Below are 70,518 nucleotides of genomic sequence, written 5' to 3'. Positions count from 1 at the left end.
TTTCGATTTCCCCTTACCTGCATAGGCGAGGGTATCGCCAGTTATTGGCCCCTTGATACAGATGATTTATATCCCATGTTGCCTCTCTTTGGATAATCGCTGTTGAACCTTTCCTCTAGTGGGGACACAGCAGCTCGGGCTGGTTTTAGGAGGTCCTATGCACCTGGGCGTGGCAGGTGGTGCTGTTGGTGATGGCTCACCCCAGACCAGCCTTGCTGGGCACCTTTCCCACTAACCTGGCTCTCGCCACCGAGGATGGCTTCTTGGTGGCCCGTACTAGTCCTTTGAAGGCTCAGCCCCGCACAGGCTGCCTTGGAAGTGGAGCACAGAGGGGCTGGCTGGGTCTCTCTGCCTTGTCCGACTTATGCCTTTCCAGGTGGATCCAAGGACCATCTGTCATCTCGTGATGGGTCCATGGAGAACCCTTCTCTCTTCAAGACTGCCCTTGATGTAAACGTTAGGCAAGTGTCACAGGAAATGAAGGATGAGGGTGGGCGCAAGCATTCTCAGATCACTGAGGCTCCAGGTCCGGGATGTCCTCGGGGGAACGCAGTGTGGAAAGTCCACGCTGACACGGCCGCTGAGAACCAAAACCCCTCGGAGCGTGAGGTCAAAGTTGTCTAAAAAAAGAGAAACCGAGAGTCTTGGGCTACGTGCCCGGAGAGCCACATGCTTGGGCTAGGGGCCTGGCGTGGGGGAGGCATAGGAAAAGCCTGAAAATTCTGCAGTGTTTTGCTTTCACTCACCTAGATTTAGAGGAGTCTTCTGGCAAAACGAAACTGAAGTCTTACTTCCCCCCTCTAGTCTCCTGGTGACCGCAGTAATGGACTTGCTCTTGGTCACGGACTCTGGATGCCTTTGGGGGTGCAGCTTTGCCAGCATGTAATTTATGGACAACACACTTCACCAGTTTTAAGTGTACAATTTGGTGAGTTTCAGCAAACGTGTACAGTCGTGTAAGCACCGCAATTACGAGACAAAACATTCCCATCACCCCCCGAAGTTCTCTTATCTCCTTGTAGCTTATCTCCTCCCTCTTCCCCAGGTCCCTGGCAACCACTCATCTGCTTTCTCTCACTGTGGTTTGGTCTTTTTAAATAATTGCATATACGTGGAATGTTACAGTAGGTAGTCTTTGTGTTTGGCTTTTTAAACTTGATGTCACGCTTTTACGATTCACCCACACCGTTGTGTGTATCAGCAGTTTGTTCTTTCGGCTGAATACTATTCCATGGCCTGGCGACACCCCAGTTTGTTCCTCAATTCACCAGTTTTTTTTAGGAATGAAGTTTTTAATATTTTATTTATTTATGGCTGTGTCGGGTCTCAGTTGCGGCCCGTTGTGGCGCGTGGGCTTCTCTCTAGTTGTGGCACACGGGCTGCAGAGCACACGGGCTCTGTAGTTTGCGACACACAGGCTCTCTAGTTGAGGTGCGTGGGCTTAGTTGCCCCGCGGCATGTGGGATCTTAGTTCCCCGACCAGGGATCGAACCCATGTCCCCTGGATTGGAAGGCGGATTCTTAACCACTGGACCACCAGGGGAGTCCCCAGTTCACCAGTTAATGGACAGTTGGGTTGTTTCCAGTTTTTGAAGCCTTGAATAAAGCTGCTATAAACATTCATTTACAGATATATTAACGTGAACATATGTTTTCTGTTTTTGTGGCAAATACCTGTGAGTGGAATTGCTGGGTCATGTGATAGGTTTATGGTTTACCTTTTAAGGGACCACCAAACTGTTTTCCAAAGCGGCTGCACCACTCTAAACTCCCACCAGCAGTGCCAGAGTGCCCGTTGCCCCACACCCTTGGCAGCACTTGGTGGTGTTAGTGTTTTAATGTTAACTCTCCTAATGACCACATAGGGGTATCCCTTTGTGGTTTTAATTTGCTTTTCCATGATGACCAATGATGTTTTCACGTGCTTATTGGCCACCTGTTTATCTTCTTTGATGAAATGTCTGCTCAGATCATTTGGCTGTTTTAAAAAACTGGGTTGTTTGTTTTCTTATTATTGAGTTGCAAGAGTGCTTTATATTCTAGAGACAAGTTCTTTGTCAGATACACGTTTTGCAACTATTTTTTGTGGTTTGCCTTTTCATTTTCTTAACAGTGTCACCTAAGAGCAAAACTTTAAAATTTTTGAAGTCCAGTTTATCAAATAATTCTTTTATAGTTTGTGCTTTTTTGTGTCCTGTTTAAGAAATCTTTGCCCAACCCAAAGTCACTTAGATTTTTCTCCTGTGTTTTCTTCTAGAAGTTTTATAGTTTTAGCTCTTACATTTATGTCTTAGACTTATTTTGAGTTCATTTTTGTATATGATATGAGTCATTGTTCTTTTTTTTTTTTCCTATATGTATGCCCAATTGTTCAGCTGTTGGGACTACCATTAGTTGAAAAGATTATTCTTTCTCTCTTAAATTGCCTTGGCACCTTTGTAGAAAATCAATTGGCCATGTCTAAGTCTATCTATTTCTAGGCTCTATTCTGTTCTGATTTTACTAGAAAAAGTAAGATTAGAGCACAGTGCCTCTCGTGAAAACCCATTCATACTTTATCCAATAATGTTTCTATCTAGGATGCCAATTAGAATATTTCTACTCCAAAGCTAAAAAGAAGAGTGGATATATGTATATGTATAACTGATTCACTTTGCTGCACGGCAGAAACTAACACAACATTGTAAAGCACTATACTCCAATAAAAATTAATTTAAAAAAATAATATTTCCATTCCCTCTGAAGAATATAGTCTATTTTTGTGCAAGATTGTAGTGTGCTTCGGTCAAAAGCATTAATATCTGGGAACAGTTTAAATACTGTAACTCATGGAAACAAATGGTCAGAATGGTCTAATGCCTTTTGAGAATGAGATGTGACAATCTGAAATATACATCTTCCCCCTATTTCTGCATTTCTTTATCTTACACAACTCCCAGGTCATTGAGTGTCCACGAGAACCTCTGCCGTAAACCTAGGAGGACGGGAGCTGGTTTCAAATACGGGTCCCCATCTTAGTGCACCTTAGTAATGCTTCCCAGTTTCTAGGTCTATCTTAAATCTTCTCTGGTTGTTCAAATGTCAAGCATGAGACTACCTGGGTGAGCTTCTGTTCCTTTACTCAGTAATTAATATGCACGTTCATCTGTTGTAGACAGTCTGGTGTTACACACATGTGTGATCCTGCGTTCCCATCTCAGGGTGTGAGGGGGAAAAAGGTGAAATAGCACTTACATTCTCGCCACCACAAACCATATTTTTGTATTTGCATTTAGTCTCTATCACATGCACAGAAACGTAGAGATACTCTCATAGCATGTTCTACTTTCACGTATATGTTTGATCACATATGATGTTCTCTAGGGCTTCTTACTCTTTGGTGTTTTAAACACTAGCAGGAAAAAAACCCTGCGTGTGTTGGGGGAGTTGATGCTTTGATTTTGTTATAAGGTGATTTTAAAAACCAGCTACCATATGGCAGTGTCATTATTCATAAAAGAAATTTTGGCTCCAAAGGATGAAGACCATCTCAGACTGGTGTTGTCCCTGTACCAGCATCTGAGAACTGCCATTTAGACCCATGGAAAGGACACAGGGTCAGAATCAGGCAGTCTTGGGATGTCAAGGGTGTTCGAGAGGGGATTCCTGAAGGGGAGGAAGTTATGTTAGGTCAACTCTCCGGTCCTTTCCAACACAAGGAGCGGTTGATTTCATGATCTGGAAAAAACCTGGAATTGCTTCTAAGTCGTCTTGCTCTGATGGCTCAACCCTCATCCCAGGTGCCCAGTTTCCCCAGAGGAACAGATATGTGAAACTTAGGGCTGGAAGTGTCCTTAGAAATTCAGTTTGCTCTCTTTACTAAGGGGAGTTGATTTGTCCACGGTCACCCAGCCAGTCAGTGACAGGGACAGGGACAGCTTTCCTGGGCTTTCTAGCCGCTGGATCAGCCAGCCCAGCCTGACAATGCGGCCATTCTGGCTGTCCGCTTCCTTGCCAGCTCTGTCACCTTCTGGGGTTGCGGGGAGTACGGGACAGTAACCACGCCCAGTTCGTTTCCCTCCTGTCTTTTCACAGTGATCCTTAGAGGAACTGTCACTCCGATGCTTTCTGTTTTCCACTGTTCTATCGCCGGTTCTGATGGGGAGGTGGGAACGTGTGCGGATTCCTGTCTGGGTCTAGGAGAATGCGTGCAGAATCCAGGAAGTGCTTTCAACCTCTGAACTGACATTTCCTATGTTCCGATAACAACTAAGTGCTAATTACACAGGATGAGCGCAAACCGGAGGCGGCTGGCTGGGGTGGTAGCGTGGGGAGCAACGATTTGCTTTCTTCCTTTAAAATTTTCAATATTGCTGAGTCATTAATTTTTAATGAATGGGAAGTTGTGAGAAATACAGAGCGACGTGTATACAGGCTCCACGCTTTTGTTTTTGAGTTTAGAAAAATGATGCCCGAGAGCAAAAGGCTGGACAGCTGCTTGGTCTCCTACTTGCGGGTGGAACTTAGAAAATAAAAGTGGAATTACTTAACATTGTTTTCGAAGCGTTAGTCATCGCAATTCGAAAAAAGGGAAGTCAGACATATACATGGTGGAAAAGAGCAGTCACTATTTGTGGGTGATGTAAGCATATGTGTCATCATATTAATTAATAATTGTTATTAATATGAACAGGGAGATGAGTGAGGTGGCCAGTTATAAAACAGCTACTCAGAAATCTGTATTTTCCCTTTAAACCAATAATGATCATTTAGAAATCGTAATGGAAAAAGGATTTCATTGTCAGTAACAACAAAATGTATTAAAAACCTAGGAAAATTTTCATAAAAACGTGTAGGAGCCAAAGTGAAAAAAATCAAAGACTCTGTTAAAGGGCATAAAAGATGACACGGATGTTCCTGGATAGAAAGACCTACTATTGAAAGTATGTCAGTTCTTCACGAATTATCTATAATTCAAGTGCAGTTCCAAGCAAATTATTCGTGAGCTTTAAAAAAAGCCCCACAATTAATCTAAAGTTTATCTATAAGACCGTACATGGGAGGATGGCTAGGAAATGGGTGTGTGTGTGTGTGTGTGTGTGTGTGTGTGTGTGTTTCTAGCTTCTACAAAATTTATTTTAAAATTTTCGTATAGTAAGTTTCACTTTTTTTGAGGTACGGTCTTTATGTTTTGACAACTGTGTGGGGTTCTGCGGCCACCACCAGACCAGGAAATGGAGCTGTGCCACCTCCCACCCCACCCAGTACCCCGAGCTGCCCCTTTGTAGACAGAACCCCGCTCCATCCCTAATCCAAGGCAGTCATGGACCTCTCTTCTCCCCTCTAGTTTCGCCATTTCAAGAATGTCGTATAAATGGAGTCATACACACTGTGCTTTCTTGTGTCTGGCTGCTTTCACTTAGTGTATTTCAGATTCATCCATGTTGTGTGTAATCGACAGTTTGTTCCTTATTATTATTATTATTATTTTTTGCTGAGTAGTATTCTGTTTTATGGAGATGTACCATATACTATCCCATTGTATGGAAACATACCACAGTTTCTTTATCTAGTCATCCACTGAAGGACGTCTAGATTGTTTCTGATTTTTAGCAATTATGAGCAAAGCTAAAGCTGTAAGTTTTGAAGTTTTGTGCACAGATTTTTGGGAAGACGTGTTTTCAGTTCTGTAGGGTGAGGGTGGACATGCTTGCCTTATTCCTGAATGTAGGGGGAAAGCATTCAGTTTTTCAACGTTGAGTATAATGTTAGCTGTAGGTTTTTTGTAGATGTCCTTTATCAGGTTAGAAAAGTTCCCTTATGTTCTTAATTTGCTGAGAGGTTTTTTTTTTTTTTTTGAGACTGGAACAGCACAAGCTTTATTCAATGGCCAAAGAATGGAGAAGCGGAAACCTAGTTTGCAGAGGTTTTTTTTTTTTTTAATGTCATGAATAGATATTAGATTTAGTCAAATACATTTTCTGTATCTATCCAGATAATGATGTGTGGTTTTTATTCTTTAATCTCCTAATATAGTGGATTACATTGGTTGATTTTCTCATGTTGATCCAGCCTAGAATTCCAGGCTAAATTCTACTTGGTGTTGATTTTTTTTTCTTATGAATGGCTGTGATTTGCTAATATTTTAATGAGGACTTTTGTACCTATATTCAGGAGGGATATTGGTCTGTAATTTTCCTGTCTTGTGTAGTATTTCTCTGGTTTTGGTATCTGGGTAATGCTGGCTGCATGGAATGACTTGGGAATTGTTCTCTTATCTTTTATTTTCTGGAAGACACTGTGTAGAATTTGTATTATTCCTTTATTAAATGTTTGGTAAAGGGCTTGGAGTTTCTTTCTTGGAAGGTTTTTTAAAAATACAAACTCGATTTCTTTAGATATAGGACTATTTAGATGATCTATTTTGTGAGTTTTGGTAGTCTGTGTTCTTGGTCAATTCCATCCAAGTTGTCTAATTTCTCATAGAGTTGTTTATAATATTACTTTGTTCTTTGTTTAATACCTCTGAGATTTGTATGATATTCCTTATTTTGGTAGTTTTTGTCTTTTTTTTTTCTTGGTCAGTCTGGCTAGAGGTTTATCAATTTTCTTGATCTTTTCCAAGAAAGAGCTTTTGGTTTTATTGATTTTACCTACTGTTTTTCTGTTTTTAATTTAATTCACACTTGTTCCTGTCTTTATTTTTTCTTTCATTTTGCTTGCTTTGGGTTTAATTTGCCCTTTTTTTCCCCCCCTCATTTCTTAAGGTAAAGTCATAGATTACTTATTTGAAAACTATCTTCTTTTCTAACATAAGCATCTGATGTCTCTAAACTTCCCTCTAAGCAGTGCTTTACTGGCATCCCACAAATTTTGATATTTTGTATTTTCATTTTCATTCCATTCAAAATATTTTATAATTTCTCTTGTGACTTACTTTTTGACCCAGGAATTATTTAGACATGTGTTTAATTCCCAAATATTTTTTTTGGGGGGGGTGGTTCTAAGTATCTTTTTTGTCATTAATTTGTAGTTTAATTCTGCTGTGGTCAGAGAACCTACTTTGTGTGATTTCAATTATTTTAAATTTGTTAAGGTTTGTTATGTGACTGAGGATATGGTCCATCTTGAAGACTATCCTGTTGTTGTCTGGCTGTTCTGTAAGTGTTAATTGGGTCAAGTTGGTTGCTGTGTTGTTCAGGTCTTCTATATTCTTGGTGATTTTCTGTCTACTTATTTTATCAGTTTCTGAGAGAGTGTTTATGTCATTAAGTATAATTTTTTTTTTTTTTTTTTTTTTTCTGCCATGCTGCATGGCTTGTGGGATCTTAGTTCCCCAACCGGGGATCGAACCCTGGCCCCGGCAGTGAGAGCTCCAAGTCCTAACCACTGGACCACAGGGAATTCCCCAAAGTATAATTTTAGAATTTGGCCTTTTCTCCTTTCATTTCTATTGTTTATTTATTCAGGTATTTTGATTCTCTGTTTTTAGGTGCATACACATTTAGGATTGTTATGTCTTCTGGATGAATTTTTTTATCATCATATATTCTGAAGATATATATATTCCTTAACATGGAATGATCTATACAATGTTTTGCTGAGTAAAAAAAGAGCAAATATAATGATTTTATTTGTGTAAATTTAATCTATCTCTCCATCATCTGTCCATTCATTATCTACCTATCTATCCATCAATCATTTATCTATCCTTCTAATCTATCCATCCATCCATCAATCATTTATCCTTCTAATTTATGTATCCATCCATCAATCATTTATCCTTCTAATCTATCCATCCATCAGTCATTTATCTATCCTCCTAATCTATCTATCCATCCATCAATCATTTATCTATCCTTCTAATCTATCTATCTATCCATCCGTCAATCATTTATCTGTCCTTCTAATCTGTCCAGCTAATCTACCTACCTCCAACCATTAGAATAGCAAGGGGTTTGGAAAGATGTTATCCAAATGTTGATGGTATTTATATTGAGTGATTTAATTTCAGGGAATTTTAATTTTTTTCCTTATGCTTTTCTACGGTGTGGAAATTTCCTACAAGTATCTTCTATCTTTATAAAAAGTAAAACCAATTTTAATGGGGGGCTTCCCTAAATTAAATCCATAGTGAAGGTCAGGGAAACAAAGGAATCAGTAAGTGTAAATAAGCAATTTACAGCCTTACATGGAAATTGATCTTTATATTTTCTCTCAACTCCTCAAAAATTTTTTACACATATTTTAAAATATATTTTTACATCCAAAATATATATTAACATCCAATTTTTTTCTACACATGTTCAAGGAAATAGCAATTTCATTTTTTCCCCCATCCTACATTCCTTGGTTAGCTGCTGATTCAACATTTCAGAACTGGAAAGTTTTCATCTCATAAGGTTAATACTTATCATTCAAAGAGTGCATCTAATTCATCTTTTCCTGTTGCCGAAAGTGTTAAAATTTTTTTATTGTGGTAAAATATACATAACATAAAACGTACCATTTTAACTACTTTTAAGTGTACAGTTCAGTGGCGTTAAGTACATTCACATTGTTCTGCAACCATCACCACCATCTGTCTCCAGAACTTTTCCATCTACTCCAACTGAAACTCTGTCCCCATTAAACCCTAACTCACCCTTCCACCTCCCCCAGCCCCTGGTAACCACTATTTTGCTTTCTGTCCCTATGAATTTGCCTATCATTTATACCTCATTTAAGTGAAATCAGACAGTATTTGTCCTTCTGTGTCTGGTTTCTTTCATTTAGCATAATGTACTTATGGTTCATCCACGATGTAGTGTGTCAGAATTTCCTTCCTTTTTAAGGCTGAATAATATTTAGTTATATGGACAGACCACATTTGTTTATCCCTTTGTCCGTCGATGAACATTTGGGTTGTTTCTGCCTTTTGGTTGTTATGAATTGTGCTGCTATGAACGTGTGTGTACAAATCACATAATCAATTTTTCAAAGGCAGCGCACGGGGGAGGTGCGGGGAGGAGTGGGTCTAGGGAATTCAAGCGCCCTGCTTCTAATCCGAAGCAGAGGAGGGACTCAGGCTAACGCACCCAAAGTTAGCCATACGAGATGCTGGCAGGTAAAAACCCTTGATAGAAATTAAAATACACAAAGCCTCAAAGGCAGAGCCATAGCTTTTAAAACAAAGGATTTCAGTTCATCTCCAGTGTAAGAAGAATGACAATCTGCTCGTCAAGCTCTTGGGACTTGAGTGGGGCGTCTGTCTTTCCCGACCCACAGTCACCCCAGTTTGGTCTTGTGACTCAGAAGGAAGCACACTCCCCCCAGGTCACGCCCCGCCTATCCCGGGATGAGCAGGAAGGACCCTAGTCCCTTGCTGGGGCCACAGTCCTTGTTAGCGAGGTCAGCATCTTTGGAGCCAGAGTTTTTGAGAAGTAACAGAGAGTGTCACATGTTCATAGCAAAAAAACAAGTCTAGAATGGATTTCAAAACATGACCCTGGAGATCCCCCTACCAACACCATCCCACCTCCCCTGACCTCCACCCCAGGAACAATCCCAGGAGGCCTTCTGGGAGGTGGTGTGCTTGGCAGATCTTTGCATCCTTGATGATAGGCATAGCAATTACAATAACAGCCTTTCCAAGGGAGGAATTTGGAACTCAGCATCCTTGACACAATAAACACTGAATTGTAAATGGATCAACATTTGCTAAGAAGGAGTGCAAATTGAATATAAATTGAAATGGGACACTAAAAGTGTGAAATACGACAAGTGTCTTGGGATCAGTAGATAAGAGTGGAAATGGATGAACAGTGGGTGATTAGGAGGGACTGGGCCACATCCTTAAATCACCACTTCCTGAAGTAACCCTCAGTTTCTCCTGGTGTCAAGGGTGACCCCTGGTCCCCGATCCCTCGAGGGACTGGCCTTTAGGGAGGTGGAGGGACTGCATCCTGCTGGTTTTCTATATCGTGCTGGGACGCAGGCCACCACTTCCCTTTCTGTTCCTAGACTGTGTCCATAGTGGGACGAAGAGGCAGCATATGCCCCTGATGGGCAGGCTTCTCTGCAATTTTGTTTTGGGTGATTGGAAGGATATTGGGTAGAACTTACATCAAGATAACTGGCATGGTCTTCCCTGGTGGCACAGTGGTTAAGGATCCGCCTGCCAATGCAGGGGACATGCGTTCGAGCCCTGGTCTGGGAAGATCTCGCATGCCATGGAGCAACTAAGCCCGTGTGCCACAACTGCTGAGCCTGAGCTCCAGAGCCCGCGAGCCACAACTCCTGAAGCCCGGGCGCCTAGAGCCCGTGCTCCGCAACAAGAGAAGCCACCGCAATGAGAAGCCCGTGCACCGCAGCGAAGAGTAGCCCCCGCTCACCACAGCTAGAGAAAGCCCGCGCGCAGCAACGAAGACCCAACGCAGCCAAAAATAAATAAATTAAATAAATACATTAAAAAGAAAAAGATAACTGGCACATTTAACTCCTTTATTTGTAATTCAAATGCTAAGGCTTATAAAAGGCATTTATAAAAATGGATCATGTTGTATGAATCATAACCTTTCTTTTCTTTTTTTAAAATTGAAGTATAGCTGATTTGCAATGTTGTGTTAATTTCTGCTGTACAGCAAAGTAATTCAGTTATATATATATATATCCTTTTTCATATTCTTCCATTATGGTTTATCATAGGATATTGAATATAGTTTCCTGTGCTCTAAAGAATGACCTTGTTGTTTATCCATTCTATATGTAACAGTTTGCATCTGCTAATCCCAAACTCCTACTCCATCCTTCCCCCACCCCCCTCCCCCTTGGCAACCACAACTCTGTTCTCTATGTTGGTGAGTCTGTTTCATAGATAGGTTCATTTGTATCATATTTTAGATTCCAAATATAAGTGGTATCATATGATATTTGTCTTTCTCTTTCTGTCTTACTTCACTTAGTATGATAAGCTCTAGTTCCATCCATGCTGCAAATGGCATTATTTCGTTCTTTTTTTATGGCTGAGTAGTATTCCATTGTATATATGTACCACATCTTCTTTATCCATTCATTTGTTGGTGGACATTTAACAACGTTTCTTTTCTTTTCTTTTCTTTTTTTTTAAATTAAAAAAATTTTTTTGGTTACACCGTGCAGCTTGTGGGATCTTAGTTCCCTGACCAGGGATCGAACCCACGACCTTGGCAGTGAAAGTGCGGAGTCCTAACCATTGGACTACCAGGGAATTCCCTAACCTTTCTTTTCTTATAACATGTCCTTGGATATCATGGAGAAGGAGACCAAGAACCCCCACATTTCCCTAATGACTGCTTCATCACTCATTTCAAAGACCCAGTTCCCTGGGCTTATCAGAGTCAGTTCCTAGAGTATAATCTGAAGGGCGGTGAAAGCTCTCCCTCCACCCCAAAATACTTCCCTGAATAGATTGGCTTATGGTTTTGTCCGCATCTGTAGCCATTTGTTTGGTTTAAGACATTAGTGGCCTCTGCTGAAAATGCAGACTTTTGTTGTTGTTTGAGAGGGTAGCCCACCAAGCTGTGGGAGAATGGGTTTTGGGCTCTGATGACCCCGGTTCTCATCCCTGGTTCACTCCCTCACCCTCTGACATTGAACAATTTATTCTGCAAAGTCTCAGATTTTTCCTCTGAACCACAGCGTAGCACCCACCTCACAGGGGAGCTGGGAGGATTACAGGAGATAATACCTAGATCAGCACTGTCCAGTGGAAGTACAACATGATCCCTAGGCCTAATTTAAAATTTTCTCGAAGTCACGTTAAAAAACTAAAAAGAAACAGGTGAAATCAATGTTAATAATATAGTTCATTTATCCCAATAGATTCCTAATATTATCAATTCAACATGCAATCAATATAAAAAGTATTAAAGAGATAGTTTACATTCTTTTTTTCTTGTACTGAGTCTCCAAAACCTAGTGTGTTTTACATCTCAGTTCATACCAGCCACATTTCCAATGCTCAGTGTCCACATGTGGCCAGTGGCTGCCCTACAGGAGTGGACAGGGCCTGGCAGTAGCTGGTGCTGTGTGGACTCGTTGCTGCACCCTTGCTGTGTGAATTTACCAGCTCCAGCTGGCCAAGCAGCTAGCACACTCTTGATGGAATGTTACTTGTGTCAGTCTCCTACTGCTGGATAACAAGTTGCCACAAACTTAGTGACTTTCAGCAACACCCATTTGTCATCTTCGTTCTGTAGGTCAGAAGTCCACGTGGACCCAACTGGGTTCTCTGCTCAGGGTCTCACAGGCTGCAGTCAGGGTGTCAGCGAGGCTGCGTTCTCATCTGGAGGCTCGACTAGGGAAGGCTCTGCTTCTAAGCTTGCGCAGGCTGTTGGCTGACTTTGGGTCCTTGCGGCTGTAGGACTGAGGGTCCCCGTTTCCTTGCTGGATGTCAGCTGGGACCAGTCTTTGCTCCCAGATACCACCCACATCCCTTCTTATGCTTTCCATGTGGCCCCCTCATGCTTTGACCCTTTGACTTCCCCTTCTGCTACCAGCTGGAGAAAACTCTGTGCTTTTTAAGGGCTCGTGTGATTAGATTAGACTCACCCAGGTAATCTCCCTTTCGATTCACTCAAGGTCAACCGATTACCTTAATTACACCTGTAAAATTCCTTCTGCCATGTAACATAACATAATCAGGATGTGATATCTCATCACCTTCATAGCTCCAGGGATTAGGGTGGGAAACCTTGGGGGCCATTTTTGGGTTCTGTCCACCCCACTACTGCAAGTGAGGCTCAGGATGTGGCAGGCTCTCCTGCCCGCCTGGTCTGGAGGTCACAGGAAGGGTTATGGGGTGCCTTGAGGCTGTGGCTCTCTGGAGGTGAGGAGGGGAAAGTGCTGAAGGGGATGAGGCATCTGGAGTTTGGTTTTGTGCTGATTCTGGTGATTGCTTCTGGACATTCTCTCTTTTTCTCTGAACTAACAATCTTCCCAAGTGTTTGACCAAGGTCAACTGGTGACGAGTGCTCCTGCTAAGTATACAGACTGTGATTTGATGGTAACACTTTTAGTCCTTTTGGGTTTCTGAATGCAGTGGTGATTTTAGGGCCTCTTGAATATTTTGGAAGCAAAACAGTGTTTGTCGAGAGGCTGGTCATCACAATCCTTTTTCCCCCGGTTATGAGGATTGGATCCCATTTCGTGGCGAGGAATGCTGATCCACAGCAGGCTGTATAGATTCACCCTAGGCACAGTTAGGACTTGAGCAGATCCTGTGTTGGAGGCCACCTGGGCCCCTTGAAGAGCCAGCTTTGTACCCATTCCCTGAAATAAAGGTGGTGCAGTGCTTTAGTGTCTTTTACCAGGAAGTTAAATAGAAGATGTTTAACAGAAATGTTTTGTATTTCTTTATCCCTATTACAAGTCATTGTTCAGGGTTTCACATTCCACCTTAGTCACTTGGCACTGAAGTTTGGAATCACATTTTAGTCTGAATGTCCTGGGGAGGAAGCCTCAGGACCCCACTGTTTCCATGGCGGAATGCATACTTGGCTGCCAGTGACAGGTGCCCCCTTGCCAGGCCAGTGGCTCTTCTTAAGGAATTCTGATACATGGAAGTTGTCCAGTTATCAGGGTTTCTGGGGTGTCTTCAGTTACCAGAGAGAGAGAGATGTGTACATCAGTACAACTGGTTTTTTTTTCCCCAATCCTGTGCATTTCATTATATATGCATTTCAGAAATGTTCTTGATTGCCAGGGAATCTGTACGAGTTTCCTGTGGATGCTGTAATGAATCGCCAAAAAGTGGGGGGCTTAAAAAAGCAGAAATGTATTCGCTCACAGCTCTGGAGGCCGGAAGTCTAAGTCAAGGTGTCAGCAGGCTCTGAAGGAGAATTTATTCCGTGCTTTCTTTCTGGAGGCTGCCTCACCCCTGGGTGGTTGTTGGCTTGGGGCTGCGTCACTCCCATCTCTGCTTTCCTCTGCACGTAGTGAGTCCTCTCTTCTTATAAGGACACTCTAAATCCAGGGTTGTCTCACCTTGAGATCCTTAACTTAATTACGTCTACAAAGACCCCTTTTCCGAATAAGGTCACGTTCCCAGGTCCTGGGGCTTAGCCCGGGGCCATATCTCTTTGGAAGGATCACCATTCAACTCACTAGGGAGCCCACAGCGCAAGGAAAGGGTAAGAACCCTCGTGACCTTCCTAGGGGATTACTGATCTTTCCTGTCAAAATCTCACTTTTTCATGGTTTTTGCTGCTGTAACTTGCTTGTATTCTTGGCTTGCAAATTGAAAATAACGCCTCCCCCCCACCCCCGCCCCCAAAAGAGCTTCTGAACAGGATTAAGTTATGGTGAGGACTGACCATTTTTTTTTTTACTCTCAAACATTATCTAATCGGGAAAGCACTGAGTGGACATGAGTCAAAAATCTCTCCCACATACATCCTACAGCACGAAACGTACTAAATGCTTTTTTGGCAGGAGGAAACTCCCGCAGTGCTTGGGACAGCGCTTCTCAGCTCCAGGCTCATCTGTTTCATGTAGCTCAGTCTCAAGTTCAACACCCACACTCCCTGCCACTTCTCCCGAGACACTGGAAGCCTCTGCTGGGTCGGAGCTGGCCCAAAGTCTTGTAGTTTCCAAACACCTTTCACCCACGTGACTTCAGCGGCCGGGACGCCCGACTTCTCTGCTCTCGGGTCCCAACTTAAATGTCACCTCCTCGAGGCTGCCTGCCCACCCTCTCTGTCCCGAGGTCCCTCGCGTTTTCTCTTCTCTTTTTCCTTCGTCATCCTCTCCTGATGATATCTACGTGGTGGGCAGACAGGCAACTTCAATGCCTAGGGATGACCTAATTTTTAAATTTCCTCCAGTCAAAACCAGAAGAGAGAAGTGGAAAACCTTGGGTGAAAACCATGTCATTCAACAGCTTAGGCAAAGTAAAATTTTGGTGATTTTAGTTTGAACATTCACTTATAATTTTTCTGAAATAGCACAGTAGCTAGAAATCGACCACTATACTGAGTTTGAAACGCTTCCATCCCCAGACCCACTACTGCTATTTTATGCTGGTTTCTCTTCATTTCTTTTTATTGAGTTAGAATGCACACACCATAAAAATGCACCGTTTTAAAGTGTGCCCTTCAGTGGATTTTAGTACATTCACAAGGTTGACCCAAGTGGTATTTGGGATGCTTGGCTATTGCAGAGGCAAAGCGTTTTAAATTTTTTCTGCTATGGAATTTGTGTAGTGTTTATTAAGGGGCACAGAATTAAAATCACATTTTAAAAAATTGAGGATATGAAAGCTTACTGTTTTCTGCACAGTCTGTTGTGTTAGGAAGGGAGACCTCCCATGCGGGAGGAAGGGAGACCTCCCATGGTGGGAGGCAGGGCGACCAGGAAGGGCAGCTGCCACCCTGGAGATCCCCAGGGCCATGGCCAGGGAGACCCACTGCCCACGAAACCTCTTCTCAGTGACACAGTGCGTCCTTCTATCCTGTCGACAGCCCGCCACAAAGGTGCCGCAGAGGCTTCCTGTGATCGAGCCTGGGGACCTTCCCAAGGGACCCCTCGCCTGTGTCCCAGCCCCGCTCAGGAGCCCGCCCAGCACGCCCCTCCCCCCAGCTCGTCCCTTACTCTCCTAGCTGTAAGGTGGACACCGGCCGTGGGGACACGCCTGTCCCCTGGCATGCTCAGTGTGTTCGTGGTGACACTGCTCTTCTACGCAGGAGGCCCCTTCGGTTCCAAGAATGAAATGAGGCTTTCCACCCCCCGCCCGCCCACGTGGCCCACGGGTCGCTGGCACGAGTCTTTCTCCTGCTTTGGTCTTTTCTTCCTCCACCTGTGAAAAGCCTTTGTCAACCTTTAAGACCCATTGCAAATGCTGCTTCCCCCACGAAGCCTTTCTTGCATGTTCCGGCGGGTTGGGGGTGGCGGGTTGGTGGTGGTGAATTCCATGCAGGGGGTGAGCCCCCGCTTCCTTCACATCGGAGAACCTGGGTCTCTTCGTCCTCTGCTCCTGGTTGGTCGGCTCCTGTTGCCTCGCTGCATCTCAGTTTCTGTGCTTGGTGGGGTGGAATGCTGCTGGCCAGCCGCCTGCCCTGCCTGATGGTCTGGAGGCTCCGGCAGGCAGCCTAGGGAGGAGCTTCGTAGACAGGGTTGCCGAAATTCGGCCTCTGTGCACTGGTGCTGGAGCAAATCTACGAGACAGAGTTTGGGTGAAGTAGAAATTTGCCAGGCAAAGGGGGCCGCAGCGGGCCAGCGCTCTCAAGACTTGTGTGTCCCGCCCTGGAGGGGGGCGGGTAGTGAGGAATCAAGGAGCAGGGCGTGGTCAGCTCGTGGACATTCTTCTGATTGGCTGGTGGTGAGGTCATCGGGAGTCAGCCGCCTCAACCTGCTGGTTGCAGCCGGTCTGGGGTCCACGTGCTCGTGGGCGGCATGCAGTTAGCGTCTTCCACCTGGTGGCGGTTTCAGTACCTGCCAAACAGCTCACAGGACATGGCGCACGGTATCATCTCTAGTCCTTGACGGAGAACTAAAGGTCCTTGACTTTGTTTAATGGCTAAAGTATTGTTATTTTGTCTTGCTTGACTGTTTTCCTTTCTTTCTACACTTTCTCACTTCTCTAATTAAATGTATCCTTTGAAGTTTTCTACAGACCAAAGGTAGGCGGAGGACATGGTGGGGTCTATTCTGGGAAGGCCTCCGAGGGTCCTGCTCGGTTACAGCCGTCTCCAAGCGTGCTGCGTCTGTGCGTACTTCTCTCTCCCTCTGGATTCCCGCCTTGCTGGCCCCACGCAGAGCCTTCTAACCACGTGTATATTTTGCTTCGAATTATCGTGATTTGTGCACCTGTCCCATCTTCCCCACTCAGCGGCCCCAGGCTTCCTGAGAGAGGAGATACGGTTCCTCTTCATCCCTCCTGATTACTCAGCATACCCCGCATGCGTACTTTTTCTAAACAGTGAGGTTAAAAGGTTAGTCTTGGGTCAAGGACGAGGAAGAGTTCTCTCCTCCTCCTCGATGTGCCCGCCTCTGTGTTTTGGTGTGAGCACATGGATTCCCGCTGCCTCCTCCTTTTCTTTTCTTTTTTCTTTTTTAAACTTTTATTTATTTATGGCTGCGTTGGGTCTTCGTTGCTGCACGCGGGCTTTCTCTAGTTGTGTCGAGCAGGGGCTACTCTTTGTTGCAGTGTGCGGGCTTCTCATTGAGGTGGCTTCTCTTGTTGTGGAGCACGGGCTCTAGGTGCGCGGGCTTCAGTAGTTGCAGCACGGCGGCTCAGTAGTTGCGGCACATGGACCCTAGAGTGTGCGGGCTTCAGTAGTTGTGGCACGTGGGCTCAGTAGTTGTGGCTCGTGGGTTCTAGAGCGCAGGCTCAGTAGTTGTGGCGCAAGGGTTTAGCTGCTCTGCAGCATGTGGGATCTCCCCGGACCAGGGATTGAACCCGTGTCCCCTGCATTGGCAGGTGGATTCTTTTTTTTTTTTTTTTTTTTTTTTCCACACACACACACTGTATTTTATTTTTACAAGGGATAGATAGACTGACACCAAGCATTGTACATGGATGACCACAACAAAAGCAACAATGATTGCAATTACCAAACATGAAACACACTTATACTATGTCATAATATTGACATTCAGTCCAGTAATCCTCCACTGTAACAGGGCAGGTGGATTCTTAACCACTGCGCCATGAAGAAGTCCTTGATCATCTTTTCATGTGCTTCTTGGCTATTTGGTTAGTGCAGTGGCTGTTCAGTCTTCCTATTTTCTTTTTTAATTCAAGTATCACAATATTTATTGATAGACACAAGTATATAAAATCAGGGCAAGGGCATAACTTTGTAAGTTCAGCAGACTTGATTGCAAACTCTTATAAGAGGGACCAATTCAAATTTACCATTTGTTTTGCACCCACAAAAACCACTTCAAGGGGCTTCCCTGGTAGCGCAGTGGTTGAGAGTCTGCCTGCCAATGCGGGGGACATGGGTTCGAGCCCTGGTCTGGGAAGATCCCGCGTGCCGCGGAGCGGCTAAGCCCGTGAGCCACAATTGCTGAGCTTGCGCGTCTGGAGCCTGTGCTCCGCAACAAGAGAGGCCGTGACAGTGAGAGGCCCGCGCACCGTGATGAAGAGTGGCCCCCGCTTGCCACAACCAGAGAAAGCGCTCGCACAGAAACGAAGACCCAACACAGCCATAAATAAATAAATTAAATAAATAAAAGAATTAACACAAAAAGTGGCTTTAAAAAAAAAAAGAAAACCACTTCCAGGACATGAATGATCTCTCAAAACTGATTGGCTCTAGGGGCTTCCCTGGTGGTGCAGTGGTTAAGAATCCGCCTGCCAATGCTGGGGACACGGGTTCGAGTCCTGGTCTGGGAGGATCCCACATGCTGCAGAGCAACTAAGCCCATGTGCCACAACTACTGAGCCTGAGCTCTAGAGCCCACGAGCCACAACCACTGAGCCCGCATGCCACAACTACTGAAGCCTGCGCGCCTACCGTGCTCTGCAACAAGAGAAGCCACCGCAGTGAGAAGCCCGTGAACCGAAACGAAGAGCAGCCCCCGCTCGCCACAACTAGAGGAAGCCCGCACACAGCAACGAAGACCCAACGCAGCCAAAAATAAATAAATTAAGTAAAATAAATTTAAAAAAAACAAACAAATAACTGGTCAGCTTTGTGCAATTCGATTACGTTTCTTTTAAAAAGCCTAAAGCACTTGCCCAGGCTCAAGGCTATGAAAACTTGGCACACAAAAACCCACTGGAGACAGAAGTGTACGGGCAATACACTATTACAGCAACAACCCCCAGTTACAGCTGAGAATTTTCCCATAACAACCTAGTGGATAATTAAACATCGCCACAACTCAAATATGAGCAAAGTGCATTCCTATAGTAGCCACTGTTCCTATTGCGCTTTCTAACTTAAAATATCTGCAAAGATCCATGCAATAAGCTGCCTCTGCCTGAGAATTTAGGATGGAATCTTTTTTCTTATTGAGTCATAGGATTTCTTTTTATGTCTGGGTATCAGTTTTTTTCTTGGAAACGTGTGTTGGCATTATCTCCTCCCAGTTTTGGCTTGCCTCTGCACTCTGCATGCTGTCTTTTAATGAACACAAGCTCTTAATTTTAATGAAGTCCAGTCTATCTAGCTTTTCTTTTCTGGTTAGTAATTTCTCTGTCCTGTTTAAGACATATTTGCCTACCTCACTGCCATCCCCAACCCTGTTACATTCTTGATCGTGAGCTTATTTCTTCGCAGATGTCCTGTCTCATCTGCTCTGAATTCCTGACTTACTGGCTGCCCTGACCCCATTGCACTGATATTCTTCAAAGCCTCTCTTACCTGTCCAGATCAGTGATCTGCTGACAGATAGACCTCTCATTACTCCCTGTTTCTTGGGCCTCTCTCTCTGGTTTTCTGAGTTGTGCCAGTTTTCTGAGTTTTCACAGTTTCAGCGTCAGTGCCGTGTCTTGCAGTTAATGACTACCTCAGTAGTCTCGTCTCGCCGCGCCGGCGCGGTCTTAAGCGGAAACTTCAATTTAGAGTCAACACGACGTGTCGAAGGGGGTCGATTCCATTAGGGTCGTCCTTTATTAGCCTCCTGTGGAAGTATGCAATCTGCAGGAATTTCCACAATTTGCGTTTCCTACGAGTTGTACTTGGAGGACACTGGGTCAGACTGGGGGAGAGGGGAAAACCAGAGGCCTCTTGAGATCCACGTGGCTGACAGAGCCGGGAGCCAGCAGGCACTGCGGAGCACGGGTGGCCAATCCGGAGAGCAGATGAAATTGCGAACGTTAAAGCCCAAAAGAGGAAAAAGGGCTTCCACTCCTGCATGGTTGGTATCTGACGAAGTGAGCCTGCGTGCTGGGGCTGGGAGGAGAAGGCGTTCCCAGGGGGAGAGAGACCCCTCCCTGGAAGACTCGGCACCCCACCTGATGCGGATTTGCTCCCACCGTCCTCCAAAAGCTGGCCTGCAGCGGCTCGTTTGTCCTTAATTATGAGCCCCCAGCCTCAGTGAAGCGCAAGGAAACTCAGCCCACCCTAGTTAATGGCAGGTAAACGCAGCTGATGGTAGGTGAATACAGCCACGGTCTCCTTTGGAACGAGTGTAGCAGGTTTTGCATGTCAAAAGCCCCTTCAGAATTAGGAACATGTGCAGAAGAGTTAACACAGCAGGTTCGAGACTGGGGTCCCCAGAAGGGCCGCCTTCCAGGGTCGGCCCTCGGCTGGCGTCTGGGAAGGTGGATTTGGGGAGGGTCCCCCCCTCCCAGGACTGATGACCGGCTCCCTGCGCCTAAGCCATGTGAACAGACAGGGGGGTTGGGGCCGGATGCCTGCTGTCCTCCTGCAAGTCTGGGATTTGGGTGCGTGTCAGGCAGAGGGTGCTCGTGTGAACGGCCCCCCGAATAAAGACCCCGCGCGCTGAAGCTCTAACGCGTCCCTGATGGGCAACACTGCACACGTGCTGTCACAGCTCGCGGCTGGGGGAATTCAGCACATCCTGTGCGACCCCACGAGAGAGGACGCTGGAGCCTGGTCCCCCTGGACTTCACCCCCCAACCCCTACCCAGTCCCTGGGCTGATCGTGCTCTGCATCCCCTCACTGTAATAGATCAGCTGTGACGACAGCTCTGTGCTGAGCCCCCGAGTCCTCCCAGCGACCCACTGAACTTGGACGTGTTCTTGGAGACCCCCAACTCAGACCCCCAACTCATATCCTGGAGCACAGAGATGAACAGCTGTGCTTCCAGCCCCTCTTCGTTGCTCCCCCTGAGATCTTGCAATGAACTTACCCTTGTTATGTAAGGCACCCCTAATTCAGTGCTGTGCTAAGTAGGGGTACTGAACCAGAATAAGATTTTACCCTTCATCTAAAGAACCGTTCAGTGAAATAGTTCACAAATGCATACATTAAGTCCCAAATTATGTTAGAACGATTTCAGTGTGGCTGGAGTCTGGTGTTTTGAAAATGAGGGTCAGTGAAGGTGGGGGTAGGAAAGAAGATGACTTGAGGTGGATCTTAAGGATGTGGCAGGCAGAACAGTGGCCCCTAAAGACACCCACACCCTAACTTGCGGGCCCCGGGAATATGTTACCTTACAGGGCAAAGGGGAACACGGTTGCCGCTGGAGTTAAGGTCAGCTGACCTTAAGGTGGGGAGCGTGTCCCGGATTGTCCGGGTGGGATGTGTACAGTATATATGCCTAAGGTAATCTCAGGGTGCTTGAATGTGGAAGAGGGCACACGGGCACACGGGTTCTTGGTGCCACCACCAAGCGCCTCTGTTGTCCTGTAGATTTCCAGGGCAGGAGTCGGAGCCCTGCTGTCGGTGACTTTGGTTTTCTCAGGAGAGTTGACACCTGTCCTCTCAGCAGACACACTGCAGAGCTCTCCTGAACCCCCTTTGCTACGCTTGGGCTTGGAAAGTGTGAAAGGAGAGGTGGGGACTCGAAAATGGAAACACTATCTCCCAAGAAAGCTCTTCACCAGTTCCCTTCCCTAGTCGCCAACCTCCCCCAACCCACAGAGCTCACTCAGTCCCCACTAATCCTAAGAGGCAGGAATGATTAGGTTGACCCGTAGAAAACTGTCCTTTCTGTAGTTGGAAAAACAGTTGAATATTGGCGATTTCATACTGTTTAACATAATATTATCATCAACGCCATTACATGGATGAGGAAACTGAGGCTTAGGAAGGTTAAGTCATTTGCTCAAGGTCACACATTTGGTGAGTCAGGGAACGTAGAGTTGAACAGGGGCCTGACTCCAGAACGTGCTGGTCTAAGTGCGGTGACAGGCTGCTGTCTCCAGAAGGGGCTCCTGCTGGACCATGGGGAGACAGAAGGCTGGGAGAGCACGGTTTTCAGATGCCAGGATGAGCACCTAGACCTGCCGTGGCAGCCACGGGGAAACCAGTGTACCACGGAGAGGCTAAAGCTGGGGGAGCAAAGAGTAGGATAAACAGGGACGCGAGGTGGAGGCAGGAAGGGGAGTGAGTTGGCTGCTTCGGAAATCAGGATGAGCTTTCCCACGAGTGAGAGATGCTGGAGGTAAATGAAGAGGAAGGAGTGACCAGGGATACTTTCTTGTTTGGGTCTCCTGTCCTTGGCACTGCCTCTAGCGCATAGTAGTGGCTCGATAAGTGCTCATTGCATAAGGGCAGAGCTAAGCAGATAAGGTTAGCAATTGTTCCTAGCATCGAGGAATTACCACGTTGAAAATACGGGGTTTCAGGAGCAGCTTTAATGCAAGCCAGGGTACTGTGAACAGTTCCTGTCATGTATATAGTGACACCTACTGCCAATAATATATGCTGGGACCCTTCCACCAACTTCTCTATATTTGTTGCTCTTATCTTTTTACTTAAGTGGCGTGTTGAGCGGAAATTTGATCACACATCATTGTGCAGTGGACGGTGTTTATAGGTTAGTAAATCTGGGTGGGCTTAAGGGGCACATAGGTGGAAAGATATGAGGATAAACATACATACAGGCTGTTGTAAGAACTTCTGAGGTCCTAGGCGTCCTGAGTTCTGGATGCTCACCCCACATCATAACAAACATATTAAAATACTCCCACATTATCTAAATACTCTTAAAGAATTTAAGCTTTAAAAAAATAGTTTTCACTGGAAATTATTTGGCAATGGGGCACATTTAATTTATGATTGCTATGACTGCCTGGGAATCATGGTATTAGGAAATTCTTACCAAGTGATTTCTAACTCACGCATGGTTTTCAAATATAATGACATGTTTATCAATAAACTACGGTTATGAAGTTGACATGTTATATTTCAGGGATCTTTCTTTGAATATTTATTCACTTTAGATTTGCAGTGTATTTTTTTGCATTTGGGGCCTAATAAAATTTCTTTTTCAGTCCCAAACCTTTTCATAGGTCCTTGAAAAGCCTAATGAAAAAAATGGCCCGATGCACACTGCTGCTTGTGTATGATTGACCAACTAGGCATAAAAGTCAATGAAGAATCTCACGTTTCTCTATTCTAAGGCTACCCCAGAACAGAACATGGAAAAGCAAGTCTTCTTCATTTCCAGGACTTTCTTTCTCATTTCTGTTCCCCCACTCCACTCCCATGTTTACAATAAGTGCCAGCTGACATGCAGGAGAGGCTGGACACTGACACAGATACACAGGGGACCCTTCTCAACACAACCCATGTTTTCTGGGGAAAAGAATTTATGATGAAAATTTCCCTAGTTGGACATTCTAGCCTTAACAGCTAGACACTGCCGCTTTTATTTCCTTTGTTCAGAGGGCAGTGGTTTCAGACACGCCTTCAGCTGGCCCACAGCAGCTCCAGGAACTTCGGCCACACTAGCAGAGATGACAGCCTGACCTGGCCTGGGTGGTGGCGCGGGGGCCACACTGAGGGGACCCCTGGCCGTCTGCAGCATCGACCTCGGGGCCCTTACCATCCCAGCCTTGACCTGCGCTGTCAGACCTCCACCTCGGCCCCGACCTCGGCCAGCTGACACCCACCATCCACCCCACAGCCCTGACCTCCGCCATCTGACCCCCTGCCTCAGCCCCAACTGGCCTGACTTACGCCATCTGGTAGCCACCATCCGCCCTAACCTTGACCTGGGGCGACGGACGCCCCCGCGGCCCTCGGGAATTCCTGCGGACACTCCCGGGACCCCCGGAGCGGACCCCGGAAGACTCGCGGACCGTTCGGCCGCCGACGCCTCCGAGCAAAGTGATTTCTCGGAAAGCCGAGTGCTTCGAAGAAGGCGGGCCAGGCGCGCCGCTCCCATTGGGCGGCCCCTCCCGCCCTTCCGCACCTATTGGCCGGCACGGCCGTCGCTCTGCGCGCCGGGCCCGCCCCCGGCCTTAAATTAGCGCGGGCGCCCGGGGCCGCGGCGCATCTCCGGAGCTCGGCGGCGGGCGTGGGAACGCGGGCGGCGGCCGACGGCTGGCGGCGGCGCAGGTGGGCGGCGGGCTGGAGCACCGGGGGCGCGGGCGGCGGCCTGGGGGTCCTGGGCCTGGGGCGCAGACGGCGGGCGGCGGCGCAGGTCGGCCTGGGGCGCGGGCGGCGGCGGGCGGCGCAGGTGGGCCCGGGGCCTGGGGCGCGGACGGCGGGAGGCGGCGCAGGTAGGCGGTGGGCTGGGAGCCCGGGCCGGGGGCGCGGACGGCGGCTGGCGTGGACGCAGCGGCCGTGCAGTCTTGGTCTGCTTTCTCTGTCTTCGTTTTCTCCTGAATCCGAACCGAGCATCCAGGTGTGGCTGCTCCCAGAGATTGGCTGTTGCTTTAAAATAATCTTGTTTTTCTTAAAATCTGGTTGGCATGGAAGACTGTAGAATGGCCCATACAATGCAGGGAAATATTGACCCCCTTGTTGTAAGACCTTCTCCTTTCCCGCTCAAATCCTACTCTTGGAACAGGGCTGGAGTCATAACTGTGAAACTGCCCCTTGTACAGCCGCGCTGGTGGGGTTAGATTGTGACGGGGCGGGCTGGATTTTTAAATTCTGATCGATGACAAGTAAGACTTCTGAGTGCGGTTGGAGGTCTTTTGCTTCCATAATAGGCCGGTCGTTCCTGTCAAGAAAGTCTGCTTAGGGCTCACAGCTAAAAGAGCATTTTGGTGTAACATGAGCCCCAGGGCAAAGGGCAGACTTTTCTAAGGTGAGGTGTGCTCCTTACCCAGGGCGGTGAAGTGCTTTGTGAATGGAAACTAGAGACTGGATTTTCCAGAGTTTAAACTACCCCCCAACATATGCGGGATGTAACCCACTTTTTTTGAAAGCCAAGTTAGGAGCCAGCCCTTAAATGACAGTCCTTTTGGATTATGGCAGTTTCTTCTCCAGAGAATTGGGAGAGGTTTAGGTATTTCAGCAAGATTGGGACCAGAAGGAGAAATGGCTTTTGTGCTTTTGGTCTTATGGGTGTCCAGGGCGAATGACCAGGCGCCCTGAGAGACGTGGGGAAGGTGAGTCCTGCACCTGCACCACCTGTCAGGCCCTTCCTGGAATCCGGGTTGGGTGGGCCCAGGGCAGCCTCTTATCACCTCCTGCCTGGGAAGCCTGATCCCCGGCTGATTTATAGGGATGCAGATTAGCTCCAGATAGGACTTGGCCATAAAGAGAATTATTACCTAAAAATCGAGGAAGAGGAAGTTTTAAACATGTGACTGGGCTTATAAACGTTTCCTGGCTCTGTATTTGGTGGAATTTTGTTAGTGATCAGTAAATTGTTATGGATCACACTGTAAAAGAATCTTAGGCTTTTAACGCCACTTAGAATCTTGGAGGGGGGCTTTCGGTGACAGTTTAGGTGAGCTGTCCATATGCTGAGATCCTCTCACTTAACTGTGGCTTTTCTCTGCAGGGTGAGTAAAATGAGATCCTGCTGGGGGCCTTGGGGGTCGGGATGCCTCTCTGGGCCTCAGATTTTTGTCTTTTGAACGAAGCGGGGGCTGGATTAGATGATTTCTAGAATATTTTCATGTTGTGTGACTCACTCTTCCTCTCAATGCCATTCTCTTACCTTTTTTTTTTTTTCTTTTTCTTATAAATCACCACAAGATTCGTTCTTAACAGTTTGGGGGTTATGAATCCATTAGAAATCCTGATGAGAAGGTGTTGACCCGCTTTCTAGCAAAATGCCCGTACAAACAAAACTTTGCTTTCTATTTCAGGAGGCTCCTGGAGCATGGACTCCAGTTTATGAACTTTGTACTAAGGGGGTGAGCAAAATGCTAACGAGCGGGAACATTTCATTTAATCGACAGATCCGCAGACACCAGCCTTCTTTTGTGTTCTGGCCCCTTTGGCCCTCCTCCACACAGCTCCTTCCTCAAGTGAGGGGAGATGCTCCATCTTTCCTCCAGGAAAGCCCTGTGGGAATCTCTGCCCTGCTAAGTTATTTTCTGGGGTGCGTGGTGGTGTCGTTTCATCTCTCTCACCAGGTGTCCCTCCCAAATCTGTCCCTTCCAGTTTATAAACACGAGGGACTGTTTTCAAATTCTGGGACTTTGAGATCCATGCACTTTGCCGATGAGGAGAGCCTCAGAGAGATGGTCAAGTGACTTTCCCAAGGTCTAGTTAGAGAAAAGCCTTCGCTGGGGTCTACAGTTTCCAAATCGAAGTCCGGTTCCCGTTTCACACGCTTCACTCCTTTTGAATCCACAAACGGGCAACTGGAGTTAATTGGATGAAAAAGTTACAGGTGGCGCTCATGGGCCCTCACCTCCTCCTACCTGGGACCTGGACCCCTTCTCCGACCGCATAGCCATCTGCGGGGTGGCTGGAGTGTCCAAAACACACACACACTTTTTGCTTTATGGACCAGGATGGCTCTGGACGTGACCATGTTCTTAGGGATGTTATGTCTTGTCACTGCTGATTGTTTCAAATTTGTTGGCCCGAAGAGGTCACATTTTAATCGGAAGAATTGAAATGCTGTTTTTTTTTGGGTGGGCGTCTGTCCAACCGCCTAGGGGATTTCCACCCTGTTCTTGTAAACGTGGGCTGTGAGTCGATACGGTACAGTCGTGCTCTCTTTCTGTGTGCTGTTGGGAAAGCTGTCTGCTCTGGCTAGAATATTCTTCCCAAGGGTGTCTTTGGGCGCCCGGGGTGGTGAGGCCCCCAGATTCTGGTGCATTCTGGGAGAGGCTAGCTTTGCTCTGTTCTGTCACTGCAGTTGTTTTCCTCACTCTTGTCCTCTATCTCCCAGTTGGTCATAAGAGTTCCTGAGGAGGCAAGTTGGGACAGTAGTAACAACATGTGTTATTTAAAGAGAATCTTCTCAGGTCCAGGCAGTGTGTGAGGTGCTCTATACGTGTCGTCTGAGTCCTCACCATGACAACGCCCGGTATCTGCAGTTATCCTGGTGTGTCAGCCAGCGTAGCTGACACTCCGAGGTTAAATGACGATCCAGGCTCACCCGGCTGAGAGATGGTGAGACTTGAATGGGACCCCAGCTTGGTCCCATTCCCAAAGCAGCTGTGAAGGGGCAATCTAGAAGGGATAGCCTTGAGGATTTCTTGTTTCTCGGAGAGCACAAATGTCATATTTGCTCGTGCATGCTGGTCCAGTGGGGCATTGAGTCATGGAATTGGCTCTCAGAGCAATCGACTGCTCATTGAGGGCACCTGGAAAGGTGAAAGTGATTTCCCCCATCTCCTGCTAAAAATGGAACGATGAGTGACGCTCTCAGATGCGGCTGTGTTTGCGTGAAACAGAACAGGGGGTGAGAGCTGGAAAGAGCACAGCCAGAGCCTTAGTTGGGGCCACATCTGTGACGCACAGCTGCAGATTTCCCAGTGAGCTTTCAGTTTCCATTCAGGGTTGGAGGTCCTGGAAGCCGGCATTGTCTTCTCACAGCAGGTGGCCCAGAGTTCCTGGATCCGTGGGTTTCCCCCAAGCCGGCACCTGTGTTGTGATCCTCTGATTTTCCTGTTAGCAGTTCTTGGCTGTTGAGTACCTGGGGTGCTGTGAGTAATTAGACAGTGTTTGTAATTTCACAGGCTATGTTTTCTCTTTCCAAGGATGTGTGACCGCAACGGCGGCCGGCGGCTGCGGCAGTGGCTGATTGAGCAGATCGATAGCACCATGTACCCAGGGTTGATCTGGGAGAACGACGAGAAGAGCATGTTCCGGATCCCTTGGAAACACGCTGGCAAACAGGATTACAACCAGGAAGTGGACGCCTCCATCTTCAAGGTAGTGGCTTGGCCTCCCTGCCACCTCGTGAGCTCCTGGGGGAGCTGTGGAGTGATTGCTGTCTTTCTTATTTGCTTGAAAGTTAATCCAATTTTTCTTAAAACAAATGAGTGCTGAATGTGTCTCAAAAAATATAGTAGGTGATTTTACACCTGTTATACGATTTAACCCCATTCCAGGTTAGTTGTATATTGTTGGCATTTTCCGATGAGGGAAACCGAGGGCACTTTCTTCCCTTGCGCTACCATTTCTTTTGCATGAGGACTGGCAAACACAGAGAGAAGATACTTCTTTTAGACTGAGACCTTTTCCCCCGGGCTGCCCCCTAAATTCCATTTAGAATTCTAGGAAAGGTTTAATTCTTCATTCTTTCAGAGTTGCTACTTCTGCTTGGCAGTGTAGGGTCAGCTCGGATGAGAGAGACACCATCTGTCATCACTTCTGGGGCCAGGTCATGTGGGTGTCCTGAACCTGCAGCCGGTGTCTAAAACTAGCCCACTTCCCTTGAGAATCATCAGTACCCCAAGCATGGAGCGAGCTGCTGTGTAGTTCCACCACGTGCACTGAGACAGCAGCGCTGACTGAGAGTTTGCTCTGTGCTAGGCCCAGCCCCACGTGTTTTATTTGTTTTCCTCCCACACAATCCTATGCAGTAGGTGCCGTTCCTGTCCTTGTTCTGTAGAGGCTCCAAGAGGAGAAGTGACTTGTCCAAGATCTCCCAGCTCTTGGATGATGGAGGCAGTGTTTGAACCCAGGCATCCCAGCCGTGAGCCCAGGCTCCCAACCCCTAGCCGTACCCATCACCTAGATTCAGGCAGAAGAGCCAGGGCATCCCAGCTCTGCAGCCCAGCCGGCTCATCAGGATCCCCCACTGGTCATCAGGGCCACAGAAGTGCGGGCTCCACCCCTTGGGAGATTTGGAGCCCTAGGTCCAAGGTGAGCCCAGGCCTCCATGTTTGCAAACAGACATGTCAGAGGTGATCCGACTCAGAATCTGGGTTGCAAACTGCTGCCATATGTGCTTGTTGTGTGGGCATCTGGGGGCCAGAGTCCGGGGGGGGGAGAGTGAGTGAGTGTGGGGAGGAGCCAGGAGGCTGAGCAGGGTGGGGGGCGGGCAGAGCCAGACCCCAGGCACGCATGAGTGAGGGGAGCAAAGGCCTGCAGGACCCCAGCGCAGCATTGGACCCTTAGCCGGGATGACTGTCCCCGACACAACCAAAATGACAGAGATTATACCTTGGCCCCAGAGCAGAGCACTGATAGGTCAAAGCTGGCTCATGAGGCATTTCAGTCCTTCACGTCTCTGCCTGGTGTTTGCAGGGGGGCTGCACGTCTTAGCACTTCTGTTACTGTGTAACCCGGGTCACAGAGCTCTTTGACAATCTGATGCCAGTTGCCTGCCCCTCCAAGAAAAGTGGGCGCGTGCGGACGTTCTGCGTTCACCTTCAAGGGGGCCCTCGTGGCCTGGACATTCATCCGGCAGGTTTCTTCCCTTCAGGGACCCCAGGTCGGGAGCCTGGGCACTGCTCATGCCTCCTTTCTCCTCCTTGGTGGCATCGTGGATTCCTCTCTCGGAGAAGCTTTTTGCCTTTGGCATCACGGTGAATTTCTCTTGGGAATGGCTCCATCTAAATTTTAATATTGCCCAAGGTGCAGCCAGTCGATTGGGAATTCTAGATCACAGATGGCTGTAAGCCAGGGCTCCGCCACCTGGGGCCAGATTGTTCCTTGTGTGGATCCGTCTTGTGCACCTCAGAGGATGTTAGCATCATCCTGGCCTTGACCTTCTAGATGCCGGTAGCACCCTCTGCCCCACTGTGACAACCAGAAATGCCCCTGACGTTGCCAGATGCCCCCTCCCCACTGAGAACCCTGCTAGGAGCGGACCGTGGCCAGGATGAACAGATTGAAGCGGAGGCGTGGGGGTGCTGAGGGCACAGTTGGAGGCTGACCATCAGTAAAACTGCTTCAGGAGGGGGCTGGGGGCGGGACCAGTGGCTGTACGGCCCCGCTTGTGGCTTGCCGGCGGAGATGCAGGCCTCTCCGTTCACCGTGCTCCCGCTCTGCTCTGGGGGGTAATGAAATAGAGCCCCAGATTTATACATCTTATGCAATGTTCTTCATGGCCGTTTCAACAGCGTTGAGAAAAATGTGCAAGATTCCCAATGTTTCCGTTGATTACGCAGTCCCTCAGTGTGGCAATCTGAAATGAGTCTACAATCTCGGCAGGAATGGGGGCGGGAGGGAGACCGGGCGCCCACCCAGAGCTGGGCGGCCACCCGAAGGGCGACAGCCTGGGCTGGTGGACACGCACATGGTGGAAGGACCCGTCTGGCCCGTCCCCACGTGGTGCTCACTTCCATCCACCAAGGGGTACGTCTCTGCCATGTCCACCAACAGAGCTCTGCTGTTGGAAGAAGCCAACAGTCAGGCCTTGAGCCATCTTGAGGATTTTCTGTTTAAGTAGAGAACCTTTTGTTTCAAACATTCAAAGAAAACCTTTCAAAAATTTATGAGTTAAGAGAAAAAATAAAAACGAGCCTGCTTTCCTGCCCTAGTCAGGGATCGTAAGAAGCCACTTATACCAGAGAATCCTTCATTGTCTGCAGGTGTCATTGCGAGGTCAGCTTCGTGGTGAGGACCAGAGACAGGAGATTGAAAAAGACATCAGTTCATTTTGTATTATCCCTGACTGTACTGATGAGGCCCTGATATCAGCTCATATTTATTCTTAAAAAAGTATTTTGCCTCCTTTTCATAAAGTTGAGGGGGAAGATCTAGTTAACTGAGGGTTATGACTCGTTAATTGTTCTGCCATTGACCAGGCTTTGTGACAGGCCTGAATAAATTAGAACTTACTTAGTAGCAGATATTTCAAATTCAGTAGGCCTTCGAGGAAAAAAATCGCATTTGACTTTTAAAGCACAAAATGAGACAGTAATGTTTTTTGTTTTCTGTTGTTTTTAAATTTTATTGAAGTGTAGTTGACTTACAATGTTGTGTTAATTTCTGCTGCACAGCAAAGTGACTCAGTTATACATATATATATATTTTTATATTCTTTTCCCTTCTGGTTTATCACAGGAAATTGAACATAGTTCCCTGTGCTCTACAGTAGGGCCTTGTTTCTTATCCATTCTGTATTTAATAGTTTGCATCTGCTAATCCCAAACTCCCAATCATCCCTCCCCCTTGGCAACCACAAATCTGTTCTCTATGAGACAATAATGTTAAATGGGGAAGAGCCGGTGGTCCCGGGTTTAACGCTGGCTGCTGACGAGCACAGAGCAGCACACGGACAGGGGAGACGTAGGTTCCGGTGTACTCTGAGCCGCTGCGTGGCTGCTGATGGGCCTCAGGTCACTCTGTTCTCTCTAGCATTTGCTCTTGAAGAGTCCTGAGAGATCACCCAGGTAAGCTGGTATTTGCGAGCCGGCCAGAGAGCCCGGCAAGGGCTCAGGGCAGGCTGGCGGTGGGGCGCCCGATGCAGCCCGGTGCACGTCCTGACCGCGGGGCCCTGCTTTGCTCTTTGGGTCTGGCTTTCCTGGTGGGGTGAGCGTGAGCTTTGAATGGACGGGTGCCCACAGCAGTGCCCCGTGGGCTGTGCAGCTCTGGATACACCACAGCTGGCCTAACATGGCCCCCAAATCCACGCTCTTCCAGGCCCATTGGTAACGCGGATTACCAGCTCAGTGGTTCTCAAATGAGGGTGTGTGTGAGTCATGATAGTACTTCCTTAGGGGACACTTGGTAGTGGCTGGAGATGTTCTGGGTGTCACAGCGGGGAGAGGGGATGCTACAGGCACTGAACTTGTCGTCCATCAGGGGAACAAGCCAGGCCGATTTTATAAATTTTATTTATTTATTTATTTGGCTGCGTTGGGTCTTCGTTGCTGCGCGCGGCCTTTCTCTAGTTGAGGCGAGCGGGGGCTACTCTTCGTTGCGGTGCGTGGGCTTCTCATTGCGGTGGCTTCTCTTGTTGCGGAGCACAGGCTCTAGGCATGCGGGCTTCAGTAGTTGTGGCACGCGGGCTTCAGTAGTTGTGGCTCACGGGCTCTAGAGCGCAGGCTCAGTAGCTGTGGAGCACGGGCTTAGTTGCTCTGCGGCATGTGGGATCTTCCCGGACCAGGGCTCGTACCTGTGTCCCCTGCATTGGCAGGTGGATTCTTAACCACTGCACCACCAGGGAAGCCCTACCAGAACTATTTTAAATGGGAATCTGACTCAGGGTGTTATGGAGTTCCTGGCCACCTAAGTCAGAATCACTGGGATGTTGGCTAAAGATACGGGTTCCCAGACCTAACCCACAGGTACCCAAGGAGACTCTTGAGGGGCAGGGCCCAGGAATCCCTATCTTAACGAGCTTCCCAGGGGATCGGTACATGCATTAAGCTTGGGAACACCTGCCTGCTGCTTGCTGAAGTAGAAATTCCTTGGGTTGGAAGTCAGAACAGCTGGTTTTTAATCCCAGACTGGGTCACCTTGGGAAAGTCAGCTCTTAGAATTTCATTTTCCTGGGTGAGGGTTGAGAATTCCCTCCAGATCTCCTATTATTTTAGGCTGGAAGACATGTCTGATTTTGCCTGACACCAAACGTTATTTTCACCTGACAGTAGTGACCTCCTGATTGGTGTGTCTGTATTCCAATTTTGAAATCTAAAAACTGTGCCCATCCACGTTTTTAATTTTTTTTTTTTTTTTAAATACTGCCCCATTTTACATTTTGACTTAAAGTTTCCAGCTTTGAATTTCTGGTCCTAGTTCAGATTCTAAGGTTTGGAGAGGTCAGAAAATGGAGCTGTAAAAAAACCCACAGAGAGGGAAAACATTTCTTTGCATTTTAAACAGTACCCTGGGGAGCGGTAGGGGAGAAGGGGGTGGGGAAGGTTAGAATAAACGCCAAAATGCAAAACAAAATTGCTGTTAAAAGTAGCAGGGCAGTGGATGACCGCATTCAGACTTTTTTGCAAATGTTCCTTTTTCACGCTAAATTTTAGCTAGAGGTTGATTTGAAAAAGCAACAAATTGCCCTTTGTTTTGAACATTCTAGTGAAACCATGTGAAGCTTCCTCTTTGTGCTACTTGACCTCGGGCTCCTCCCGGCCCTCTGGTCCAGGGGAGGATTTGCAGGGGGCAGAGCCAAGACACACGTGTGTGTGTGTGTGTGTGTGTGTGTGTGTGTGTGTGTGTGTCCCCTTGGGCCTGGGTTCGAGTTCCGGAACGCCCTCCCCCTGACCTGGGTCTTTTCACTTCTGTCAGAGGAAGTGGTCTGCTTGGGGTCTCTGAGCCCTGAAATCCTGGACTGAGGACCTTCAGGAGGGCCAGCAGAGCAGGTCCTGCCCGTGGCCCTGGGGCCAGCTGGGTACTTCATGGGTTTTCTTCTCTTCCTTCAGGCCTGGGCCGTTTTTAAAGGGAAGTTTAAGGAAGGGGACAAGGCCGAGCCGGCCACATGGAAGACGAGGTTACGCTGTGCTTTGAACAAGAGCCCGGATTTTGAGGAAGTGACAGACCGGTCCCAGCTGGACATTTCTGAACCGTATAAAGTTTACCGAATCGTCCCCGAGGAGGAGCAAAAATGTAAGTATCCTTTCTTTATGGGCACTCGGCCCAACGGAGGCCACCTGGGTCTGGGGTTCGAGTCGCTGCCCACGGGGTCCAGCTAAACAGATAGTTCTCTCCTTTACGTCAGCAGAGGTTGAGGTCTCCTTCCGCTGACCTCACCCACCATCTGCTGACTGTGGCAGCTTCCAGTTGAGAGGCAGCGGACGGGAGGAAGGGGCGGGAGACGGGGTGGCAGCTGGCACTGCTGCTCGCTGCCTGTTGGACCAGGAGCGAGTGCTGGGGCCTCCCTGGGGCGCAGCCACGGGCTTGGACGGGAGCAAGCCTCCCCGAACAGTGCCGATGAGGGATTCCTTTTGTTTTCTAGCAGCTTGCAGAGCAGGCCAGGAGAAAATAAGGCGGACAAAGCAGGGATGGCTGATAGGGGTTGAGGGCAGAGTTCCTGAATGAACTTGCAGATGGAGCGCTGTTGGCTTCATTGCTGGAGGTCGGATATGCTTCTAGATACTAGATCCTGGCCGTTGTTTGGGAACCCCCAGATGTGATAATTCCTGAAGTCTCCTCCCGCTGTAAAATCCCAGGAAAGCAGTTGTGAGGAGATTAAAGCAGAATAGCAAAAACCTGCCTGACATCGCCCCCCCGCCCTAATGTCCACACTCTGCTCTGGTCAGACTTCACTAATCGATCAGGATGTGTTGAGCTCAGATCTGGCCTCAGGCGTTTTCAAAGTGCTGTGCTCTGCAGCTGCTACAGATTAGAGCTGGCCCAGGAGATGAAACCTAATTACCACCCCTAGTTAAAAACATTCTTTCAACAGGTTGACTTTCTTAGCCATTTGATGTAGCAGTTAGAATCTTGGCACAGCATCCTTTCCTCCCTAGCCGCTTAGTCAGTCCTCCAGTAATGCTGGGAAGAAAATAGAACCCTTGAAAACTACCTAGGGCTGGGCAGGAATTCTGAGTTTCTGAGGGGGCTCTTCCCACTGCAGGGAGGTTGAAAATGTTGGTACGTAATTTTTAAAAAGTTAAAATCGTGACTCTCAGAAATAAATGGTGAGCCTGGGTCGGAGAGTTGTCTAACTCATTAACGAGGGCACCAGCGTGCCGTCGTCTAAGATTGCTTCACAGAACATGCAGTGCAGGTGCGCACGGTCGGTGAAAGGCAGAAGGCTGAGCCGAACCTGTGAGTGTCCTGCCCGGGCAACACAACCATGGTTGGGGGTGATCTTCTCTAGTGATAATTTGTAGCTTAGTTGTCTGTGAATTAATACCTTACTCTACTGAGTCTGAACCCTAATGGATAATCAGTAGGAAGTCAAACAAACTGACCTTCCCCATGGAGAATCAGATGGCCCTTCGGGGGACACCTCTTAGCTAATACTCTGGGGTGCTCTATTGCCATCTGACTTCCAGTTTGGGATAAATTTTTCATCATCACAAAGTATAATAAATTGTGACTTGAAGGAATAGAGAAGTTTCTCTTAATCCTCCCACCCACAGGGTCAGCCAAGCTTGAACGGGCAGGTGACCCTGGCTTGTTTATAGCTCGGGGCGCAGCCAGCATCGCCTGCAGGGGTGGATTTACAGAAGCAGCGGTTCTCAGGGGGCAGAGAAGCTTCGCATTTGCATAATGTCTAGGTGGGCGCACTCTCCTCTGTACCTCAGTGGTTTGCTGGCTACTCTGGGGGTGCCCCACCTGCCCCCTGCTGCCCCCATCAGCAGCTTCTGAGTGGTTTTTTCAAATCAAAATCAAATCAATATTCAGTCCGGATGAAACAGTGGGTCAGTTCTACAGATGATTGGGACCGATGAATTCCAGCAAATGAGTGTTTGTTGGTCATAATACATCTCACATGGATAAATGTAATGAGGTGAGTTTCTGGCTGGGGAAGAGGCCTGAGAGGGGGGAAGAAACTAGCCAGTCCAGAGTGCTTGTCGTGGGAACGCTCGTGTGCCTTTAGACGGCTCCTGCCGCAGGCGGGTTCCAGCCTGGGCATCCGCGAGCCTTTATGGTGCGCCACGTGTGTGCGCAGATGCACACATGTCTGTTGGGAAAGGCCAAAATGAGATTTCCTGCCCATTAACTTTAAAAAAAAGACTCCAACCTGCAAACGCATTTTGTCGGGAAATCTTTGCGTGTCAGATGCCCTAGCTTGTAACTCTAACCTCTGTCGGGTGTAGAGTAGATCTGATGTGAGTTCATCTTAGATCTCAGCAAATAGAAGGAAGAGACCAAAGTGCTGCCTTGGTCCTCTGAGTGCTGGACACAGCAGCAGGCGACTTCTCTTGTGCCTGCTGACCAGATGACTGAAGCAGCGCGGGAAAAAGGTTTCTAGGCCTTTCCCAAACCAGTGAAGATGCACATTGGCTTCTGTTTCCTTCAGCCTAGCCTTAAGAAAAAGCACTGACTGTGGCCTTGATGATGGTTGTGATGCCTCAGTGCTGGTTGTCATGCGCTTGTCCGGTTTTCCGTAGGCAAATTAGGCGTGGTGGCTCCCGGCTGCATTAGTGAAGCCACAGAGATGGAGTGCGGTCGCTCCGAAATCGACGAGCTGATCAAGGAGGTGAGTGGCGGCAGCGTTTCCAGAGGTCCGGCCCCGACAGAAGCTGCGCGTGTTCGGTGGAGAGCAGCGCCATCCCAAATGTTCTGCCGAGGCATCCGGGGCCGCGGGCTCTCGCTCGCTCGCTCAGGGATGGGGCGTGAGGACCTGCCATCCTCGCGAGGCCAGCCTCGGCCCGCTGGTCAGCCCCCTGCAGCTTACAGTCTGTCCTTCATCCCGAGGGCTGGGGCCGAGCTGCCTGCTCTGCAGCAGTGAAGTTCCCTCAAGCTCTAAACTTGTCATATTTTAAACATTTTGAATGGTACCGTATATTCCCTTGCCTCTTTAGGCAGGCTGTAGTGAAAAAGTAAACGTTCTTTGCTGCTTGGGGTTGTCGTCATGATACGGATTATCATACAGCTCTCGCACTGGTTACTAATATGCAGCTCTCAGTCCTTGATGGGTTGGAAAGCCATACAACCAGGCTTATTAGAATTGTACACAAGCTCATAGTTCATAGGCTATAAGTGAAGGCTTAATGGGGTCTCCTTAGGCAAAACACGTGCGTTTTTGAATACTAATTTTAGCTACCTTTAGCTTCATAGCTATGTTTTTGTGCATGTTGCAAGGCCGACATTGCCTAGCTAAAATTATTCCGCACAGCCTTGCAAAAGGGGGTGTGGGTGCTATACAGATTCTTCTCAACACTCACATGGCAATAACAGAATCCTTTGGAGTGCTTTGAGGGAGAGAATGTAGATAACAAGATGTAGCCTCCTCTGGGCTGCCTGGCTTTCCTGCAGATGGCAGCTGTTAAGTCTCTGGGTGGGCTCTGGCAGCAGACCCAGTGAATTCCTGGCTTCATTTCTTTCCAGTGATGTCCCGTTTTCCATACAAGGCTTTCCAGCCAACTCAGCTAAGAGAGATACTTGCGTTGGCACGTGAGGATCCCAGCGAGAGCAGGTCTCCAAAGTTTTCTCGTTGGGTTTGCCAGCCTCCTTTAAGGACTGGGTCAGAGATGGAAAGTCTAGACGTGGCGCGTGGAGTGAGATTGGCTGGAGCGCGGGAGACTGTGTCTAAGGTCACCATGTGCTTCCCCAGGGCGTTAGGGCAGCTGGGTGACCTGGCCATTCGGTTTTGCAATAGGCACTTCCATGTAAAAGGCCAGTAAACACATGAGGGGGCCCCGCGAGGCTAGTGATTCGGTCTCGTGGTTTGACCGCTCAGCCTGGTGGATTTATTGTCTTGGATCTTTGAAGATGCAGAGTGAAACTTTGCTTCATCTCGTGTGATAGAGATGACAACGTGGTTTTAGTTAAGTCTGGAAGCCCAGTGACAGCACCGCTCTCCTCTCTCGCCCCTGCCCCAGCCTCCCGTGGACGATTACATGGGGATGGTCAAAAGGAGCCCCTCCCCGCCCGAGGCCTGCAGGAGTCAGCTCCTCCCAGACTGGTGGATGCAGCAGCCCAGCGCAGGTGAGGGCGGGGGCCCCCCCGCGCTGCGGGGGGTTGGGGGGGCCAGAGGTGTTCCCATGGCTACCGGCCTTCACTCCTTTCTGCTTGGGGTGGGGTGGGCGGGGAGGCTACCGTGATCCCTATTTTCCTGAAGGTGACTGAGCCCAGAGAGCTGGCGTGGCTTCTGGCCCCGAGGGCGCAGCCTGGCCACGCCTTTGCGCCCCACTTGCCACTGTCCCCTGGAGGCACAGTGTCCTTCCCGTAGGCGGTGGCGCGCCCCGCTGTGCTCCTGGGAAGGGCGGACGGAGGGGCGGGAGACCAGAGGGAAGATGCAGCGGGGCTTGTAGGTTCGTTAGGACAGTCTTGTGACATGAGGACCCCTGAGAGCCAAGGATAGCCGAGGGCATCTGAGATGGGGAGAGCTCGGAGCCCTGGATTCGAATCCCGTGCCAGGAAGTTGCATATCTTATTCGAGCCTCAGTTTACTTGACTATAAAATGGAGACACCAGGACCTGCCCCCAGGGTCGTGAGGACAAGCGAGGCCTTCGCCCTTTTCTTAGCTTCTGATGCCCCCGCCCCTTGAAACAACCCTCCCTCCTGGGGCACGAGCGTCTTTGCCTCCTCCCTCGCCTCTTTGCCCCACCGTCCCCTGTGGGAGACCGGGAGGTGACAGCTGGCCTAGCGGCCTCAGAGTTGGCCAGGCTGCTGGGGGACGATGTCGCCCCGAATCCCTCTGCTGCGGCAACGCGACCGGGAACGCTGGCTGGGCTCCGGGCTCCCCTCCGGGGCAAGGCCTGGGTGCGGGGCCGCCGTCCGGGGTATTCCAGCAGCAGGCCCTGGGGCGGGAAGGAAGTGTGGCCCCGTGGCGTCACGCCGACACACGATCAGAGATCCCACAGCACAGGGGAAGGCTCCGCCCCCTGCCCGCCGGTCGGGTTGAGGTCTGGCTTTATGAAACAAGGGTCGCTGTGCCGGGAGGGAGCACCCTGAACGCGGCGGAAGCCTGCGGCGGGGCCTCAGGAGCACGCACGTGCGGCTCCTAAGGAGACTGGGTTCCCGCACACGGCTGGGGGTCTGGCTGGGTCTGAAGCTGCTTTTGTCTCTCTCCAGCAGGCCTGCCGCTGGTGCCAGGGTACAGCACCTACGACGCGCACCACGCAGGTACGGAGGGGCGCGGGGCGGGCTGGGGGCGGGCCAGGCGAGCTCTTTGAAGACAACGCTCTCAGGACCCGTGGGGGCCCACGAGGGTTGTGGGCGAGCGCGATCCGGTGTCGGAAGTTGGGAGCCCGATTCCTCCTTCTCACTGTTTGGCTTGCGAGCAAGTGGCGGTCTTGAGCTTCTTTTTGGGTTGGACCAACAGACAGATCCAAAGAGTTCTTTCTGGGTGCAGTTATGCAGGAGAAAGAGCGTGGGCACAGACACGCTCAAGGCCCCGCTCTGTGCGACCCCAGGTGGAGGAGCTGAACCATTCTGAACTAAAGGCTCCTGCCCTGTAAGGTAGGGACAGTGGTGACAGCCACCGCAGCAGGGGGCCGTGAGGTTCTAACGGGGTATTGTTACGACGTGCTGGTAGGGACGTAAGTGGTCAGTGTTACTGGGGTCAGTTTCCTTTACTGACATACCCTCTCCCACACCCAGGCTTGTAGCGATAAGGCTACTAATAACAGTGATGACGACGACAGTGGTGATGGTGTTGATGATGACGGTGGTGGTGCTGGTGGTGAAGATGGTGCTGGTTGGGCGCCAGGATCCGTGCTGAGACTTTCATGGCCTCCTCTCATTACAGCACCACCTCTAGGCAGGTGCCGTTACTGTTCCCACTGCACAAGCTCAGAAACGCTGGGTCGTGCAGCTTGTGGGCCGCCGAGCTGGTCCGTTCCGTCCGTGCCCCTGGCCCTTGCAGGCAGAGGTGGCCTGTGCCACATGGTTGTCTAGTTTTGCCGGGGATTCTGGAATTTACATTCAGGCTCATTGGTGGCATCTTCAGGGCAGAGGAAGGCGGTGTCTTCCCCAGTAGCTGCCCAGTTCTGTGAGAAGTGAGCAGCTTGACTCATCAAGATGGACCACAGGACGTTAGGGCTGCGGGCTTTGGGCCTCCTGGTGTAGCGGAGGAAACGGGGCTCAGGGAGCAGTGTCTCGACCAAGGCCCTCACGGGATGGGTGTATTTGGGGGGTGGGTGGAGCCAGGTCTCACCCAGGCCAGAAGATTATAAAGAAAACAACCCTCCTGTTCTCAGAGCTCTTATCCATTGCACGGCAGCCCTGCGAGCTGGGGGCTGTTAGAACTCCGGCTTCACAGAAGAGGAAACAGGCTTTGAGGTTAAATTGCTGGCCCGAGGTCCCACAGCTGGGAAGCGGGGTGCAAGGTTCAAACCCAGGCATCTGGTGCGAGCCTGTTGTTGAGACCGGTTTATGCCTGGGTCACGGGGCCGTGGCCCGGGGAGTCTGCTGACTGATGCTTTCTGGGGGCAGAAGAGTAGCTGGGCACAGGGCTGCGGCATCTGGGTGAGCAAAGACAGCTTAGGGAGGAAGTTTCCTGGGTTGTTCCAGAGCTTCTCAGCACCCAGCGTGTGAGGAGACTCACAGCCACTGCCTCATGCCGAGAAAGTCCTAAAACGTTCTTGTAGAAGTTGTGGACTTTGGTCCCTCTGTTCCGTTCACACACATCCCACTAGGTGAATAAGCTGTCAAGGGTTCCCTGTTCTTAACCCTGCAGGCAGGAGGCAGTGAGTGAAGCGGACACGTGAAAGGCGCCAGGGAGCGGTAGGGAGTGTGGCAAAGTGGAGACCCTTGCCCACTGCGCTGCCCTTGGACCCGCAGACCCAGCCAGCCTCGCTTTCCCCATTTACTGTAGAGAAACCAGAGATCTGGATTTTTATGTGAAACATCCCATGTAAGACGCTGGCAACAGACACGTGTTGACAGCACCCCACTGTGCTGGCGGACCCACACACGCCTCAGGCCGCCAGCGTGTGTTCTCGACTGTGTCGTGGAAGTGACTAGGCTCAAGGGCATCGTCTGGAACTGTCAGAGTGGCAGGAGTGGCAGGCATGGAGCTGGCCTGCTGGGGAGGGCTGGGTCCAGGCCCCCAACTTGGCAGTCGCGTCGTCAGGGCGAGCGCCTTCACTTGTCTATGCCCCGGTTCCCTTACCTGGAAAATGGTGTAATTGTGAATAGTCTCCATCTCAAGGGGGTCACTGTGAGGACTCGGTATGCTAATGGGTCCCAACCACTGGGCTCAGCACCAGGTACGGCTGTGAGACCAGGGATGGGACACAACTACGCAGCTCGTCTTTTGTCCTGTCATCCCAGTTTATTTAACCGTCACTCACACGGTGCTTACACGCGCCGGGCACAAATGCGAGCTCGCACAGTTCTCACAGCTGCCCGGGGCGTGGGGCCGTCGTCTCCACTTTGCTGATGGGGAGACTGAGGCTCGGAGTGGTGGAGCCGCTGCCCGGGCCACCCAGCTGGGGCCACACGCCAGGTGGCCAGGCTCCAGAGTCCGTGCCCCTGGCATCTGTGCTGAGCCGCCACCGTGGTCAGACTGTCCCCCCGCAGGGCTGTCCTCGGTGGGCAAGTGGCTAACCCGGGCGCGGGATGGGGTTGCCGGTGGCCGGGCTGAGGCGCTTCTCCTCCGGGGCCTCCACCGCTCGGCTGGAGTGGCTGTGTGTCCTTGCTCAGGCCTTCCCAGCCCGCGCCGCCCCTCAGCAGGGGCCGCTTGCACAGCCCTCCTGGGCCTGTCTGGAGCACCTGTGCAGCGGCCGTTCACACGGCCGAGAGGCGCTGGCATGAGATAAGGCCTGGGCGATGACAGGGCGGAGGGGCAGAGCGGTGACAGAGTCAATCTGGAGCATTTCATTCATTTGGGACAAAGGTCAGAATTGCTCCGGAGTGTAGGGAGCGGAGCGCGGAGCGTTAGGTGGTGCAGACACGGCACGTGGGGAGGGCGGTGAGCGGGGGACGAGACGTGGGCTGGGATGCGGGTGCCGCTGAGCCCCCCCGGGCCTCAGTTTCCCCAAATGTCAAGGAAACGAGTTGGACTGGACCACCTGAAGCCCCGACCCACAACCCCGCATGATTCGGGAACGCCAGTGAACTCCGACGCGGGAGAAAATGGAGCAGGGCGTCTCGCCGTTTGAGCGGAGCCCAGTGGGAGGGTCCGAGGAATCAGGAGTGCGCGGCATGTTAACCCCGGCCGGGCAGGTGGCTGCTCGCAGGGCCGCCCCTGACGGCGGGGCAGGTGGGGCGCGGCACAGCTCTCGGGGGCACCACGGAGGTGGGCCACTCACAGCCCGTGTGGCGCCAGAGGCAGCCCTCGGCGGGTCTCGGGCACTCGGAAGGTGCCCTGAACTCACCCAGCTCGTTGGTAGTGCGTGTACTTCTTGTAGCTTAAGGTATTACGATGCAGGTCCTGCTGGGGGTGTCCCTGGACTCCCTGTTGTCTTCACTCCCACCTTAGTTTAGAGGCTCCCAAACAAACAGTAGTCACGTGAGCCCCACCTTCGCAGTCGGTTTTCATACCTGGGTGCCGCCTGGACTATTATTAATGTCTGACTTTTCTCGAAGTTTCACTTTTAAAAACTTAAGTTTAATTTAAATGGGGACCATCTATCATTGCCTGTAAAGGTGGAACCAATGCCACTTGTTGTAAGTAGGAACTCAGAGGCCAAAGCAAAGTCAGTGGAAACCAGACACACTGTTCAGAAATTCTGGCCATTATATTACCCCCCCCCCCCCCCAAGGCTCAGAGGCTCAAGTGCTCTGCCTCGTTTGAAAGGGAGGTTGTCAGAATTACGTATTAAGGGTCCATCAGCACCAAACTAGGGCTTTCTTTGATCAGAGATGGAGAGAATATTGAAAATGGAATAATCTTTTCATTTATTTAATGCTGTCTCCCCCCGCCCCCCCCAATCATCTTATGTGTGGCACATTTTGGGAAACATTGCCTTAATTTAAGTACTTTTCAGACTTCTTCCTGAGAACAGGTTTGGATGAAAGGTTTTGGAGAGATTCTTAATTGGAAATTCAGGGAACCCCCAAGGCGACTGTGGATTTGTCAGAAAAAAGATTACATCTTTCTTTTCACTAACCTGGAAATCAAATCTAGCATTTCCTTCCATTATGAACGTAGGAAGTACTGCGTGTGTTTGCGTGTGTACATATATATGTACATTCATATATGTGCATGTGTATATATGTGTTTATACATCTAGTATAAATTGTATGTTGTATACATGATTGATAGATAGATAGATAGTGGTAGAGCAGGGCCTGTGAGATGGAGTTATTTTCCTAAGAATTTAAGTTGTCACAACATCGTTTACCCTCAACCGTGACTTGTAAATTACAGCAGTTACGAGACCATCCCCAGAAGGAGGGAGGACACTCCAGCAATTTTTACTATTTTGAATCGTTGGCTTCCTTAGTGATTCTGTGTATTTAGTCATGCTTATAAAAACCGTGAACTTGCCCAGAATGCCGAGGAGTCCCAGGGTTAAGCCGTCCCCCCTTGGGAGAAAGGCAGGCTCCAGCCATGTTGGCACAGAAGGGACCGGGGCCCCTTCTCCCGCAGCCCCTGACCTGACCCCGTCTCCCCACAGCCTTCTCCCAGATGGTCATCAGCTTCTACTACGGGGGCAAGCTGGTGGGCCAGACCACCACCACGTGCCCCGAGGGCTGCCGCCTGTCCCTGGGCCAGCCCGGCCTGCCCGGCGGCAAGCTGTGTGGGCCCGAGGGCCTGGAGCTGGTGCGCTTCCCGCCGGCCGACGCCATCCCCAGTGAGCGGCAGCGGCAGGTGACACGGAAGCTGTTCGGGCACCTGGAGCGCGGCGTCCTCCTGCACAGCAGCCGGCAGGGCGTGCTGGTCAAGCGGCTGTGCCAGGGCCGCGTGTTCTACAGCGGCAACGCCGCGGCGGGCAGGGGCGGCCCCAACAAGCTGGAGCGCGACGAGGTGGTCAAGGTCTTCGACACCAGCCAGTTCTTCCGAGGTCAGTCCCGACCCGCCTCCCTCCCGCCTGTGCGTCCAGGGGTGGCCCGCGGAGGAGAGGCCCCAGCCAGGGGGCAGCGGGGCGGCCCTGCGTTTGAACCCTGCCCTGCCCGTTCTCCCCGAGCCACCCAGGCCCCTCCCTGCCTGACTCCCGGCGTCTGGAGGGGGTGCCCGCAGAGGGGGCGCCTATGCGGTTCTTTCCTTGCGCAGCTGTTGGAGGATTAAGGAACTTAGCGCCTTGCCACGTCGTTGTGGGCTGTCCCCGGGCCCTGGTTACAGACACAGAGTCTCAGGCCCCAGCTCGGGCCTGCGGGGTCAGAATCTGCATCTTGGCAAGGTCCCCGGACAGTCGTGTCCACGTCCTGAGATAGTGACCTTGTGCACGCCCGCACAGGAGCGCTGCCCGAGGCTGCCGTCATCCTGGGAGGTGTGTGGCTAGGATCCCACGCCCGGGAGTTCCTCCTGGAAGGTCGGGACGTGTGAAATCAGTCACTCTGGTCCCCTGAGGCTACTGGCCAGAGAACTCCCGGGGGCTTTCTGGAGAAGGGGCCCTGCGAAGGGGGACGAGCTCAGGTGCGAAAGCCCCGAGTCCACCTGGCCAAGGGGGTCGCAAGGCCAGGATTCGCAAACACCTTCCCCTGCGCTGGTGTCCCTCCAGAGCTGCAGCAGTTCTACAACAGCCAGAGCCGGCTTCCCGACAGCAGGGTGGTGCTGTGCTTCGGAGAGGAGTTTCCAGATATGACCCCCTTGCGCTCCAAGCTCATTCTCGTGCAGGTGAGAACAGGCGGCTTCAGGGCTCGTGTCCAGACCTTGCAGCCTGCACGTCTGGCTGGGGACCAGGCAGCAGGGCCCGGGGGGCTCCACCCGTGTGCAGGCCTGGACGAGCGCTTCAGGTGTGGGAAGGAGACTCTTTTCATCCCTGAACTATCGTCTCATGTTCCAGGACTCCCACAGTCCACGTTTTTTTCCACTCCTTTTGTTTAGTTCATTTTAAAACTCAAAACCTCCTTTTCAGAAAGAGTCCCCCTGTTCAGTTGTCTTAAGGTCTAAGTTGACAGATTAGGGCTTTGCCAGCCCTTGTTTAACTCCTCTAGTCAAAGAAATGAACTCTAATTGGTGGAATTCTGGACCCTGGCTCGCCAGACTGGAGCGCTACTGGGAGAGTATACATAGGAGTCTTTGCAGGAAGACTGCTTGCTCGCTCATTCATTGGAGGCCTGGAGGTTCTGATGGATGGCTCTGGAGCCGGGTAATCAGAGAGGCCCACCTCACTCCCCACCTCCATCTCTGACCTTGTGGTGCATGTCCCTCCAGATCGAGCAGCTCTACGTTCGACAGCTGGTGGAAGAGGCTGGGAAGAGCTGCAGCGCCGGCTCCATGATGCAGGCTCCCGAGGAGCCCCCGCCAGACCAGGTCTTCCGCATGTTTCCAGATATTTGTGCCTCACACCAGAGACCTTTTTTCAGAGAAAACCAACAGATCACAGTTTAAGTCTCTGTCTCGGGCACCCTGCCCCGCCCACATCTAGAATTTCATTATTACAATTACTGTCGTAATTATTTAAGGATGTGGATCCCTCTGACCTGGGGTGGAAGGCTTTCCCCTGCTCTTCATTTAGTAAGGGCGTCCTCTGAGTACTTGACAGGGAAAGAGAGCTGTGCCCCACTTCTACCTTTCAGATGTAAGCATCGAAACTCGCACCAAATGCTCTGGAGGCTGTAACTGTAACTTGTGATTAAAACATTTATTTCCTGCATTCTCCCCTAATTACCATTAGTTGCTATGATTCTTTCAGTATTTGGAGATACTTGGTATTTCCAAAGACCTGGCATTCAATTTTATTAGCAAATAGCTGTTTCCAGAACAGAAATCTGGAGTAGAAGATCAATTTTGTTTTTAACTTTGGTTAGAGCTATAGAGGTACGATTTCATATGCTTGATTCAGTGAAGTGTCTTCTTTTAAGCATGTTCATAAGATTTAAAGACACCTGGATACCAGCCTTCCTTTAATAAGTGAAAGCAAAACTCTTGGGTTTCTAGAAGAACGCACTGTCTTCCTAGAATTTGGTGCCAGGAGAGCATTTCCATTGCCAGGTGAACTGGTGTGTTTTCACCTTCAGACAATGAAAACTTTCCTTTTGGGCCTCTGTTGCCAGGAAGCCTAGAGCTAAATTTGTTTTTTCGTTTCTGTCATTAAATCATCTGACATACCTCTCTCTTCTTCGTTCTAAATGGTTTTGACCTGTTTTTAAAATATTTGTAGTTTTAATTGCCCTTTTTAAGTTAATTGTCCTATTGTAAACTGCCTTGAATCCTTTTTTTCATAAAGCGGGCAGGATCTAAACCACAAGTTCAAAAAGTAATTGTGGACGGCACCAGCTGTTCGATCGTGGCTTTGACTCAGCCCATCCGTGGGCCAGCGATGTGGACCACGGGAGGGCAGCTGGAGTGCACTGGGGAACACTGGGTGAGATATGTCAGCTTCTCACCACTACGCTGGTCCCCTAGCCCCAGTGCTCCTTGCAGTCAGAGATGACCCCGCTCAGTGTGGAGAAAAGGGAACCCTCCTACACTGCCAACTGCAGGGAATGTAAATTGGTGCAGCCACTATGGAGAACAGTATGGAGGTTCCTTAAAAAACTAAAAATAGAATTACCGTATGATCCAGCAGTCCCACTCCTGGGCATATATCCAGTCAAAACTATAATTCGAAAAGCTACATGCACCCCTATGTTCATAGCAGCACTACTCACAGTAGCCAACACGTGGAAATGACCTAAATGTCCATCAACAGAGGAACAGACAAAGAAGGTGTGGTACGTATATACACTGGAACACTACTCAGCCGTAAAAAAGAATGAAATAATGCCATTTGCAGCAACATAGCTGGACCCAGAGATTATCACACTAAGTGAAGTTAGAGAAAGACAACTACCGTATGGTATCACTTGTATGTGGCATCTAAGATACAACACAAATGAACCTATCTGAAAAAGAAACAGATTCACAGAGAACAGACCTTGTGGTTGTCAAGGGGGTGGCTGGGGGAGGGATGGATTGGGAGTTTGGGATTAATGCGTGGAAACTATTATATATAGAATGGATAAACAACAAGATCCTACTGTACAGCACAGGGAACTATATTCAAAATCCTGTGATTGATAAACCATAATGGAGAAAAATATGAAAAAAAATATATAATTGAATTGCTGTGCTGTACAGTGGAAATTAGAACACTAAATCAACTATACTTCAATAAAATTAAAATAAAATTTAAAAAAATTGTGGTAAAATACACATAAAATTAAAAAAAAAAATGACCCCACTGCACACCAAATTCTACCTTTCAACATACTGGGATTCCAACAGAAAGACCCAGTTTTAGCCCTGGAAGAACTTACCCTATTTACTAGCAAATAACATGCATCTACTCCCCAAAAAACATCCACATGTTTTCCCTCAATCATGATACTAATCAAAAGCCAGCTAGGAGCCTGAAAACAATGGCTTGCTTGGCTTTCTGGTTTCACAATATCGCACTAACCTTCCAATGTGCAGGATGACATATCTCTACAACCACTTAAAATCACTTTCGTTATTACAAAGCACTTGATACCAATGGCATTTTTCACAGAACTAGAACAAAAAATTTTAAAATTTGTATGGAAACACAAAAGACCCCGAACAGCCAAAGCAATCTTAAGAAAGAGAAACAGAGCTGGAGGAATCTGGCTTCCTGACTTCAGACTGTACTACAAAGCAACAGTAATCAAATCAGTATGGTACTGGCACAAAAACAGAAATACAGATCAATGGAATAGTATACAGAGTCCATAGATAAAACCACGCACCTATGATCAACTAATCTATGACAAAGACAGCAAGAATATACAATGGAGAAAATACAGTCTCTTCAATAAGTGGTTAAAATCAATCAATCAATTGCTAAAAAAAAAAAAGTGGTGCTGGGGAAACTGGACAACTGCATGTAAGAGAAGGAAATTAGAACACTCTAACACCATACACAAAAATAAACTCTAAAGACCTAAAACGTAAGACTGGATAGTCTAAAACTCTTAGAGGAAAACACAGGCATAACACACTCTGTTATAAATCACAGAATATCTTTTTTGATCCACCTCCTAATGAAAATAAAAACAAAAATAAATGGGACCTAATTAAACTTAAAAGCTTTTGCACAGCAAAGGAAACCATAGACAAAGTGAAAAGACAACCCAGAAAATGGGAGAAAATATTTGCAAACAAAGTGACCGACGAGAGATTAATCTCCAAAATATACAAACAGCTCATGCAGCTCGATATCAGAAAAACAACAACAAAATCCCAATAAAAAAATGGGCAGAAGATCTAAATAGACATTTCCCTAAAGAAGACATACAGATGGCCAAAAGGCACATGAAAAGATGCTCAACATCACTAATTATTAGATGCAAATCAAAACTACAATGAGTCACCACCTCACACCAGTCAGAATGGCCATCGTTAAAAAGTCCACAAACAATAAATGCTGGAGAGGGTGTGGAGAAAAGGGAAACCTCCTACACTGTTGGTGGGAATGTGAATTGGTGTAGCCACTATGGAGAACAGAATGGAGGTTGCGTAAAAAACTAAAAATAGAACTACCATATGACCCAACAATCCCACTCCTGCACATACATCCAGACAAAACTATAATTCAAAAAGATACATGCACCCCCCGATGTTCACTGCAGCACTATTTACAATAGCCAAGACATGGAAGCAACCTAAGCGTCTAGCGACAGAGGAACGGATAAAGAAGGTGTGGTACATACATACAATGGAACACAGCCATAAAAAAGAATGAATGCCATTTGCAGCAACATGGCTGGACCTAGAGATTATCACACTAAGTGAAGTTAGAGAAAGACAACTATTTACCATATGAGATCACTTATATGGGGAATCTAGTAAAAAATGATGCAGATGAACTTACTTACAAAACTGAGCAGACTCATGGGTATCACAATCAAGTTTTTCGTTACCAGAGGGGAAACATGGGGGGAAGTGATACATTAGGAGATTGGGATTAACACATACACACTACTGTATATAAAATAGATAACCAACAAGGACCTACTGTACAGCGCAGGGAACTCTACTCAACATTCTGTAATAACCTATATGAGAAAAGAATCTGGAAAAGAATGGACATATACATATGTACAACTGATTCACTGTGCTGTACACCTGAAACTAACACAACATTTAAAATCAACTATACTCCAATAATAATTATTTAAAAAATAAGTAAATAAATAAGCACTTGGACATTTTTTCTAAAAAAACAAACGTGTTTTGCTAGATGGGTGTACCCAGGGGCAGGCCAGGATTGGACAGACACGGCGTGGCTGGGCACCTGCAGGCCCCCCACTGCTTGGGGTCACGGGGTCTGTGGGCTTGGCCGAGTCGATCCCACAGTCCGTGGAGACACGGGGCAGGTTTGGGGTGGGGGCATTGGTGACGGTCCATTTGCTTCCCTTCCACTCTCTCCAGGGTGGGGGGAGAATTTTCTATTCGTTCTTCTTTCTCCCAGCATGGCTCACCACCATCCCTGACTCAGAATCTCACGAGGAAAAGGCAAGGAGGGGCCTCACCTGTCAACCCTTGTTTTGAGAAGTGAGAGAAGTTGGGGTTTGGGGACATGATTGCCCCAGCTCAGCCAACCCGGTGGCCTTGTAAGAGTCCCTAATAAAAAATCTGAAAAGTCAAAGAATGCCCTTTTATTCTTCCTGTTGCCACTTGTACGAAGGTGATGGAGGTGTGGTGTGAGCGAGATTCCATCATAGGTTCTTCAGGCGTGCTGGAATTTACATGAGAATACAGGAAAACTCCAGGAGGCGTGGCTTCTCCTCTTGGGCCGGCATTACATTTTTAAGGATAATAGACCTGTTTCCTGAAGTTTTGTCAGATAAAAATAGGCTTTTGTTTCTGCTCAGATGACTGTCAATGCAGACATCTTTAATATGCCGAATTAAGATTTATTTTTGCATCCATTTAAAAAGTTTATTGATCTCTTTATTAAAATAAAGTGCTTTTTTTAAAAAAGCTGCTGTGTTCTGTTTTTTGTTTGTTTTTTTTAAGTCATTGTCAAATCTTTTATCATTTTCACCAAATTCTAGATTCTTTAAAGGGAGAATTGCAAAACAATATTGCACTGTGATTTTTTTAAAAAAAATATTTACTTATTTATTTGGCTGCACCGGGTCTTAGTTGCGGCATGCGTGATCTAGTTCCCTGACCAGGGATCAAACCCAGGCCCCCTGCATCGGGAGCGTGGCGTCTTACCCACAGGACCACCAGGAAGTCCCTGCACTGTGATTTTTACGGAGTTTTTTGCGTGTTTCTTACTCATCCTCAGAACAGCAGCAGAAGGGTCTGGAGACGTACAGACCGTACAGAACTTTTTGGAGAAAGTGTGGTGTGGGCACACCATGTTTTTATGAACCCTGAGGGTTTTCTCATGCTTGACTTTCCGTGGGCTGACTGGAGAGTATGCAGGGGTGTGGAAAGGGAGGCGGCTGGCCCTGAGCACCGTCCTGGAAGCTGCTGGGAATGATCTGTTGGAGAGCCACCCATGATGGGGGAGGGCCTTCTTCCACTCACTCACACGCTCATTGCGCTGGTCCTGGGGATACAGCGGGGACACGGGGGGCCTAGTCCAGCCGTCATGCAGATGTCCTCATGGGACGTGCCGACTGAACCACCCAGGACAGACTGATGGATGGCAGGGCAGAGACACGCTACCCGACACACTGCAAGGCCACGGGCCTTCTCCCTACGGCTTGAGCGAGCCCAGCGGGATGGGACGGTTCTTACCCTCAGCTTACAGATGAGACCAAGGCACAGGGCCGTGCGGGGCTGCCGCTGGGCCCTTTGTGTCCTGGGGGGACAGCTCTTGCTGCACTGCTTCAGCTGGCTGGCTGGCCGGCCAACAGCCAGGGAAAGGCAGCGGGCAGGCAAATGGCTGGCTCTCTCGGAAGCGGGTCGCGTCGTTCCTGCTCGCCACAGCTCGGGTTGTGTTTACAAGCAAGTCCTCTTCTGTCTTGTGGATTCCGGGCCAAATGTCGGTACTTGATGAAGTCTGCTTCTCCCCAGAGTTCAAGACCCTGAGGCAGACCGTTGACAAATCCTTCCCACTCAAGTTCTTGCAGGAACCTCGGAGAGACAGGCGGGGGGCCACAAGGGCTTTCATTTGCGGAGGAGGGATTTCAAGGATGAGATGCTTCAGTATAAACCCGGGCGTCTGGAAAACATTGCTAAGGTCCTAGATGTGAACTAAGTTTTGAGATGTTGACCCCTCTGGACAGTTAGCTTGTGGGATCTTGAAAGGCAGCTCGTGGGAATGGGCTGATGAGACGTTCTGGGAAACAAGCAGCCTTCACTCTTTGTGTTTTAAAATCATTAACAAAATTAAGATATTTTAACACTCACTTTGTGGGTGATTGCCACTTGGCGTACTAACTTGCAAAATCCCTCTGTGATGCAAAATTTTTAAAAATTAATTTTTATTGGAGTATAGTTGCTTTACAATGTTGTGTTAGTTTCTGCTGTACAGCAAAGTGAATCAGCTATACATATACATATATCCCCTTTTTCGGATTTCCTTCCCATTTAGGTCACCACAGAGCACTGAGTAGAGTTCCCTGTGCTCTGCAGTACGTTCTCATTAGCGAGTTATTTTATACGTAGTATCAATAGTGTGTATATGTCAATTCCAGTCTCCCAGTTCATCCCACCCAACCCCCACCCTGGGATGCAAAATGTTTGTTTTCCTCTGTAACGTTCAGATGGATTAATAAGATGATGGACCCTGGGATAAGCGTCCACAGGATCTGCTGGCCCCAGGGAAACCTCCTGAAGCCTGGAGAATCCTCCTGAAAGGGACAGACTGGGCAGGCATGCCTGTGTGCTACCGGGACAGTTTCTCTCCACAAAGAAGCAATTGTGGGAACCAGGAAGAAATTGTTCGTGTGAGTGATTCAGACTCTCCATGATAGAAAGTTTTGCAACTCAGCTACTCAGAAATATTTAGAAATTCTTGCTAAAGAATGATCTATAACTAATGACTGTAATTTTAACAGCTCAGTAGGTTGAGAGTCAGGGAGGTGGTTTCTCAGTGGAAAGTCTGGCTGCTTTTACCAAAAGTGGGAGAGAAGCAGCAAATGTCTCAGCCCACTCACAACCGGTATCTTCCTCTCGGACATGTGCACTGTTCACTGGCATTTTAAAAGTTCACTCTCGAGGCAAGAAAGTCGTCTAATCCAGTGTCTCTTTAATTTACGTGCTCTGACGTCACGCCTCGCAGTGCGCCTAGGACGTGGTGCCTCATCCAAGTCAGACACCTTAGGCATCGAGAGGAAAGTGTGCGTGTTCTTTCCTGTTCTGGTTGGGCTGCCTTCAGACTGGATGGAGTCTGCCCCGGATGGCGACGGCTCCACGCATCTCTTTCTGTGTCACAAGCAACCCTCAGACTTGTTGGTATCAAGAACATTTTATTTTGCTCACAGATTTTGTGGGTCAGGATTAAGACAGGGTACAATGGTGTCCATAGCGTCTGGGGTCTCAGCTGGGAAGACTCGAACAGCTGAGGGTGGCTTGAGTGCCTGGGGTGGCATCACCTGCAGGCTTTGCATCTACGTCTTGTCTGGGCGTGGAGAGGGCTGGAGGACTGGGTACAGCCACGACTGTCCCCTGGGACGTGCTCTCTCCGGGCAGCTTGGGCTTCTTCACAGCATGGCAGCCCCAGGGCAGCCCAGTGGACACACGGGAACCCGAATGGCTTTTTATGACCCAGCCTCAGACACCATTTAGCATCACTTCTGCCACCTCTGTTGGTCAGAGCAGTCACAAGGCTGTCCAAATTCAGGAGGATGGGCAGAGCCCCACCTCCTGAGGACAGGAGTGTCAAGGAACATGCAGTCATATTTGGAGCCCAGAAGCATCTTCTCCTTTGCTGCTCATCCCACTTTTTTTTTCTTTTTTTAAAAATCTTCTGCCCTTGCCCTGGAAGCCCTGGCTCCTTTCTGCCCTGATTCCTTGAATCCCAGGCAGGCAGACTTTTCTCACTCCGACCTGGGAGCACAACAGGGTCGCGTACCTTCTTCTGAATGTAGCCCTTCTCTTGTGTGACTGGGTTCACACACCTCTCAGGGCACGGATCTACCTCACGGTTCTCCACCCACGGCGCTAGGGCATTTGAGCTACCGTGCAACTACATTTGGTTGCAGAGCTATGTTATATCAAGAGGGGCATCTCTGAGACTGAGCCCTATGGTTCCTGGCTCTTTAAGGGATACACACATACATCAAGTGTCCAGTACATGTAGTTGTCCCCTCCTTCACCTCTGTATTAAATTGTAAGGACCAGACTGTGTTAGAAAGAATAGAGAATCTTGAAAAGAAAAATCTCTCAGAGAAACACAAGAGGGAGAGACTCTTTTCTTGAAGAGCTTTTGGGGGAAAAATCACAGTGCACTTAGCAGACCAAGATGTTATCTCTCCATTCAGCATTTCCCTTCCTGCAGCATCTGCAGAGCCCTTTCTTCTGACCTCCTCCCGGCTCCTATGTCTGAAACACGCATTGAGCAATCAGGCCAGTTAGAAATCCTGAGCCCAGAAATAAAGTGACTGTTGCTTTGGTGTCCCTGCACGTTTGCTCCGGGTCCCGACAGAGGCAGAAGGCAATGTTTGGAGGAAGCAGATGGCCTGGTCTACTGTACATTTCAGAATATTTCAACTGCAAGGCTGGCGGCGGCTGTTGCATCACTGGGTCAGACAGGGCCACGGGACAGAGGCAGGGAGCCCTGGGGGCTGACCGCTGGGCGGCAGGCTCAGTTGTCCAAAGGCAGGCCTCGACGGGGGCGGGGGTGGAGCTGGAGCTGGAGCTGGCAGAGGAGAAGAGAAAGGGGGGAAACAGGCCGGGAAAAGTGCCTGAATTCTTCCCCAGGTCCAGTATGGGCTGATGCAAGGGGCACACCTATGGTCCGTGAAGTCAGCCAGACCTGCGTTCAAAGCCTGACTCCGTTGCTGACGAGCTGTGAGACATTGGGGTGATGGCTTTCCTTCTCTGAATTTCAGTGTCCTTGGCTATAAATTATCCATCATTCCTGCCTCATGTGGATGCTGTGAGGATTCACTGCCCCGACCTCGTGGGGTTGTTGTGAGGATTCACTGAGGTCTTTTATGGGCAGGTGACGTGGGCAGCAATTTGGGACACTGCTTAGTGGGCGTGGAATCAAACAGAAGGAGCTGAGAGATTTTCCAAAGGGCCTGTCCGCGCAGGCGGTGCAACTCAGAGTGGGGATCCACGTGGGCACACAGCGTTCTAAGCTCGTCATGCTGGATGTCTTCCATGGTCCCCAGTCTCCACCCTGCTCGCTCTCTGGCAGGCTGACCGCCACAGACCACTAACGGCTTCCCTACTCTCTGGCCTCCGGCCGAGCTCAGCCAGTGGGAGCCCCAGCAGGAGATGAGAGGAAGGAAGGTGGCATTAGTGTTGGTGAAGAAGGGGCCACGTCTGTCTTGCTTGTTACTAAGTCTCCAGCATATAGTATGTGCTCAAAACAGAGTTCCCGATGAAGGAGCAAATGCTCAGGGCGCCACAGGAACGGGGCTGAACGTGCTTCCCAGATCTAAGGCACTGCGTGCCCCACGTGCAGGGCTCAGAGGATGGAAGCAGAGGGCGACTCTGGGGGACTGGTGGAGCCCCGACAGAGGAGGAAGATGGGGTGGCCTGGGGGGAGGCACCTCGGGCTGGGGCCTGGAGACTAGACTCAGAGTGGGTGGGAGATGGGGGCCCAACTGAGGGTCTCTGGAGGCAAACCAGGGCCTTTGTGTGGCCAGAGGGAGAACAAGACTCCAGACGGCTGCACCTGCCTGGCCCAGCCAAGCTGCAAGGCTTTACTCAAGACGAGCCTGCTTTCCGGAAGTGTCGGGCCAAGGTGTGGGACTCGGCCGTTCCGAAACTCAAGGTAATTCTCTCAACTGCGCCTTTCGTTTCCTGATTGTGAAGTGAGCTGGAATCACTTCCCTCCTTCTCAGACGTGAAGAACTGCTGGCACCAGAGGTCATCAGTGACTGCCCCCTGGAACCGCTGCCTGCAGCCTGGGGTGCTCTGCCCCACCTCTGCCCCGTCTGATGGTGTGACCTCTGACCCTAAGTTTCCTCGTCTGGCAAATGGGTGCGAAGGCACAGTGAGCTGTTTTGTTGAAGGGCCGTGGATGCTGCAGAGTAAGTGGCGAGGTGCGCCCTCACTGCTTGGGCTCGGCTGGTCCCGCCTGGTCCCCGTCAGCGCCCTCCTCTCCCCTGTTGGGGGCAGGGGGTCAGAAGGACAGCGTTGTCCTGACTTTCAGGGTAACCGCTGCCCTCCTTTTCTTTATACTTCTACCCCCAGTAGCCCCTCAACACACTCCTGTTTGGGGATGTTCCACAAGAGAGCTGTACATCTGAAACCTCCACGTCTGGCTTCACTCACCCACCTTCACGCGGGGAGCGTCACCCGCTGTCGTGCGTTTGTTCCAAGGCGGTGTCGCGTCCGCGTGTGACAGTCGTGACTGTTCCCGTCTTCCATGGATGGGGCGCTGGCTATGCTTCCTGTTTGGGGCTGTGCCTCATGGTCCTGCACCGAGGTGTGGTACCCGCGCCCCTCTCGGGTTTGTGTGTCGCGGGTGTGCGTGGCTGGCTTGGCTGCCCTCCCGCTGCAGCGTGAGCGTTCCCGCCGCTCCGTGTCCCCACCGACACTCGGCACTTTCAGTCGTTCGTGTTGTGGCCATTCGGGTGGTGCTGTGATGTCTCTGTCTGCTGTCACCCGGCATCTCTCTGATGGCTAATGGGATTGGGCTCCTCGTCGTCTGTTTATCAGTGAAGGGCCGTTAGTTTGAGCTCTTGCCCACTTTTTCATTGGGCTATCTTTTCTCCTGGTCTCTGGATGGGAGCCCACGCCCGTTCTGCGGAGCTGGCATTGGCTCTGAGTGGTTGGGGCCTGGTGGGATGTCAAGGACTCCAAGTATCTCCTCAGACCCCCGCTCAGCCCAGGTGTGCTCTCTGGGTAAACACAAGCTGGGGGTGAACCCGGCGGAAGCTCTGAAGCCACGAAACGATGCAGGTGCCACACAGGGCGCAGAGGGAACTCGCCAGGGACACTAGCTCGCTCTGGCGTTTATTCCGGCTCCTCCTCCAGGTCTTCGAGGCTCCTGGCACCTCTGACCCCAGCCCTGGGCTCCTCTCCACGTCCGCCCGTTGCTGCCCCCCCTGGACTGGGTGTCCCGTCAGCATCAAGCTCAGGCTCCCACCGTCCCCCCATCTGGCCGCAATCTCAGCCCAGCTTTGTCTGTTGCCCACATCACAGGCCCTTGTCCCTGGCGCGGCAGGTGAGTGTCCACAGAAACACATGATACATAAACTGGGCCTTGAGGAAGAACAAAGCAGGGGGGCTCATCAGAAGGGAGGGAAGGGCATTCTAGAACAGCACGAGCGGGCGTGGGGGTACGCGTGCCACGGGTGATGCGGGACGGTGCTGGTGTAGGGAGTGGTGGCGAGGCCTGGGTCAGAGCCGCAGTGCGGGTGGCCTTGATGCCACGTTTGTGCGTTAGATTGATCCCCGGACAACGGGTGCCGTCAGAGGTCGAGGCCGAGGACGCGGGAAGCACCACGTTGAGTGTGGGCCCGGCCCTGAGGCTTTCTGGCTCCGAGGGTGTGCGACTCACCGGCCTTTAGGAGCCTCAGCTTCCTCACTTGCAAAACAGATTCGGTCGTAACTGGCTCTTCTCCCAGGGTTGCCGTGGAGATGAGACGCCGGACACACCCAAGGTTCTCAGAGCAGGGCTCTCAGGGACGCTGCCTATTGCCACGTCGGGGCCGGGCATGCTGGGACAAATGGGTGTGTGTCCAGGAGGCCCCTCGGCAGCGTGGGGCTGCCAGATCAGAGAAAGGACAGACGGGGCCGGAACCCACGTGAGGACCCAGGAGGCGTCCAGCGGTCCACTGAAGGCTCGGGGAGCCCAGGCTCGGCGCTAGGACACGGGGCCGGCGGGGGCACGTCACTGATTGGGCCCCCTCCCCAGCTCACGTCTAGGAAAACGAAAGTATGACAGCAGCGTGGACTAGGGCAGGATGGAGATGCCCGCCGGCAGGAGGGCCCCTGACCCACTCTGGAGGACGGGGAGACTGGCGCAGGGCTTCGCCCCGGGATGTGATGAACACGGAGGGCTCAGGATGGCGAGAGGGGAGAGGGCACAGCCAAGGCACACGATCGTGGGGTGTGGGGACTGGTGAGGGCAGGGATGCCGAGCCAGAAGGGCGGTGAGAGGCGGCCGGGTCACCACGGGGACAGGTGTGGGCTTTTCTGCCTGGACTCCGTCCGAAGTCAGGAGCTCAGACAGCACCGCGATGCCCAGTGGCGGCACCTCAGTAACCTCCACGCCCCCGGACTGCCCGGCGACTATGACTGAAGCTGCTACAACACCTGTGCACGGGGGTTTGTGAGGACGTCCGTTCTCACCTCCTCCGGGTGACTACCTAGGAGCACGATGCTGGACCACACGGTTAAGCCCATGTCTGGCTTTGTGAAAAGACCACCCAGCCGTTTTCCAAAGCGGCTGTGCGTCCTGCATTCCCGCCAGCAGCGAGTGGGAGGTCCTGTGGCTGAGTCTGCTTTGTGAACCTTTGACCCCAGTCGATTGGATGAGGCAACACCCGGGCGACGGTTATGGACGTGGCCGACGGCTCCGGCTTTGGCAGGAGGTGCGTTCAGTTACCCAGCTCTACTGCTCACCTCCACGTGCACGTGGACAGGCCAAGCACCACCCCACCCCCCAAGCCTCACTGTCCTCGTCTGTGCACGGGAGATGCAGATGCGCCCTAACTCGGGGGATGCTGGTGGATTGGATGGGGCACCTCGGTAACCGGGGTGGGGAGCAGGGCCCGCGTGAACGTCAGCACCGCTGTAACTGACAGCAAGCTTCATAGAAGACTCAGCTCTTACCCAGGCTCTTAGAGAGTTCAAGAGGGAAGGAACTTGCAGTAGGAAAAATAATGCTCCCAACATGTCCACATCCTGGTGACCTTCATGGCAAAAGGGACCTTGCAGATGTGAAAAGTTAAAGACCTTGAGATGGGGAGATGGTCCTGGATTCCCCAGGTAGATCCTGTGTCATCACAAGGGTCCTTAAAAGGGGGACGCAGGAGGATCAAAGTCAGAGACTGAAAGATGCTGCCTGTTAGCTTTGAAAATGGAGCCAGGGAAAGCGGTGCCTCCTGAAGCTGGAAAAGGCAAGGAAACAAACGCTCCCCTGCAGCCTCCAGAAGGACACAGCCCTGTGACACCGTGATTTTAGCCCAGTGAGACCCGTGTCAGACTTCTGTCCTCCAGACCTGTGAGAGGATGGACGTGTGTTGTTTCAAGCCACTAAGTTTCGGGTCATTTGTTACAGCAGCAAGAGGACAGTGATACAGAACCTTAGTGAGCAGGGGAGGAAAACAAGGCCCAGAGAAAGGGTGTCACGCGGCCAAGTTTCCACGGCGGGGACGCACCGCTGCAGGCGCCCTCCTGCCTCTGCTTCTCAGACCTGCCTTCTCTTCTGTCCTGGGTCCAGGGCTCTGACGGTGTTCATACGGGAGTTACACTGCCCAGAACACTGGGGACAGGGGGTGAAAACCCCAAGGTTGAAAATAGCTCTGTACCCGGTGTGGTTCAGTTTCTGCTTCTCGGCCTCCTGTGAGGTTGACAACTCACAAAGCCACTTCCTCCTGACTCGCTTCTGCCAGCTGTCTTCACTGGCATTTCCCCGCGCTCCCATTCCTGCTCAGCTCAAGTTCTCCGAAAGCCAAGCTCTCAGCCATTCTGGGGTCAGGATGTGGATCAACCTCAAAGTGTACTTCCTTGGAAAAATTCCTGACACGGGTCCAGGCCAGCCTGCAACCAGGGGTTTCTGGTTTAGAGGACTGTTTTTTTTTTTTTTTTTTTTTTCCTTTTTTGTGACTATTATGATCTTCCTCGTTTTGAGGTTAAAGTCGGTGCTTCCTTTCTCTGGTGTGAAATTCAACCATGATGCTGTTATAGTCAAGATATTTCCATTCAAAACCACTGTTAGCACAGCCCTAAGAAATTTTCCTTTGCTTCCATTGAGTTCTTGGTCTTGACCTAAAGGTGATTTGTACTTGGAAAATCTGAACAACATCATCTGACACCTCGTCTTAGGATGTGTGGGAGGAAAGGAATTATTTTCTAAATGAGGCTTACAATTTGTTTCATTTCAGACAGGAATGTTTCCAAAATGCCAAAGATGTTAAAAAAAAAAAAAAAAAAAAGCCTGTGCTCCCCATAAAGACTCAACCTAACAGTGGCCAACGAGGTGCCCACTTTACTCCCTGGCATATAGTCAGTGCTCAAGGGATGTTTGTTGAATGAACAACCAAATGAATGAATGCGTGAGTTGGGCAGCAATGAATTCTGAAGCAACTGAGACACTCCAGAGTTTACCCTCACGCTCTGCCTCTCTTTGAACCGTTTATCAGGTGGAGCCAATGACCCCGCGTCTTGCTTAACGTGGACTAATGAGCATTTCCCTGTGGCTCAAACTCCCTGAGTCAGAGGGCCAGGTGGGAGCAAGCTTCCCAAGTCTGGAGGAAACAGAGAACCAGGCTTTGGCTCACTAAGTACACCAGCGATCACAGAGGCTCTGAGGGGGATTAGTGTGTAGGGAACCCTGTGTGTATCAGGTCGACAACAAGGCATCTTCCTAACTGTGAAAGGAACTCACAGCTGTCGAGAGCCTATCATCTCATCAACAACCTTACCAGAGCATTATTCCCCTTATCCAGATGAAAACACAGACTCAGCGATATACAAATAAGCAAACTGCCCAGGTCTGGGTGACCAGAATTTGCCTCAAGGTTGGCCAGTGACAGGACATGGCTGTCTGAGGGCTGACATCCATCTCCCCGCTCTGGGCTCTTGCACCTTGAGCCCAGATTTTTGTTCAGGCATCTCCTGCTCTACCTGATTCAGGGAGGGGATCCCCATCCTCAGACCCAGCTATAATTCTTAATCCCTCTCTAAGACAATGGTGTCACCCATTGCCCTTGACAGTCAGGGGTCAGGAAGGAGCCTGGGGCTGAATAATGGTGATGGGCTGTGAGGAAAACACCTGCTGGGGCTTCTGGGGCATCTTCTCACTCCTGTGAGAGAGCAGGTGCCTCCTTCCTTGGCATGTGGCCGTGTCTGGGGAGGTGGTGGAATTGCCATCACCATCCTGCTGCCAGCCCATGGGTGACGCTGACACCTGGAGGGGACGTGGCAGAGGAGTGCCAGCCCCAGGCTGCCTCAGTTTAGTATATTTTGTTTTCAAGGGCAGATATGCCCTTGAACCTGGAGTTTTCTGCTCCTTGCCAAAACATCCGAAAGGACGCCTCTGGCTCCTCTTCCTCGTCTCCTCTCAACCTCCCTCCTGTACCAGCCAGAAAAGCACGAGGACTCCTCGGCGTCCTGCTCCTGACCCCGCCCCGTCATTTACAGAAATCACCTCCCTGGGCCTCTGCTTGCTCAGCGGTAAAATGGGATTCTCCTGCGTTGCCCACTTCACTGGCGCGGCCAGTGTAAGTGAAGAATCAACGCACAAAGTAAGGCACCCTCAAAACTGTCACCGTGCTAGAAAACGTGCGGCGTGTCACTCCACTTACCTGTAGCGCCATCTCTGCCGCTGACACGCGTGCTCGCGCTCCGGGAAGTCGCACCTCTGTGGATGGGCGTCCTTTCCCAGTTCTCCCTCAGTGCTCTGTGTGGTTCCCATGATAGCTGATGACAGTCAGTGATATGGCAACGCCTCGCCTTCCCCAGTCCTCTGAGGGCGCGGGCGGCCGGAGCAGGCCGGCGGGGGGCCTCAGAGCTCCTCCGAGGCCGGCGTTGCAGCCCTGCACGGTCCAGGCCCCACGCGCTCTGAGGGCAGAGCCACTCTGTGTGAGTACCTGCACGCCGGAATCAAGCAGAAGCGTTAGCTGAGAACAGCAGACACCAACTGCCGTTGAGTTTCGCCAAAAAGCAGCCTGTTGCGAGGACGCCAGGTGTGCGGAATAAACGGCCCGGGGCCGGAAAGCCGGCTCCTCCCTCGCTCCTCGCGGCCAGGTAGCCTAGTCAGGCAGCGTCTGATTGGTGAGCCTGGGTCACATGGGGGCTGCAGCTCTGCTGCAAGGGAGGCTGGGAAGTGAGTACTAGCATCTGATTGGTGAGCCTGGGTCACATGTTTGCTACTTCCCCCCCCCCCCAAAGGATGCTGGGAAGTGAGGACTAGCATCTGATTGGTGAGCCTGGGTCACATGGCTGTGCCCCAGCTGCAAGGGAGGCTGAGACGCGAGGACTAGCGTTTTCTCCTTGCCTCTGCAGGATGGATGGTTCCCAAGGCAGCAGAAGGTCTCTGAAGGTGGGGTGGCCCAAATCAGGGACGAATGAATATCCTCTTCAACCTGGCAAGCAGGTGGCCCAACCGTCTCCCATCCATGCTGACTGGCTACAAGAGAGGGAAGGTGATGGTTTACCTCCAAGATGTCTTTGTTCAGCTGTGTGGATGGGACTAGCGTCTGAGAGTGGAGGGGTCGGAAAGGGACTGACCAGGGCTTCTGGGCATTTTCCTTTTGGTACTTTGCGTTTGAACACTGGAATCTGTGGCCAATCACGTGAAAGATTAGATGCCTCAAAATAACAGGAATAATTGGTCAAAACAGCATCGAGTGCCAGCGAGGGTGGAGTGTGGACTCACGTCTGGGTCCATGTGAGTCCCAAACCTGCAAGTAGAGGCATTTGGCTGCATTTCCTCTTAGATTGGTTCTGTTAGCCGTCAAGTGATGGAGTTTCCAGAACTACAGTTTCTTCATTAACTCATTCACCCACCCACCCACCCACCTCTCCACCTTCCATCCATCCACCAATCTTCTGTCCATCCATCCATCCACTGAGCCAAGCATGAGGCCAGGTTTGGGACACAGTGTTAAAGGAGTTGCCTCTGCCCTAAAGGAGCCCACAGTCTTGGTGACCCCCCCATAATTCCAGGCAGCTCCTGTTTGGAGCTTCTGAGAATTTAGGACTTGGATACCTCTCTCTTCAGTCTCTGTGTGGCTCCCCTGGGCTGGGCACATACAGATGATGGTTCAAGGCTGGACCATCACATTTGCATTTTTTACCCTTTTCGTCTCAGCTTTGCAGAGGAGACTTTTCTGGAAGTCTTTAAAAAAAACTGAAGAAAAAAACACACAGGAAGCCGTGTCTTGTGTTCTTTGTAGCGAGTCTTGTGCTAATTTTGAACCAAGCTTTATTTTTCTTTATTTTTAAATCCTGAATCTAGCGTGTGAAGAGAGAAGCTTCTGCCAGTGAAATGGCAACCTCAGCCCTGAACCTGCAGTGGGGCAGCAAGGATGAAATGCACACAAAGAGCTTGGCTCAGGCCTGGCAGTGACATATCTCGACACATATGGCTGTTGCTATCCTGATGGTCATCTGTCGAGGCAGTGTGAGCCCGCTGCTGGTGTCAGAATCGAGGTGGCCAGGTAGGAATTTGTTATTTCATCTGCCACCTCCTAGGGTTGTGCCATCTCTTAGGGTCTCCTCACATGATACAGCCACCCTTGGCTGACGACATCCAGATCCACATCTTTAGCACCAATGTGATAGATTCCCGAACTGTCTAATGAATTCCCCCTTGACTTCTCTGCCAAGACAGCCCACCGGCACCTCAAACTCAAATTGTCTTAACCTGAATTCCTTATTTCAACCACTGCCCTCAGCCCCAGAGCTGGCTTCTGCTCTTCGCTTCTCAGTTAAGGACAGCTGCAGAGTCTAGAAACCTGAGTGTCACCCTTGCCATCTGGCTCCCTCTGGGCCCCCACCATCTCTTGCCTGGACTAGTACCCTAGTGGAGTAACTATTTTTCTGCAAACATCTGGCCACGAGCCACACAAATTTGATCACATCACAAGTCCCCAGCCTGAACCCCATGATGGCTCAGTGCTGTGCTGTCCAACGTGGCAGCCACTGGCCCACGTGGCTATCTACATTTACATTAATTATAATTGAGTCATGACAGCCTCCCACCTGGTCTCCAGGCTGCCTGCTCTTCTCCATCATCCACACAAGAGCTAAGGAGAATGACCTAGAACCTGGCTCTTAGGGGGCCAGTGGCCAACTCCCACGCTCTGCTCAACCATCAGTGGCAGTGCATTCCATGGCCCACGCTCCTGGCTGCCCCTCACCCACCTGTCGGCCTCCTCCTCCCTGTCTCCCTCCCACGTGTGTCACTCTCAGTCCCCTCCCTGCCCTCTGGTTCCCTTGGCCTGCCCTCCATCCTCTCCTCTTCCTCACTCCTCCTGCAAGGTCCCAGGGTGACACGCGCTTTCCTTGCATGAGGAGGAGGTCGAGGCCTAGGCCTGGGCTCACCCAGCCTTGGGGGGATCCTGGCTCAGCGACAGAGGTACCACGGGGCTTGTGAAACTGACATTCTAGTGCTCCTTTCTTGCATGGGTCCTTTACTGGGCTGGGTGCCGAATTTTGTATTCTTTTTAAAAATTTTTTAAAATTCCATTAATTTTTGTTTTCTTTATCTTAAAGAGGACCTAAGTCGTCTAAGGCCCACAAGCTTAGATCCACTCTGGGCAGGCCACTCGGCCCTAATAACCTCAGTTCCCTCATTTTAAAACTAGAAATAAGAAGACCTCCTCAGTGGATTGCTATAATGATCATATAAGGAAAGGGGGCAGCTCTCAGCATGATACCTGGAGCATGATGGGGTGGAACAGTTAAATGTTGGATCATATCGCTTGATAGAATACATCGGTGCTCAGCAATTACAGTCACTGTTAGAATTAACAGTACCAATTTATGGGCATGCTGACTCGGTCCTCTACAACCTGGTGGGTGGGTGTTACTGTCACCCATTTTTCAGATGTGGAAACTGAGGCTTAGGAGAGAGGAGTGATTCTGCGTGTCGGGCAGTGGTCCACTGGTGGAGCCAGGTCTCCGTGGCTCAGAAGCTGGGCCGTTGCTGGGCCGATGCCGATTCCTGGGGAGGCCTCTGGGAGTGGGATCCCCGCCCGGTACAGAGACCCCAGCAGGGGCAGCCTGGGCTCGGAGCGCGTGACCGGCTCCCGCTGGGTCTCCCACTCTTCTCCTTTCTATTTCGGCTCTTCTCATTCTGAATTTCGTTTCAGCTCAGGCCCCTACCTTGACGCGCACACAAGAGAAACAAGCGAAGTTTCGAGGACCCTGAACACCAAGGTAGTTCCACAGCGACAAGGTGCCCGGCTCCCGGGATTAGTCATGCACCTTTCTGATAAGAAAAGCGAAAACGTGAAGTTGCAAACTGTAGGCGCCCTGCAACTTCCTGAATCCAGCGCTCCACGTCCTGCCCGAAGAAACAAGCGACTCCCCGAAAGGAGTCCTGGGTGGAAGTCCCATGTTTCGCTGCCCGTGGAAGGAGAACTGGCTGGGGAGGTTGGTTTCAGGATCTCACCTCCCGGACGGTGTGGGGTCAGGGAAGGTCTCCCGGGGGGAGGTCTGGTTGCCCGAGGCCCTGGCATCCCCGCCGGGCGTTGCTGAGGCGGCCTGACCCCTGGCGACACCTGTGCCCGGCCACCCGCGGCTGTGTCTTCCTGGGCAGCTGCCTGCTTGGCCGTGTGGCAGGGCCGTGCTGTTGCGACATGGGCTGCTGAGGTTTCTGCGGCCCCTTTGGTCAGAGGCAGCCCAGGTGCTGTGGGCAAGACACGTGCCAGAGACCGAATTAGACCCCCTTGGAAAAAAACAGCACCCCGCCTAATTTTTCACAGGCTGGTCTCTGGACCCACATCCCATAACTGACACACACGCCTGCATTCAGGGGATCAGTGGCCAAGACTCTGGACTCTTTGATGTCCTGCGTTAGGGTCCTGCCCCCTCTCATTACATGCTGGGTAATTTCGGCAAGCCATTCCCCTCATGGGCCTCAGTTTTCCCATCTGCATGATGGATCAATGAATAAGATTTAGCTCACAGGGAGGCGCTGAGGATGGAGCAAATTAATGCAGTAAAGTCCTTCTCATAGACACACGTAAGGCTCAGAATGAATGCAGAGTCAGTGCCTGTTGAAGGAGGGAGGGGGCGGGGGTCGCTAAAGTCCTGCCCACTCGAGACAGAGGAAGCTGGTACCGCCACTTAGGAAACTTTTTTCGGGGGGACGCAATTTTAAGTGTGCAGAAGAGCTTTAAGTATAGTGCAAAGAACACTCTCCTACTTTTTTTACCCAGATTCACCTCTTTTTGGTAATAGCTCTGAGGCCTAACTCACTAGCGTACAATTCACTCATTGAAAGTGTACCATTCCGTCCATGGCCTTTGGTATCGCAGGTTGTGCAACCGTCACCGCAGTCAATTTTAGAACAAGTTCATTGCTCCCTCCTCCAGGCAACCCCACACCCCTCGGCGGCCACCCCTCACCTATGGTTAATATACGTATATATATATTTTTAACTGTTAATACCTTTATGCATCCTTTTGATCATTTTTGAGTCGTAGAGACCCTTTTAAGTGTTAAACTACTCTGCAGAGGCCTCTCATTCATTTATTCACTCAACACGTGGTTATTGAGCACCTACTGTGTGCCAAGCCTGGTGGCTGCAACAGAGAGCAAAACAGACACGGCCCTTTCTCTAGGGGGGAAACAGACACCATCAGACGCTGAGAGGAATCCACGCAAATCACAGCGTGGAAGGTGCTGGAAAAGAATGAGGAAAGGGGCACCGGAGAATGGAGAGAATGAGAATGCAGCAGGGACCTGGCCTCACCCGGGAGGGGGGGAGGGTGAACCTGGGAGCGTCCCGACGGAGGGAACAGCAGGTGAGAAGCCTTCCCAGGGAAGAAGCTCGCTCTGACAGCAGATCTGGCAAAGGCCAGTTTCATCTGGAGGGTCACCTGAGGCTGCCGGAGCGTGGAGGCGGGGTGAGAGCAGACCACCCAGGGCTCATAGAGGGCTTCACGTTAAATCTCCACACACTGGGAACCTCCATAATTATCTGACACGGCTGTATTCTGTTACAGGCTTTGGCCAACAGATTTGTCCTTAATTAATCACAGCAGCTTCTGGCCATCTGTCCAGTAGTCATGTACGCATGTGCGAGAAAGAGCGGGATGGGAACCCCTTGTAAGTATCCCCCCGGCCTTAGGACCCAAGTCCTCCCAGCTGGACACCATTGTTTTAGAACCCCCTTTGTTTCAGCATTGTATAAACTCTGTTCCATAGGTCACTGCACCCTGAAGAAAACAAAACAAAACCCCAAGTGTTATTCTAGCCAAACAAGTTTCGAGAGTACCCCATTTCTTTCTGGGCATTTCACAATGTACTGAAGCATATTAAAGGCTCTGAGAAGTCCTGCAGCAAAGAAGCCAGTGCTTCCCAAACTCAATAGTCCGGGGAACCCTTTCATTCCGTTACTCTCGTGAAACTAGTGTTATGTGGAAAATGCTTTGGGAAACGGCTTAATTCTGCAGATGAGCCAGCTGAGTTGTGGAGCTGGGAAGTGTCTAAGGCCCCCATCCGGAGCCCGCACAGAGGGGAGGCCAGCGTGCAAAGCAGGAATTGTAGAGTATTTGAAGAAGGGTTCACTCTCGTTACTCTTGAGGAAGCAAAAGGCCCCCCTGACACCCGGGCACTGGCCTGGCTCCCAGCTGGGCCATGCTGTCCTCCTGATGGGCATCAACAACCCCACAGCACCCCGACCTCAGACAAGGTCACGATAAAGCGAGGGAGGTCATACACGCAGCAGCAAACCTTGTCTCTGCTCGGCTAAAATGAGGGGTTGCTGCTTCTTTACCCATCATAGCTCCCCCCACCCTCCCTGTAGATGAGTCAGACCCTCATCAGAGGACTGCCCCCCTTTCCGACAGCACCCACTCCAGAGTGAACCCCCTTCCTCAGACCCTCCCCGAACCACCCGCCTGCCCAAAGCCCACTCCCGCAGCAGGCTCTGACACCCCCTCGCTCAACAGTTCCCCATAGGGAGGGTCCCCTAATGATGCAACGGGGGAAAAACCCAATTGTTCTATCGCTGGCGCTCCTGGTGGTCTTGGCTGGGGGGCTTCGACACTCGAAAACACATAGTCCTCTGAGCTAAACACATCCCCACTGCATTATACGTGAAGCATCTTTTTGAAAATATGTGGAATTTATTTTGCAAAGATATTCATCGTGATAAGCCTTGACTCAGGGAGACTGTGTTTTCGAAGCAAGCCATAGACCAAGAAGTACTCTACAGTGAGTGACGGAAAGGGACAATTTACTCCTCCCTCCGCAAGTCCAAACTTAAACCCAGGTCTCCCTAAACCGGAGTGAGCCTCTTCCACTGCGGCCCACATCTGCCATCGGGCGCTGGAGGAACTGGGCCGGGTGGCCAGGCCCCGCAACGCTGCATGGAGCCGGGTGACGACTTACCTGCTCCTGGGGGAAAGACGGTGATGTCGGATGGTTATGCTTTCAAATCTGGGCTCCATCTCTCCATAACTGAGTGACCTTGGGTGAGTTTCTTCACGTTCCTGAACCTCAGCTTTCCCATCTGTAAAGTGGGGGAGCTAATATTAGCACCAACAACTGCCATTTGCTGAAGGACTTAGTAGACAGCATATAAGAGCCGTGTAGCCCAGTGCCCCGTCAACAAACAGTGACGCCATGGTTGACATCATTGTCCTTAACTACATAGTAAAGATCTGCTGGGTAGGCCTGCAGTCAGCGTTCTTTCTGGATTAGATTAAGTCCTCGGCTCTGGCCGTCCATGGGAACTACCTGGGAACTGTAACAAACACAGATGACCCCGCTCCGCCTCCCAGCCCCGAGGTTAGGAATAAGTCAGTGCCGAGAAAAACTGGACTTGGCCTCCCTCCTCCTTAAGTCCATACAGCTCTGCTGAGCGAGCAAGAATGGACGGTTCTGATGGTCTGTTCACGGTGGCCGGGGCCCAGTTTTGCACCCCCAGGGCTACCTTTAGGAGGTGCACCCCGCTGGCTGTGCCCAGGGCTGCCAGAACCTGGGAATGGTGGGTGTTACAGGGAAGCGGTCGGTACCAAACCCCGAATCCCTCTCATGTGTGATGAAAATGGCCAACATTTGTTGAGTGCTTCCAGCATGCTGAGGGCTACAGGTGCAGACATTCCTTTAACCCCCACAAGCCTGCACGGTGCGTGAATGAGTTTCCTATGGCCGCTGTAACCAATTAGCACCAGCTTGGAGGCTTAGAACAACACAGGCGTATTATCTTACAGTTCTGGAGGTCAGACGCCTGGCGTGGGTGTCTCTGGGCCAAAGTAAGGTGTCCGCGGAGCCGTGTTCCTTCTGAAGGTGCCAGGGGAGAACCCCCCTTCTTGCCTTTCCCAGATCCTAGAGGCGCCTGTGTGCCTTGGCCCACGTTCTTTCCCTCATCCTCAAGGCCAGCACACACAGATGGAGTCCTTTTTCCATCACTTTACTTTGACTCCCTTTTCTACCTCTCCACTTTTTTTTTTTTTAAAAAGGGAACGCTATTTATTTATTTATTTATTTTGGCTGTGTTGGGTCTTCGTTTCTGTGCGAGGGCTTTCTCCAGTTGCGGCAAGTGGGGGCCATTCTTCATCGCGGTGCGCGGGCCTCTCACTATCGTGTCGTCTCTTGTTGTGGAGCACAGGCTCCAGACGCACAGGCTCAGTAGTTGTGGCTCACGGGCCCAGCTGCTCCGCGGCATGTGGGATCTTCCCAGACCAGGGCTCGAACCCGTGTCCCCTGCATTGGCAGGCAGACTCTCAACCACTGCGCCACCAGGGAAGCCCCTCTCTCCACTTTTAAGGACCCTTAGGATTACACTGGACCCACCTGGATAACCCAGGATAATTTCTGTCTTTAAATCAGCTGATTAGCGAGCTAAACTTGTCTTCAACAGTAATTCCCCTTTGCCGTGTAACCTGACGCACCCACAGGTACTGGGAACGAGGGTGGGACATCTCTGGGGGGACTGCTGCCCACCAGTTTAAATTCAGCTCATCCCCATTACGGAGATGAAGACGCGGAGGCTCAGAATGGCCACGTGGCCACACAGCCAGCGAGATCCCTGGGCCCTTCGTGTGGAGGCCAGGGGCCCACTGTCCTCTCTCTTCAGCCTCTGCAGGCCTAACTCGGGTTGCGGAGTTCCGCATCCTCGTGTCCGAGTCACGGAGGCTCAACCCGCTCCTGCGGCCAGAGCAGATGCAGAAGCTACACGCGAAGCCGGGGAGGGCCCCTCGCTCCCCACCCCATTCCCAGCCTCCTCGATTCACAGATGGGCTTCAACCAAATACCTCGTCACACCCTTCCAAGCCAGTTTCTGTTCATTGAATCGGGCCCATTGCGTGTTGAGACCAGCTGGGAGCGTGGAGGGGGGTAAAAATAAGAAACTGTTCAGACTCTGGAACTCACCCGGAACGGTTTCCAAAGCTTGTAGCTTTAGTTTTGGAGATTCATGAATCAGAAGCCCTCACCTCTTTGATGACTGGTTTTCCTTCTGGGGGCCATTTGGGGTGGGTTCGGGAGTGAAAGCTACAGAGTCAATATTCATCAGCATTTTGGGTGAGGTGTAAGTTCTGGAGGGAGCAGCTGAAGTCATAGAACAAAATCTTCAGTGAGGTGGTGTTTCCGCCAAAGATGATGTGTATCTGTGCCACTTGACGTGGAAGGAATCAGGAAAACAATACTTGAGGCAGAATCTCAGGGCCTGAAGGCCCCTTAGAGACAGACAGACCTCTGTGTGTTGCTAAGGACATGGGGTCCCCAAGGGCCCTGCCCGCCCAGGCCACCCGGAGAGGGAGCAGGGCTTTGAGACACGAACCCAGGCCTCGAGCGGTCTCCCAAGGGCAGGGCCACCCGTGGGGGGCTGCCAAGGCTTGTGACCCGTCTCAGAAGACTCTCCCTCCCCGCTCCCTCTCCTCTCTCTCCCGGACTCCTCTCCTGCAGCCCTGCCTCCCCTCAGAAGATTCTGGCAGGACGTCAAACACTTGCAAGAAAGCAAACACTTGAAGGTGGAAACTCTGAGTTCCCGGGCACTGATGCACCCTCTCGGGGGCCTTTGGGACCTTCCGGGAACGTGCACCTGGGGGCCCTTTAGCGGTGCCCCCCGCTGCCTCCCTGGACCCAGGAATCTGAGAATCCCCGTTTAAAGTTCTCTTTACAGTTTCTGAGGGTGGGTGTCGAAATGAGTCCAATTTGGGGTTTTGTCTTTGTATTTTTTGTGTGTTTTTCGTTTTGTTTTTGTTTTTGCAATGAGCATTAAAAAAACAACAACAGGAGGACACAGTTTATACACTATTTCCATTTGGGAAAAAAGAAGCCACGGCTCCCATCACGTGGACGCCTGTGTGTGTCTACAGCTGCTGGACACGGCCCCCGTTCAGGCCCTGCAGGGACCTGGTCCGTGCAGGCTCAGACATGGCCATTCTGGGGGGCTCACTCAGCAAACGCCAGGTCCCTTGCCTGCTGGTGGGTGTCACACCCAGGACATGTTACCCGTGTGGGGCGCTGGGTGGGCTGGGCGGGGCCGGCCTGGTTCCGCCCTCTGGCGGCGGCAGGGGCTGCCTCCCCTTCTGTGCTGCTGGCTGCCCGAAGGGCTTCTCCCCACCGAGCTGGCGACCGGGCTCTGTCCCGTGACTCCATGGCTTTCTCAGCAGGGGCCCTCGGCACTCCTGAGAGTGTGGGATGGGGACGGGGCACGTAGAGAGGCTTTTCCCTTCAGGCTTGCCGCGATAGGTGCCGGGGTGGGCAGGAGAGGCCAGGACAGGGTCCTGATCCACACTGGGATGTGGTGAAGTCAGGGAGGGCTGCTTGGAGGAGGGGACATCTGCGCTGAGTGTCAAGGGCTCAGCCAAGCACAGAGCTGGGCGGGCAGAATGCTTTAAGCCCAAGAAACAGCAGCTTAGTGGGTTGGCTGGCACCCGGGGAGGGGGCAGCCTGGGAGAGGGGACAGCGGGAGAAGCAGGAGCGGGGGCGAGGCTTTCTGAGTCCATCAGGGCCTCGTGCCCCTTGCGAGGGCAGCCGGCGGTCCACAGGGCATTTCAGGGCAAGGTAGCCTCCGATTTGCCTGCAAGCCTGGGGACCCATGGCAGGAGAGAGCTGGGGGGCTGTTTAACCCACTGGGCCAGAAGCAGTGAGCCTGGAGCTCGGCTGGAGCTGGGGCCGGCCTCGCCTTGGATTGAACACGGCCTCCATCAGGGTTTGGGAGGAAAGCCCTGGTGACCACATGAGTCTCAGAGGGTGGGAGGTCAGGCAGAAGCCAGGC

The 70,518-nt window shown here is 50.7% G+C and overlaps 1 protein-coding gene across 4 annotated transcripts; it reads left to right on the top strand.

The window, feature by feature from the left end:
* The first annotated feature begins 23,859 nt into the window (after window positions 1–23,859).
* IRF8 (interferon regulatory factor 8) lies at window positions 23,860–46,176 on the top strand. 4 transcript variants are annotated; one of them, XM_057535101.1, is made up of 9 exons: window positions 23,860–23,922; window positions 27,483–27,657; window positions 33,051–33,234; window positions 35,691–35,779; window positions 37,125–37,230; window positions 38,324–38,371; window positions 42,814–43,200; window positions 43,858–43,973; window positions 44,514–46,176. In XM_057535101.1, the coding sequence occupies exons 2-9, from the start codon at window positions 27,484–27,486 to the stop codon at window positions 44,688–44,690; spliced, it is 1,281 nt and encodes a 426-aa protein (XP_057391084.1). In that variant the 5' UTR covers window positions 23,860–23,922; window position 27,483; the 3' UTR covers window positions 44,691–46,176. The 4 variants fall into 4 exon arrangements, with proteins under 4 accessions (XP_057391084.1, XP_057391083.1, XP_057391082.1 ...); XM_057535100.1 differs by having other exon boundaries at window positions 38,321–38,371; XM_057535099.1 differs by lacking the exon at window positions 23,860–23,922 and adding an exon at window positions 28,340–28,593 and having other exon boundaries at window positions 27,580–27,657.
* The last annotated feature ends 24,342 nt before the right edge of the window (window positions 46,177–70,518 follow it).

Source organism: Balaenoptera acutorostrata, chromosome 19, assembly GCF_949987535.1.
Source record: "Balaenoptera acutorostrata chromosome 19, mBalAcu1.1, whole genome shotgun sequence".
NCBI lineage: Eukaryota > Metazoa > Chordata > Mammalia > Artiodactyla > Balaenopteridae > Balaenoptera > Balaenoptera acutorostrata.
This window is presented reverse-complemented; position numbering and strand designations above follow the sequence as displayed.

What these genes read in the sequence shown, in the direction of transcription:
- IRF8 (XM_057535098.1), top strand. Translation starts at nt 28,387, where the DNA reads ATGATGGAGGCAGTGTTTGAACCCAGGCATCCCAGCCGTGAGCCCAGG. An exon ending in TCGACGAGCTGATCAAGGAG is followed by an intron (nt 35,780 to 37,124) that starts GTGAGTGGCGGC and finishes CCCCTGCCCCAG; the next exon opens with CCTCCCGTGGACGATTACAT. An exon ending in CTACGACGCGCACCACGCAG is followed by an intron (nt 38,372 to 42,813) that starts GTACGGAGGGGC and finishes GTCTCCCCACAG; the next exon opens with CCTTCTCCCAGATGGTCATC.